This window comes from Astatotilapia calliptera, chromosome 16, assembly GCF_900246225.1.
Source record: "Astatotilapia calliptera chromosome 16, fAstCal1.2, whole genome shotgun sequence".
Lineage (NCBI taxonomy): Eukaryota > Metazoa > Chordata > Actinopteri > Cichliformes > Cichlidae > Astatotilapia > Astatotilapia calliptera.
Window position 1 is genome coordinate 14,896,358 of NC_039317.1, and position 71,152 is coordinate 14,967,509.

Consider the following 71,152-nt stretch of genomic DNA (forward strand, 5'->3'; position numbering starts at 1 on the left):
ATATCGTCTATATTTCCACCCTTTGCACAGGCTAGCATTCTCTTTCTGGCTCGAGCCTTCAGTCTCTGGTGACACGTGCGCTTAATTGAGCCTCACCCCAAAGCATGCACACCACAAAGCGCCACACTCAGGCCCACCAGTAGGTGGCGACAACACAACATGAGTCCAGATTAAACACCAAATTTTGAACATTGCAATCACATAATAATTACATTTCAATGCGACAGCTACAGCCGCCATCCAGTGGCTTACATCAGCCGGAAACTGTTTCCACGGGAAGTTCGGTATTCCACAGTAGAGAAGGAGACCTTAGCGATCAAGTGGGCCCTGGACTCCTTCCGCTACTATCTACTGGGAAGAGACTTCACCTTGGAAACTGATCACAAAGCACTACAGTGGCTTGAGCAGATGAAGGACACAAATGGGCGAATTACCCGCTGGTACCTGGCCTTACAGCCATTCCGATTCACTGTCCACCACGTACCAGGCAAGGAGAACCTTACTACTGACTATCTCTCTCGCTGTTCCAGCGAGAGCTCTGAAGAGGGGAGGTGTGTGATGGCATGCCACACATGGTAAGCTCCACACCTCATCACCCGTTGATTCACTTTAGTTTAATTTACAGTCACTACTTTAAAATATTCTATTTATTGTTCAATATCGTTTCTTTATTAAATGTATTCATTTTTCCATCACACCTTCCAATGTTTATATGGCGTGCACACATATTAACCTTGCAAGGTCAAAGTTCTGTTTTGTTATATTAATACATCTTTGTTTGAGTTACCTGGGGGTTGGTGTCTCCTCCTGTCTGGCAAAAGGTGTGGCAAAGGGCTGGGAGACCTGAAGTACTGCTGACAGCCTAATTGGATTGCACCACATGCTTCATTGCCTGGGGGGTGTTTCATGTTTGTTTAAATGTTTTGTATTAGTTGGTTATATGGCAGCCATCTTGTTTTTCCCCCCGTGTGTGTCATTTGGTTTAGCTAAACCAGTATTTAAGTCCCCCTGTGTGTCATTTCAGCAGGTCAGTTTACCATATGTTTGTTTGAGGTTTTGTTAATTATTATCTTGAGTTTAGTCTGTTGAGTTGACCTCTTTTATTGGTCTGCCTGTTTAAGTTTTGGCTTTGTTAAATATATTTTCATATTTTTGGGTCAATAAAACCCGTTTTTTGAATTAAAACCACCGGTGTCCTTTATGCTTTACTGCTTGGTCCCTGACATATATACAGTGGGGCAAAAAAGTATTTAGTCAGCCACCGATTGTGTAAGTTCCCCCACTTAAAATGATGACAGAGGTCAGTAATTTGCACCAGAGGTACACTTCAACTGTGAGAGACAGAATGTGAAAAAAAAAAAATCCATGAATCCACATGGTAGGATTTGTAAAGAATTTTTTCGTAAATCAGGGTGGAAAATAAGTATTTGGTCACCTCAAACAAGGAAAATCTCTGGCTCTCACAGACCTGTAACGTCTTCTGTAAGAAGCTTTTCTGTCCCCCACTTGTTACCTGTATGAATGGCACCTGTTTGAACTCATCATCTGTATAAAAGACACCTGTCCACAGCCTCAAACAGTCAGACTCCAAACTCCGCCATGGCCAAGACCAAAGAGCTTTCGAAGGACACCAGGAAAAGTATTGTAGACCTGCACCAGACTGGGAAGAGTGAATCTACAATAGGCAAGCAGCTTGGTGTGGAAAAAATCAACTGTGGGAGCAATCATCAGAAAATGGAAGACCACTGATAATCTCCCTCGATCTGGGGCTCCACGCAAGATCTCATCCCGTGGGGTCAAAATGATCATGAGAACGGTGAGCAAAGATCCCAGAACCACACGGGGGGACCTGGTGAATGACCTGCAGAGAGCTGGGACCAAAGTAACAAAGGTCACCATCAGTAACACACTACAACGGCAGGGAATCAAATCCCGCAGTGCCAGACGTGTTCCGCTGCTGAAGCCAGTGCATGTCCAGGCCCGTCTGAAGTTTGCCAGAGAGCACATGGATGATACAGCAGAGGATTGGGAGAATGTCATGTGGTCAGATGAAACCAAAGTAGAACTTTTTGGTCTCAACTCGTCGTGTTTGGAGGAAGAAGAATACTGAGTTGCATCCCAAGAACACCATACCTACTGTGAAGCATGGGGGTGGAAACATCATGCTATGGGGCTGTTTTTCTGCCAAGGGGACAGGACGACTGATCCGTGTTAAGGACAGAATGAATGGGGCCATGTATCGTGAGATTTTGAGCCAAAACCTCCTTCCATCAGTGAGAACTTTGAAGATGAAACGAGGCTGGGTCTTCCAACATGACAATGATCCAAAACACACCGCCCGGACTAGCCAGTCTCCAGACCTCAACCCCATAGAAAATCTGTGGCGGGAGTTGAAAGTCCGTGTTGCTCGGCGACAGCCCCAAAACATCACTGCTCTCGAGAAGATCTGCATGGAGGAATGGGCCAAAATACCAGCTACTGTGTGTGCAAACCTGGTAAAGACCTATAGTAAACGTTTGACCTCTGTTATTGCCAACAAAGGTTATGTTACAAAGTATTGAGTTGTATTTTTGTTATTGACCAAATACTTATTTTCCACCCTGATTTACGAATAAATTCTTTACAAATCCTACCATGTGGATTCATGGATTTTTTTTTTTTTTCACATTCTGTCTCTCACAGTTGAAGTGTACCTCTGGTGCAAATTACTGACCTCTGTCATCATTTTAGGTGGGGGAACTTGCACAATCGGTGGCTGACTAAATACTTTTTTGCCCCACTGTATACTGCGATAACAGTGATTGTGCCTCATGTGAGCATTAATGCTGTTTTTCACTTAAAAAAAATAAGAATAAATTCTTCACCTAATTTTGTTTACCTAATTTTGTTTACTTAATTTTGTAAAAAAAAAAAAAAAAAACCCACCCATGCTGTCATTTGACCATCATTATGCACTTAGACCTTATTCTTAGAATATTCACAAGATACAAAGTACCTATTCAGCCAAAACAGTGTGCTTTTGACAATTCGATTATTGTCTATTATTATCTGTTATTGTGCACTTATTCTGGTATTTAGCAATAGGAGAGAATTACAAAGTTTAAAAAAATAAATAATAATAAATAAATATCCTTTGCAGGACCAGGTGGTACAAATAATGCAACCTCAGATAAACAATAAATACTGCAGTATGTACTTTAATAAATAAATAAGTTCTTCCTGTTTCCCTCCTTAAGAGGGGCAAAAATAGCAGCTAGGTGCTGATAATCAAATTCACTTGAATTACTGGTCATCAGGACGTGAGCTCCTCTGTAAAAGCAGTTTTGCTAAAAGTTTTGTTAGCATTCATGTGGCCATTAACACAATGCCATGTGCCCATCAATCTGGGAAGAGTTTTAAGGCCATTTCAAAACATTTTGAAGTCCAACGTTCAAGAGTGAGAAGCTGGGAAACATTCAAGAGAGTTGCCAATCTTCCCAGGAGTGGACATCACAATAAATTCACCCCAAGGTCAGACTGTGCAATGCTCAAAGAAACTCTACACAAGAGCGACATCTCAGACTCTACAGGACTCAGTTAGTATGTTAAAAGTTAACGTTTATGATGGTACAAAAAAGATTGCACAACTAGTGACTATGTTAACTGTAGAGCAAAGGAAAAGAGGCTGTTATAGATGTTATGTCTGTGTACTGCAGATGTTGGAGTGATTAATGGGTTAATAAAAAACTGAACAAAAGAAGACTTTCTTTTCTAATATCTATGCAAGAATTAAGTGTTTACATCTGACACATCTCTTGCGCTAGTTTGCTCCTATGGTTCATATCAGATTGTTGGGATATTTAGGATGGAGGACTTGATTAAATGTGTTTCACACTTAGTTTGGTGTCTCTAATGAGATAAAATGAGTTAATAAGTCAGCTTTAGCGGTGGATTTGTTTGCATTCTCAGACTATCCAGCTCATTCTGTCCTCTGTTTCCTGCCTTCATGCTAAACTAAGCCAATTGGTCGACTTTATCACACTTGTCATCTAAAATCAAATGAACACTATCATCTTAAGCAAACAGTTGCTACCCTATTCCCACAGCGGGAGCCCAAAATGAATCCATCCGTCTTTATCAGTTCTAACTGCCCATCTGAGACCTTCGTTGTGACGCTACTTTAAAGTCAGTTGCTGGGATCCATTTCATGAAGTTTGACAGGGAGTGCAGTGAAGTTCTTCCAAAGGATCATATTGGATCTTGGATGACCCAGAGAAATTCCAGTCCAGTTGGTTGCTCTGGCACTAATGATTAACAGTCCACTAGTGACGATGGGGAGTGCCTGGTTTGACCTTTCCACATGGCTGTATTTGCAGCAGAAGTAAGTACCAGGCTTTACCATCATGATAGCCTTGCTGTGCCCAGACAGCTGCACCTTTATCCCCTTGGCCTCAGCAGCTGAGGTGGAGGCCTCAGTCCAGAGAGTGCAGAGAGAGGGAGGTTTCAGCTAAATGCTGGGAAGAAGGAGCAAATACTGAGGGCACGTTAGGGCAGTCTTGGGCATCCTTTCAACTGGTCATATTTATTATATGCACAGTTATATGTTTAACTGGACCTCATGTCTCCAATTAAGTGAACTGAACTGAATTGATTGTTTCCCATGCCTGAATACTAAAGCATTATAAAGTAGAATCAGTTTAATTTACACACGAGCAGCAAAGAACATATCATTTTTAGTTATGCTCATATTTCATGGTTAAATCCCTTTAGTTCCCTCAATCACCACCTTTAAAAAAAATAAATAAATAAAAAGATGCCACATGTTTATTACAGTGACAATAATCCAATTTTTCCCAGTCTTTCTTCCAATGTAGTACAATATGATCTTCTGTCTGACAAACTGCCTTCTGACTTCAATTTAACAGTACTAGTCCAAATAACATAACCTCCTGTTTGTCTCTGCTTCCCATTTCAAACATGTCTGGCATACATAAAACACTGCTGCTGTTTACTACAGTCGAAAGAAGTCTGAAAAATTACTGCTAAATTTTTAAATAATTGGTGGGAGAGACAGCAATTTCCACAAGCATATCTAAAACATGTAAACTCAGGTTAGAGCTCTCAGGATGCATCAGAGCCATCGTTCTTATAAAATGATTAATCTGCATTTAATAGGTTTGGAGGCTCAATTCCTTGTTGTGTTACTGAAGCTGTTCTTAAACAGTTTTCAGGGTGTGGCAGGATGCACTTTTACACTGGGGGAGGACACTGGGATTAGGGTTAGCTACCACCATGAAGTAGGTGGGGGGTGCTATGTTTGCAAATGTTTGACTTCTATGCTAGAGGGATTCCTGTTTGTATAAAAATTGGTCATTTTTAGCCTGCTGCTAGCAGGTTGCTGGGGATGTAAAATCTTTATTTAATTATTAAAATATTGATAAAATGTTGGTGTCATGAAAATGACTTTTTTAAGGTGCTGTAGGTGCACAAAGGTTAAAAACAGGTCATTTTAGCCCATTGCTAGGCAGCTGCTAACCAACGTGATCACGTCAGGTCACCTGTGAGTGATTGAATTAGTATGGCTGATCAATTTCTATAAGTAGTAAAAAGGCAAAAAGTGATATAAACCAGGCTGTTGTTTATATCCCAGTTGAACTGGTTGCCACAGCTACAAGAAATTGGGATTTGCTTCCAAACTTTAAGCTAAATGCTAAATGTACTTGTTTTCTAATCAATTTGAGCACTCAAACAGCTTTTTTCCTACAAACTTGGTTCACCAAGTTCACCTATTCATTCATGCTTAAGCACTTTTAACCGATTGTTCACAAACACACACAAACACTCTGTTGGATGCATCAGATGTAAACAACCCGCTCTATCTCCTGATCCTAAAGCTAAGACACAAACTGTTTCACCTTAGTATTAATACTTTCTAAAATCTACCAGTCACTGGTCAGCACTAAAGTAAAAGTACTGATGACTGAGTCAGAAGTGGTGAGGATGATTTCAATGAAAAATTAATGAATCACATGACTTACATGAGTGCTAAATTTAATGGGAAACTCTCAAATTGTTGTTGACATAACCACAATGTCATCCCCCTGGTGGTGCAAAGGACAGGTTTTGCACAAAGTCATTACAGCAAATCAATATTGTTTTAAAAGATTATCTCATGAGACAAATCCCTGTTAACTGAAGTGATGGGATAGCCAGCGATATGGCTGAACCCAACTGTGATAAACATGGTGGCTAAAACCATAGAGACAACACCCTCATAAACTGATTTAACACTTTGTTAAGCACCAAACTCTTTATGCCGTGCTACAAATAGAACACTAGAATCTTAGTGGAGCATTGCTGACGCATTTTCTCACTGGAGAGTGTCCAGGGACCACAGGGTCAGGAAAACCTGCCTCAGAGAGAAAGGGAGACGTCGAATGACAGAAGAAAGAGTGGGGAAGCGCCTGGGGGTGCGGGTGGGGGTGACGGAGGGGGCCGCGGTGTGGATTAGAGAGCATCAGAAAATAGTGCTAAAATTTTCTAAGAAAACAAGTGGGTGTCTGTCATTAGCAAGTCTGGATATTGTAGCCAACAAATGGGAGGGCTGGGAATGAATGTGGAGTCCCCCTGTGAGGGGAAATATGGGGAGGCAGGAACAGATGAGACATTTGAGTAGCAACAAATCTCACAGGACAAAAATCTTGAACATTTGACTCTTGGCATCTTTTCTATCATATATAGAAGGCTGCAGGAATATTGTGTCATTACTCAATAGTATGCATATGCATTAGAGTGCAATGTTGTGGTAATGATGGATAACTGCGACAGAAAGAAAACAAACAATAGCAAGGAAAGATGAATAACTCTCTCCAAGGAGTGGAAAAGGGAGGAATGATATGATACGACTGTTCTGGGGAGAAGCAAAAATAATGAAAGAAGAGAGTGAAGCACGAGTGAATGAACACGTGAATCACACAGAGAGGATGTGAGCGAGTGAACAACTTCTGAGTGACCTTAAAAGGCCACATGGTTGAGCTGGGGACAAAATGAGCGAGTGAAATGGGGCCTCGGGTTTATCTCTGTGAAGCTCTGCTGTATTTATAGATCATCTCAAAAAAGAATCCCTGCCCCCTTGTAACCCCCCCCCCCCCACATCTATCATCCCTCCCCCATTTTCAATTAGCCCCTGATGGGTGGAGTAAAGCAATCAGGAGTAAGTACAGCTCACCCAGAGCCTGCTCCTTCAGTCTGCCACAGACTCCACACAGGCACACACTCCTCAGACAGGAAGGTAAGAACCAACTCTGTTCAACTGCTCCACTCTCCATGTATTCACTTGTCCATTCTTCCGCCTATCCATTCTCCTCACTGGTTTTCATTCACCATGTCTTCCATTCTCCACCACACTGGCATCCTCCTATCTGCCTCCCCACCCACCTTCTCGTGTTCTCCCTTCTTCCACCTGCAGAGCATTGTCACTATTTAACTACCTCTTCCATCACCTCACTTTCCTTTCGGCCTGTTTCATGCAGACTGGATTCCTTATTTAGTAAAAAGCTCTTCCTTAAATCATCCAGTGATGGGTAGGCTAGTTATCTTGAACCTTTTCTGCTCCCTTCTCTTCAAAACGTAAACCTAACTTTACTACTATAAAACCAGCCACTTCCTAATAACTTCTGTTGCTTTTTATGGCTTTACAGTATTTTGGTGTTTTTAGATCACACTTTTTCTAAACTGTACAAAAACTGTGCTCTCTCTCATAGAAATACAAATGATTGATGCGGGGTTCAGATTTTTTAATTGGGTTTGCCTGAAGGGGGATCAGCAAATCAGATTAGATCAAGTTAAGATCAATTAATGTTTAATTCTGTGTAACACTTAGAAGGTTGCTATGTGACTGAAAAGGATATCCTTCAGGACTGTTAGGTCAGGAGAGTAGAACACTAAAGTGGGCTAGCATCTGTAAAGATGAGTAAAAGGCTGCGATTTTAAGCTTTTCTGCATCTTTTTTGGCGTTATGATGCGATCGCACAATTCCTTTTTGCAGTTTCACTCTAACTAAACGTTCTTAGACCTAAATATAAATGTTCCAGTGCATGCAGATAATGCCATACATGCAGAGATCTTATTAAAATACTGTAAAATAAGCAGTTCTCTACAAGGCACCATGTTTAAACACAAGAACCTTTTAATAGTTCACTTTTCTGTAAACTGTCTGTAGCTCAGGTTGACTCCCAGATGGGGAGCATCAAAGAGACCCCAGAAGCTGGGAAACAGCTGCATGGCATGTCTGAATGGCTGGAGCTTTTATTTGCGGCAGTTCAGATTAGCCTTTTTTTATTTTTAGGAGTCAGATAAATCCTTATATAAGCTAGGTGAGTCATGGTGGGAGTGATAAACAATGAGGGAATGTGGGAGGGCGCTGAGAATGCTTAGAGCAGAAAGGACGGGCAGATTAAACGTCTCAGCTTCAGCAAGATAAAAGAAACTAACCTTTTGAGTGTGGGGAGCATCGCAAATCACTCACGGACCACTTAGGTGGGAATCTACGGTGATCAAATATAGATCACAGGGAAGAACAATAAGATTATAGGGATGACAGCAGAGAGCAGCTCAATTCAAACCAGAAATATGAATTTAAGCTTGGGGTTTCTGGAGGGGATTTTTGCAGGGTTTTTTTGTCTTGATCTGCTTTATTTGGTGAGAGCTTGGGTAGTATTTAATTCTGTCTTGGAGAATGGAACTTCATCAACCCTTTTTTTTTTTTTTGCCCTGCATCTTCTCTTTTACCCACAAAGAAATACTCAAATAAATCGCTTATGTTATCCTCGTTAAACCAAGAGTAGCGATATAGGCACAGGTGGGATAGCCAAGAGCTCAACAGGCAGACCACAAACAGCTGCAGATTGTGAACAGTCATTATTACGAGTGTCGTTTAAACCCACTTATGCACGGACGCGCACACACAGTGACAAGGGATACTGTGATCTGGCGCTGACAGCTGGAGGTGAGGTGATAAATGGGTCGGCGTATAGTGGCGTAGTGTGTGTTGGTATGCAACGGGGTAAAAGTTGACTGTCTCTAAGCAGGACTGATAGGAGTTATTTATATCCGCCTCATCGCTCACCTTCTCATCTGTCACAAAATGAAGGACGTCTGAGAGATGGGAGAGGAAGATGAAAGAGGGAAATGCATGGAAAACTCCCCAACTTGTAACGTGACAGGTCTACTAATGCGTCCTAGAAAACGCTATTAGTTTGAAGTTTGATTTCTAAGAAATGGCTCTCTGATGATTGCCAGCATCGCTCCAAGGATTAATTGGAGCAGGGAAGCAAAATGGCAAAAGTTTCTATGGTACTTAATATAAGCGTTCATATCCTGTATACATAATATTACCCTTAGGCTCTTTTGCTTCTTTCTCTCTCAGCTGAGCAGTGCTAGGTCAAAATGACAGAACGCTACGACTGCCACTACTGCAAAGAGTCCCTGTTTGGGAAGAAGTATGTTCTGCGAGAGGAAAATCCCTACTGTGTGAAATGTTATGAAAGCCTGTACTCCAACACCTGTGAAGAGTGCAAGAAGCCTATTGGCTGTAACACCAGGGTAAGAGATATAAAATGAAGAAATGCATAGATACAAGAACAAGTAGAGAACAAGAACAAGAGTACTGCTCTTTCTGCAGGATCTTTCCTACAAGGACCGTCACTGGCATGAGGAATGCTTTAAGTGCTTCCAGTGCAAGCGCTCCCTGGTGGACAAGCCCTTCTCTACCAAGGACGAGCAGCTCCTTTGCACCGAGTGCTACTCCAACGAGTATTCCTCCAAGTGCCATGAGTGCAAGAAAACCATCATGCCAGGTAGGAAGAAAACTGAAATAGATCAGCAGAGTAGCTAGAAAAATTAAAACCTTAATTTGTCACTCAATTTTAAATTGGATCATTGCATAAATAAAAAGTCTTCTGTCTCACTATATAGACTGGTTGGTGCAGATTATATTATATGAAAGTTGTAATGAGAATAAAATCCACTATTGTAGGCTGAGTTATAGCTGACTTTCTATGCTGGAAAAACAGAGCTGTAGCCCGGAGGGTGGGAAAGCACCTCAGAGGTCTGAAGGTTGCCTGTTCAGTTCAGGATCTCTGCAAAGATAAGGATAATGGGGAGTAACTTAACTAAAGCTAAAATTGAATTAAACCAAGTAATAGAACTAGATTGAGAAGTTTGAAACAGTACTGATATTGTTTGTGTTATTTTCCCAGTGGATGAACAAGAAGGTTTCCTCTTTTTTCATTTGATTAGCTGGGCACGATACATGCCCATTAGTCCTGTTTGCCCACATTGCTGTAGTACAGTTATAATAATATAGGGTATAAACACATTAATTTTGTCAGTACATTTACAGAAACCTGCTTTCTTTTCACTTTAATAGGTACAAATAAAGTAACAACTAATTACTAAGTATTTGTAACCTATTCCTATACACTTCAACCTGAGCAGTGATTGGTATGGAGCGACATGCGGCACATACTGTAGAATAAAACCATACCTTGTTGGGCCTTTGGAGTACTAGAACATGTATACTATGTTGACCCAAAATTGAATTTAATCATTAGTTGTAAACTTACTATTTTCTGAAGGCTCCAGGAAGATGGAGCACAAGGGGAACAGCTGGCACGAGACCTGTTTCACCTGCAAGCGATGCCAGCAGCCTATTGGCACCAAGAGCTTCATCCCCAAGGACAACCAGAACTTCTGTGTGCCCTGCTATGAGAAGCAGTTTGCCATGCATTGTGTGCACTGCAAGAAGGTAGCACATCCACTGCTACATACAATGATATCGAGTAAAATGTACTTTCAAAGTAGCTCTCTATTTTCAGTCTCCATTTTCACACTACATGTTATTGTTGCATGTGTAACAGCACTAAAGTGTGGCAGTAACCCAGTTCCCTCTAAATAGCCCATCACCACTGGCGGGGTGACCTACCGTGACCAGCCCTGGCACAAGGACTGCTTCCTTTGCACTAGCTGCAAGCAGCAGCTGTCTGGACAGAGGTTTACCTCCAGAGACGACTTTGCCTACTGCCTCAACTGCTTCTGCAACCTTTATGCTAAGAAGTGTGCCTCGTGCACCACCCCCATTAGCGGTAATCTTTAATCACAGGGTCAACTGAATCTAATAAGGCTCATTTATAACAGGTTTGTCAGATGTATTGACTTCAATTTGATATTCTTAGGTCTTGGGGGCAGCAAGTATATCTCCTTTGAGGAGCGTCAGTGGCACAATGACTGCTTCAACTGTAAGAAGTGCTCTGTGTCCCTGGTCGGCCGTGGATTTCTCACCGAACGCGACGATATCCTGTGCCCAGAGTGCGGCAAAGACATCTAATTCAGCCCGAGTGATGACCGTTACATCTGACGGGATGACCACGTTATGATCAGGGAACGATGCAGAGTTGATAAATTCTATTTGAGCACAGTGCATGACATCTATAACATCGTTACTACAAAGCAATACTATGAATGTACATGAAATACAAGCTACTAACAGTGTTCTTTGAGATAAGAGAGTTCATTTAAGTTAAATGTTCACTATTTGAGGAAAGAAAAAGTAATTACTAATCAATAAATGTAGGCATGAATCTGCTGTATTGTGCTCATGAAGAGAAAATGTTTCCAAGTAGATACTGAAGTAAGGATTCTGAGGAAAATCTACAATTTTACTGCACACTATCAGCTTAATAATAGTAATTACTGCTTTGTGCATGTAATTAGAGTTTTTGTGACGTTTAACCACTTAAATATTAAAAATGCATATTTATTCATATAAAGGAATAAATATGAATACATTGCATGAAAGATGAAAAATATAAATAAATAAATTCTGCATGAAATAAGATGATTTCAGGATTTCTAAACAAAACACAAAAACAAAACAAAAAAATCAAAAGAGATTAAAAATGGCAAAGTCAAAATGTTTTTATTGGTAACTTACAAAAAGAAAAGATTAAAAATGTTCTAGAAAAGCACTACAGATTGCTCGGTGGAAGATTTTTATCGTTTCATTCAGTTTTACTCTAATGTCCAGTTGAACACCATGTCAAACATGACACATAAAGCCCGTAAAATTTCTTACATAATTAAATCAATGAACATCCTTTTTTTTTAAATTTTATATAATTCATTTTTTTATGACACTTTTGTACAAACACTGATTCAAAGCACATTTTCCGGTGTGTTTTAATGAACTCCGCATCAGTAACTGCAAAGTCAATTCTCCTTTTCTCCAGTAAATAGGCTTCAAAAGTTCTGCATTCTTGGTTTTGCCCAAGCTCGTTTTATGTGTCTGAATTATTAAAAACTGGTATTCAATTGCAACCCAGTTTCTGAAAAGTTGGAAAACTGTAAAATGTTAATACAATTTGCAAGACATATCAACGATTGAAAAACAGGTTGTTGTGTTTTTAAGTGGTATGTTTAACACTGTGTTGCTCATCACAGGTAAGTGTTTGGAAAATGAGGAGGTAAATTCTTGTAGTTCTCAAAGTCTTGCTTGGGTTGAGATTTCAGGGCTTCTTTGGTCAGATTTTTGGATGTTTTTCCTACTAAGCTACACTGTTGGCTTAGCAATGTTGGCTAAAATACGCAAGAGGTCTGCACAGAAAAGTCTTCTGGGTGTAAGTATGTGATGCTGTATTGTTTAGCATTATTGATGCCTTTACAGATGTTGCTCAGTCTATGTTCACTAACGTAAGCCTATGCCAGCACAGTTGCTGCCTTTGCTCTTGGTGTCAGTAAGCCAGGCCGTCCCCCTACCACACGATTTTCAAATACCTTATGACTGCAAATTTACATTTTTCTTGTCACAGGAGAGCATTTCATTTCACTTTAATCCATTGTTTCTTACTTGTTTTTTTTTTTTTTTAACTTTGCATAGTGTTGTTTAACTTGTATTTTTGGTTTAAATAATTTGTGTTAATTTGTTCATAAAGAGAAGATTATCCTTAGATTAAAAAAAACAAAAAACAAAACCCCCAATTCCAAAAAATATAAAAACAGACTGAAACGATTTGCAAATTTTATGAAATTTAATGAAACCATAATTTATTCACAATGAAACATAGAAAACATCAAATGTTTAAACTGAGACATTCTATTATTTCATAAAAAATACTTGCTTAATTCAAATTTAATGGCAGCGACATGTGATGGGGCAACAAATGGCTGGAAAAATAGCTCATACTAAAAAATACAACTGGAACTAGTTTGCAGCTAATTAGGTTAATTGGTAACAGATCGTGACATGAGCTGATATTAAAAAAAAGGAGCATCTTAGAGAGGCAGAACTTCTCAGAAGTAAAGCTGTGCACAGGTTCACCACTCTGCAAAGAATTGTGTTCACAATTGTTGCATCAATCTATTTTAGAGTAATGGTCTTAAATGTAAAATTGAGAAGAGTTTCTCGTTATCTCAGTACATAATATCAGCAGAATATTCAGAGAATCTCTGTGCACACCAATAAGGTGAAAACTCAGTATTGGATGCCTGTGATCTTCGCACCCTCAGGTAGCACTGCACTGAAAACAGGCAGGATTCTGTCACAGATCACTGCACAAGCTCAGGAAGACTTCCAGAAATCACTGTCTGTGAACACAGTTCACTGTGGCATCCACAAGTGCAGGTTAAGGCTTAAAAAAAAAGACAAAAAAGAAGCTATATGTCAAAATGATCCAGAGACACAGCTGTTATCTCTGTGCCAAGGCTCATTTATAACTGCCAAGACAAAGTGGAAACTGTTCTCCAGTCAGACGAGCTGAAATTTGAATTTCTGGGGGCGGAAAACATGGATGCTATATCATCTGGATTAAAGAGGAGAGGGACCATCCAGCTTCATCCATGTGCTCAAAAGTCTGCATTTTTGATGTTATGAAAACAAGAACAGAAAATGTGGCACATCATAAAACGAAAAACACAACAAAGATGATCCAAGACTGTTGAACAGCTAGAATCTTCGATCAGACACGAACAAAACAAGTCCGCTCCCAAAAAGTCCAGCAGCTGGTCTCCTCAGTTTCCAGATGTTTACGGACTGCTGTTAAAAGAAGAGGTGATGCTACACAGTGGTAAATGTGGCCCTGCCCCAACTTTTTGAGATGTGTTAAGGCCATCAAATTCATAATGACTTTATTTTCTTCTTAAAATGCCACGCTGCCAGGTCAAACATGTGATATGTTTTCTATATGTTGTTGTGAATAAAATATGGGTTTATGAGATTTTCAAATCATCGCATTCTGTTTTTATTTACATTTTTGCACAACATCCCAAAATGTTTGGAACAGTATTTACAAAAGTGGTCCTTTTGAAAGACTCAGCCTCTCTGCGATGCTCTTTTTATGAACAAGTAATTACTGGTCTACTAACAATAAAGTTCAATATTGTTTTTATTTATCCCATCGTTATGTGCAGCATATGTAAAATCTCACACCAGAGTGACATTTCAAAATCCTGGAAAACGTATGTAGTGCTCGACAAATGCAAATCTCAGTTGAATTCATAACAGAAATGATAAAAATCACTGATCACACAACTTCTAAAATGTGATGCTCACCATGATCTGTCTATATTCATTTACAATACACCGAAGAAAAAGATCTGTTTCATAACATGTCTGCATTCCCTCTTGCTTACTTCCATTGTTATCACGTTATAAGATCCTTTAGCATCCAGTTGAACACACAGCCATCGAAGCCATCATTCATCACCCCGGGGCCTTTTAACCTAAACCAGCAACAGAATAAAAAGAGCAATAATTCACCTCACTCATTTTGGATGGGACTTAATGCAAGTTGCTGATTAATGCTGGTAAGGGCACTTGAGGTTTTGGAAAACATCAAGGAAGCTCGTGACTTCATCCCGGTTTGTAAGCTCTTATAACTGAATGGCAACAGTTAAGCAGCTTTGACCCACAGCTTGAAGGGTTTCCACCTCTTTCTGTGGATAAATGAGTTGGGAAAATTGTGATGGGACACCTAAGGTAGTGGACAACCACAGGTTACGGACAGGGAAAGGAGTGGTCTGTCTGCCGGACCTTGAGGTCCCATCAGGTCTGTATGAAAAAGAGGCCAAAGATCAGGGCCAAGTCACACGCTGGATCTTGTTCTTCACTTCCGGAGACTTCAGTGCCCCCTAAAACGATGGAGGATAAAACATAAACAGGCATTATGAACTGCATATTTTTCTTTTTTTAAGAATAAAATGATTTTTTTTATTATAAATGTCCTTACAGATTCTTTAGAATATCTCCAAACACACAAACAATATGAACACTTGTGGATTACTTTCTTTGTGCATGAATAACTGAGGAGAGAAGTTCCTACCGACGTATTTTCTTCTAGTTTGAGGTTTTTTGTGTCACTGCTGCGCTGACTGGATTGAGAGGAAGATGTGTTGCCTGAGAGTTTGCGGATGGGGTTGGAAAGATTTGCTGCTGGTGGAGGTTTTAACCTGTCGTTGCTTCCTATTGACACTATACTTCCCTCTGGTTTCTTCACTTTCAGTGGGCCAGAGTGAGAGGAGCTCCCATCGTACACAATCAGAGGCCTCTTTCTACTGTGGTCACTGCTGGAGCTGAAAAACCATATGAATCAGTTTCTGAAATGCATTAATCTTATTTTAACATTACATTACATTACAGGCTACAGTTTTCTTTTGTTTTGCCACATTTACACCTGGACTGTGTCTGTATGTGTTTTCCAGATACTGATATATAGTCCATGGATGAAAGATATTGTTTCTGTTTTACAAACTTTTGAATATGTTGTTTTACATGCATTTTATTCCTATACCTTGCTGAAAGACTTCCAACCAGGACAGAAACTGTTAAAGCTTAAAAAAGTGCACCAACATCATATCAAAACCAATGATATAAGAATGGGATGTCACTTAAGTTCATATATGTGTGAAGCCAGATGAGCAAGTACTTTTAGCAATATAGTGCATCTGTCCTGGGGCCTTTCACAGAGTTGTTACGTCTGTTGACTGATCAGTGAAATTACAGTAATAACACATTCGTTTCGCCTTTCATGGAACTCGGCAAATTATTTGGTCCAAATTCTAACATCATAGTCAAATTATCTATATGCAGACAGCCTAAAACTGCACATGAAAGTACTAAATGTCTGAAGCTGTGGACCCATACTTGTCTGACCGGTGAGCTACCGGCGTTTGCTTCCCTCGGCTCTTCTCCATCCTCCGTCCCCAGCGGGTGTTGGGTAAAGTCCTCTGCGGCAGAGGGATGATATGCCGCAGGTAGAGCTCTGTGAGCTGGTCCCTGCTCCCACAGTCTCTGGTACTCACGTTTTTCTGATTCAGAGAAAAATATCTCCACTTTAAAAATCACAAGCAGCGCCTTGAGTTGAGTGTACTTAAACAGTAACCAGAGAGGTGTCCTGCTTGTTAGCTTACATGCTAACATTTCCGCATTCTTCATTTATTCTCGCATCAAATCACATTTCTAGAGTTCCTTTTAAAACACCGACTTACCTCATTTAAAACTAGCCTCATAAAGTCCTGAGACAACAACTCAGGGTGAAGCAAGAGATCCGCATCCGAAGTACCAGCAGCCTTTCCATTTTGCCCCGTGGAAGTCGCCATGTTTGCCTTTCTTCTTCGCTGTTGGAGGTATACGACAGTTTGCATCCTTGAGCTTACAGGAATATTACTGCCTCCTACTGGCTTTAGACACTTAAAACCGTTTACATATTTGGTATGTATTTTTTAATAATGGTTATTTTCCTCTATAATTTTATTTCATTTCAGTTAGTTTTATTATTTTCAAAAGTCTATATCTCTTTTTTTATTTTAGTTAACTTTTTTTTTCATATCTAGTTTTAGTCTAGTGTTAGTTAACAATAATAACCTTGATGAGCATCATTATTTTTTTGGGTTTGTTTGGTTCTGTTTTTGTTTTTGGCTCATTTGGATCTTATTTTTAATTCTTGGATGAAAATACTTTTTTTGCATTTCATAATCCTAAAGCATGCTCTGGTAGGTTGAGATCAGTTGACTGACTTGAAGAATATCCTATTTCTTTGCCATGGGAAACATTTGAATTGCAGTATGCTTTGGTTCATTATGCATTTGATCTGTATGATAAGTTTTGCAGCAGAGAGTATAGTTCTGTTTACTTCACAATTAATCCTGCTACCTCCATCAGCAGTCAAGCTGAAAGTCTGCACTTGACTTGCGTAATCCACTGGGGTGGTACACAGGGATGACATAAAAAAACTATACCACTGTCGTGGCCCTTTACAAATAATGCCCTTGTGCAGGGCTTGCTCTTTTAATGCAATGAGCTTACTCGTTCTACATGTTTTATCGTTAGAGAGGAAGAGAGTCAAAGAAACTTTAATCCAAAACTATATTTATTTACATATCTTATGTGACATGATAATGCAGTTAACACTCATTCCTCTATAACAGAAACATTAAGAGTCATGAACCAGCTGACAGAGGGCTGTGTTTCTACACAAATTTCATCAAACACTTTTTAACAGTGGTCTGACTTTCATCTGAGAACATCACCAAACATCAATACTGTAATTTGTTTTTGTTTTTCTGAATCTTAGCACATAACTGACAACATAATTATTATCAACGGTACAGCTTCAGACTAATGAAACAACAAAATGACAGCTCAGGGACAGCACAGGAAACAGAAAAATAAAGCAAAAATGGAAGATATAAAAATGTTTTTTTAAATGTCAGTATGTTTCAGAAGCTTGCGTGGCCATGAAGCTGAATGAACACTTTGACTTTATTTATTAAAACAGCAGACAAATGATTGTCACCACCAGATCAGTTCAGTTGTCAGCAATTGTGATTTTCACATGACCTTCCCCAAAAGGAGGGAGTCATGGGACTGTAAATGCTCCAGTTTCAATAAAGTTAAAACCAATTTGTTCTTGTGTAAAGGGAACTTCAGTAACATCCCATAGCTTATCAAAAAGTTAAAAACATTAGACTGCATTGGGTTTCCTCCCTGTGTCACACAGCTGACTGCGTCTCACTGCAAACATAGATATTGCTGGGCCTCACTCTTCTGTGGCTCCTGCCCGGCACTCTGGGACACAGTCTGCAGCTTTTCGGAATGAACTCCTGACAGGCCTCCCTGAACTTCCTGATCCTCCAGCAGTAGATGACGGGGTTGAAGACCGTCTTCAGGTAGCTGAGCCACAGAGCGCCTATGCTGATGGGGTAGAAGACTGAGCTGTAGTAGAACTGCCGGCTGAACACGGCCAGCAGGCTGACGATGGTGTGAGGGAGCCAGCACACTGAGAAACCAACAAAGAGGATGAGGATGGTGGTGAAGGCTCGGGTTTTGAAGCTCATGTCCACCTTGACCTGAGGCGGCCGCTGCAGTCCGGTAAGTCTCATTTTGCTGACTTGGTTTAGGGCTGGCAGACAGGAATGCTCGGTGGTGTGGTTGTGGATGCGCAGGGTGTTGCGGCGCACCGTGTTGAGGATGCACATGTAAGAGTACAGCATGACAGTAAATGGCACAAAGAAAACCGCTACAGCCAACAGGACTGTGTATCCACGGTCTGCCAGGGACTCGCTGTATCCCAGCACGCACTGCGGTGCCCAGGCGCCCCCGATACCTGCCGCGCCCGCCCTCCACCCAACCACTGACGGCAATGACACACACAGGCTCAGCACCCAAGAACCTGCGATCAACAGTTTAGCTCTGTGCGGGGTCAGTTTGTCCTGCCGCTGCACAATGATCAGGAAACGGTCCACGCTGATAATGAGGAGGATGGACACCCCCTCCAGGACGAACAGCCAGTACAGCATGATGGAGGCGCGGCAGAAACCGCTCCCAAAGCTCCAGTCTGCAGTGGCCACGGTGACTGCAGTGAAGGGCATGCAGAGCAGAGAGAGCATGATGTCTGAAAAGGCCAGAGTGGCAAGCAGGAGATTGATAGCAGAACGCATGGCAGGTTTCTGGTAAACAATCAGACACACGATCGCATTGCCGAGGAAACCGATAGTAATCATGAAGATCATTATGGCTGCCAGGGTCACACGCAGAGTGACTGATATGAGAGGAGTCGTAGCTTCTGATGGGAGGCTTTCTGACGTTTCCTCTACGCTGTTCGGGTCCATGCAGTTACACTCCTCCATGAAGCTTTCATTACAAAAAGCCATAGTAGCGATTATTCAGGGATAAAAGGTGAACATTTCTGGCTATGCCTGTGGTTCAGAAGTAAAGCTGTCCTCCAGCAGTTGAGATTCCATGGGACTACCTGTGATTAAAAAAAGACAAAAAAAAAATTCACATAAGGCATTTGTGAATAAAAAAGAAAAACAGTCAAACACTCAGAGATTTTAATGGATGGTCTCTTTAGAAGCTGTGATAAATGTGCCCAAAAACAATAGAAAAAAAGGGAGTCTAATAACTGATCTATTAGTCAGTGAGAACTGTAAACATGAAATAGTGAGAGGAGGAATGACGTCCACTAAATGTGATCAACCCAGAAACACACCACACTAAGAGTTACAGCCACACGGGACAGAGATGTGTCGTTCACCGTCCTCACTGAGGTTGATGATTAACAGCCAAGCTGCTTCACACTTGAATAGAAATACACACATTTACACATCACCCAGGGTGTAGTCAATTGTCAGCTTAGCAGAATCTCGCTCTTGGTTAATGCTACAGATGGTGACACATTTGTGATGAAACAGAACCTTCTTCAAGAGGGCCGGAGTTTTAACTTCCTGCTGCCGATTGAGGGACCAGAGTGTAGAGATTTAGAGTTAAGGCTGTTTTGAGGTCACTATGGCATTCACGTCCCCCATGCAGCCCTCCAGTCTGGACAGGTTTCTAGCACCTGGGCCTAAGGGTCCCTCCTGTAACACATCAAAATTGTAAATATGCTGCATATTTGATAAAATAACCTAAAATAAAAGAGGAGCCACGTGATTTCAGATCAATGGCCCCATCCAGACAGGAAAAGTGAAAATGTGCCTTTTTAGTGACTGTAGCTACATTCTGGCACACGCACAAACACACAAGTCATGGCATAGTGTTGCCGGCTGTTGCCACGGCAACAAGGTCAGCGGCTCCATGGCAACAAGCAGCCCTTATTCTCATCTCTTGTACAAGAGTCTATGACAAAATATTTTCTGGATCACATGATTCGCCGAAAGACTTTTTTTTTTCCCAAGACGCAACCTCACAGTCAGAGAAGACTCCCTGACCGCTCGCCTCTGTCTTAAAACCAGATCACAGCTGTTTGGTGTCAGCAGTGAACAAACAAATCAGCCTGTTTACTAAGACAATAACAATTTCAATCCTTCACTTGTGCTGAATACCAGTGATCTTAATTATGCTGCTGAGCTGGCTGCTAGCTGCAGATCTGCAGGGTGGCCTAATCTTAAGGCATCTAATATTCTAAAAACTCTTATTATGTACATGTGATTTACAGCTGCTCTGATCATAGCTGATATTTACTGGTTTACACCATGCCATCATCTCCATGTGCTGATTCTCCCTTTCTTCATTTCTTTCTTTTTTTCTTGTCATGGCTCCTGCACCGACCCTGTACAGCCTGTTCTTGCCTTAACATGTAACAGCTTTCACACACTGGCCCGTCGCAACAGGCTAAATGTTGCATATATTAAACGCCAAGACACAACGCCCTGTTTTTCTCTGCGCACTGCCTTACACAATGAACCATAAATGAACATCTGCAGGTGCTGACGGGACTTACCTTGACTATTACCGGGTTGTGTACTCGTCTCTCGTCGAGCCAGTCAGTTCGGTGACGGTCTCTCTCCTCCGGTGCCTGCTGAGTTCTTCCAAAAATATCCCACTTTGAACATTTCACTGCCGTATCGATCCCCACCGTGCCGCCTGCGGATGATGCTGACGCCAGAGGAGCAGGTGGTCTCACATTTAAAGGAGCAATGTGTCAAAATTGACCATCCTTATCATCCTAATCCTTATTATTGTTACGATTAGCACGGTCAACTGTAGGTATAGTGTGAATCGAGCAGTTGCTGATGTGCCGAATCTCCGAAAGAAATGAACGATTTTTTTTTTTTAAAACTCACGACGGTAATAGTTATTTATTGGCTTCCAAGATTTACATTAGTATGACATACATTAATGTTCAAAAGTATCGATCTACACCTGTTCATCTTTGGATTTCGGTGTTATCAGTCCCAGTGCCACAGTCAGGCCCTGAGCCATGCAGTTTGCCTTTATAAATATTTGTGAAAGAATGGGTCGTTTTGAAAAGCTCACTGCTATAACAGGAAAGTGCCTTTACAAAATTTCCAACCCTCTTAGATATTCCACAATCAACTGTGAGTGATATTACTGCAAAGTGGAAGCTTCTCAGTCACAAAGTGGCAGACCATAGAGTTGGTGCTGAGGGCAGAGCGTGTAAAAATAGCCAGGGTTACTGAAGAAATTCTAAACCTCCACTGCATTAACATCAGCACAGAAACTGAGTGATGGGAGCTTCATGCATGGCCTGTAGGTGTAATGTGTGGGTGGCCCAGTACATTTGATTGCATGTACCAATATATTATATATATTAGTTTTAGGCATGATAAATGTTACCAGCCACGAGCATAGGCTATTTGCAGCATTTTAGTTTTAACGGGCATTTTATTTTCTGTTCCTAAACCCATGCAGTCAGCAAAATGATAAGTTATTAATCCCTTACAAAATGTGTAAAACTATACAATAAATGAAAGTAAAGTAAATTAATTTAAATATCTGGAAATTCGTGGAATAAAAAAATTATTTAGTTTAACCCTGTTTTTTTCCAGGCTTTGTGATCCCCCATGCAGCCTATTCACCTCCGTTCTTAACCTGTTCAGTTCAGTTCATTCCAGTTTTATTTATTTAGCATTAATTCACGACAACAGTCACCTCAAGATGCTTTGTATTTTTAGGATAAACGGTCTTTAATGTTTGAAAGAAAACCACAAAAATAAGATGATTCCTATGAGCAAGCAGTTGCCAACAGTGGGACGGAAAAACTCCCTTTTACCAGGAAGAAACTTCCAGTCGGAAGAACCAGATTCAGGCACACTGAAAAAAAGGGACTGGCCATCTCTTGGATTTATGTAAGCATCTTGCATGTATTTAACACAATTGCCTCATGTTTTAAAGTTAAATGTAACTATATAGTGTAAAAACTACATGATATGCAGAAAGGGTGTATTAAATTGTTCATATCATGTTCAGGTGAAGTAAGTCAATAAGATAGCAACGTTAAATCTCGTGAAACCACGCGTGATTTCATCTCGCGGGCTTTGGATCGTGGTTTAAAAAAGGCATCCATCTCAGTCAAGTCGAGCAGCCAACTCTACGTTTTTGGTATGTCTTGATTTTTTGAATTAATATTTACCATATTTCAGCCAAATGTAGTTAAACGTCTAGAGTGTCGCCATGTAACATGCTAAAAAAGAGCCGTTAGCTTATTTGCTGTTTTATCTGTTGTCAAAGAATTGGCGCTTTTTCATTTGAATTTGTCTTTGGCACAAGAGCCGTAATATCACATTAAACCTAATTACGAGGCACTCATAACATAATTTGGTTTTCTGTGTGAATAGATTTGCCAACTGACTCTTCAGTTACATTGTGTATTTACTGCACCATGGTGTTAGTGAGATTTTGGACATTGAACAGCTTTAGCTAATATCATCAGCGGCATTATGCTAGCTTACATCCCTACCCCTCCTGGCCTCACCTGCTGTCCTTTTGTTTTTGTTTTTTTTGCTGCACATTGAGAGACGACCTCTATTCTGCATTTCACCAGGAGTCAGCTGATGGATTGTGGGTTCAAGGTGTTATGGTAAGAAAGTATATTCTATTTTCGTTTCTGTAACTTAATTATAATGGGTTTTTTATAATTATTAGGTGCATGCATACTCACCCTATTAATACAACTGAGAAATCCAAAATCTGCCATAGGTTTAACTTATACCTGTATGTATTGCCAGAAAGGTGATTACTGGACTCGCATTAATGCACACTTGAACTGAAATGAGGTTGTAACTTGTGGGTTGTTGGGTTGCAAATCAGAAACAAACATCTTTGGATTTTTTTTAATCCCATAAGATCTGGAAACACAGTTTTTATTCAACAAAACATTACTGATTAACCAAGCACAGTGCCTGCTGTTATTTCAAAATAATTTTATGTCATTTCAGATAAAATGCAGCATTCCAGTGCATCCCAACCATGCCTTTACAGTCAAGGTTTCTGACGGAGCTGAGTTTCTCTCTGACAGTCTGCTGAAAGTGTTTGCAAAGTGATCGGGGGAACAGGGCACAAAGCTAAAGGATGTAGCTGCCATTATGACAGTAAGAACTTTAAAATTCTTTAACTACAAAGTGTATATGTATTGCATTAGGTCAGTAAAATTTTTATGCTACATCCATTGAAACAGTCAACTATTACCTGTGAGTACTGATTCCACTAAAAGGATGCCATAATTTTCGTCATGCATTTACTGGCCCACTGAGAAAAATTTATCTTTTTTTAAAAATAAATGTTCTGGAAACTATATATCCATAAAGTTGATGTCAAACAGGAACTTTTGATATTGCTTTGTAGATGCTGGTGTTGCATGTTGACTGGTTTAAAAAGTCAAGAGTTTTTGTCTGGGATCATTTTCTTCTGTGCTACTGAAAAGTTCACAAATCTCTGTTTTCTTTGTTATAATAGTCAAGGATGACATTAATGCTCGGAGTCCCTCATCAAAGTGCTCCGCATCTGTGTGAAAGACAATTGCAACATCTTGGTGCAGGAGTTCATGGTGAGTGTTTTATGAGTAGATTGTGGCTTTGCAACATTTAAAAATGCATTTAGTTATCCACTTGATCCTCATTGGACTGGTTAGGACCAGTAGTCCTCTTTAATAATTTGAAGTTCACATGAGGCCTGGTAGTGAACTCGGCCACCGGCCCTTGAGGCCCCACCCCCACCCCTGTATTAGGGGTCACATCAGTGTGAAAAAACTTTAAATTTGTCATTCTAATGAACAAAGGAAAATCCCACCAGTATTTACATTAGCTTTTGTTTGAAAAAAAAAAAAAAAAAGACCAACTGACCAACAGCTAACCAAATTGTGGGGCTGAAAGTCTAAATTCTAACATCTTCTGAGTGACATAGCCTGGATTTCTGATGGGCCGGTGTCTTTCTAACAAAAACTAATGTAAAGCATTTGAAATTATTATGTTTTTCACCCTCTCTTAGAAACTCTGTTAGACCATGAATGGCAGCATGGCAGGCCACTCTTTCGCTATAGCTATTTACTATGTTGCTTGCATTGGTTTAAATTACTCTAACATTAGAACTGGTAGATTCAAAAGAGATGAGTTTAAAAAGGAATCTTAAAGAAATGTTTTGTGTTTAACCAGGACTTGACTGAGGCCACTGCACAGATTGAGAAAACCACAATGAACATCTGTCTCCAGAGATGCGCCAGGCAATGACTTTTCTGATGTTGTTCTTCAAGATCTGGATAACGTGACCTTTGCAGTAGCCATGCTGTTTGGACCTTTTTTATTCCTTCAACATGAGTTACCCATCACAACTCTGCTACACTTTTGAGGTGATTCAATGGGTGGTAATGGAGTTGGATGCAACTCAGCTCTCAAGAAAAGCTCACAACTAAGACAAAACTGCTCCTGCAACGAAGCTCACTGTTATGCATGTGAGGTGACCAGCTCTAGGTGAGAGGACATTTAAATCTCACACTTGTTCTGCTGCATTTTTGAAGCTCAATTCCAGGAACGGATCGCAGGGTTCATTTTTATATACTCTGCAACTGCCATGAGGACGAGCTGTTTTTTGTTGTTGTTTGTTTTTCCTTTTGCTCTGTACAAGTTCTGTTTGTCTGTTTGGCAGCATTTTTAAATTTCTCTTTGTATTTTTTCTTTCTTTTACTAGTGAAGAGATGTAGCGTGAACAGTTATACAGTCTAAATATCCCATATGGGTCGTGTGAAATGGTATTTTCAGTTTCATTCAGTTGAAGTAAAGAACGTTGAATATTTCTAAGTGTGCTGTTTTGAACCAAGATGTCACAGTATGATCAGTGCTGTAATTTTTGACAGTCACTGTATCAATGTTATTTTTGCGTCTCTTGAATAAAGTTTTTGACCTGCAAGTGCTAATTTCTTTAGTTATTGGGGTAAAATGGGTAGTGTTAATAGGAAGGTGTTTGCCAATTCAGTAACCTAATTTAATGTTAATGGAAACTAACATTACCTCAAATTGTTTAGTTATAATTGTTGTTTAACTGAATCTTGATGTCAGAGGCCTTAAATAGAATGTTTTGTATTGTTCTTTCCCAACATTTTTCAAAAGAAACAGTCTAATTTCTTTGCTGCGATTGATTCCAGAGAACACGGAAGAACTGACATTATTTAACTGTTGATTTATATAGATTCAGTAGAGGAGTAATGTCAGTTTAATTCTTTACCTACTGCAGTGAAATTAGACATGTTGTTTTGAAAGGTTACTGGTGGATGCCAGCAACCATCTTGGAAGAGAACAATACAATCTGTTATAAGGCCTCCATTTGAAAATTGTGTATTTGATACTAGAATATAATAGCAAAATGTAATTTGAAGATAATATGTAGTATTTAAGTGACCAAGTAGTATTGGGTAAAAGTTATTGAATCGTGTTGGGATAACGTGAGAAAATTGTGAAGGATTAAAATATTCCAAGAGCTCAAATTACTTCATCAAAACATGTTTAAGTCACATTTTATCAACACAAATTGCACAGGTTTATTGAACATGAATAAATTGTGTTAATTTAACTCAATTGTTTAAGTTGCTGCCAAAGCAAAACATCTGTGTGCAACAAATGTCCACCATTGAATTAAGTAAATCCAACAACATATTTTTTTCAGTGCAGAGGAAGGATGAGGTGAGAGAGAAGAGAGCATCGAGAGACAGCACAAAAGGCACTCTAAGAAATGACACACTGATGTTGGTAGCATTATGTAAATGTTTTATGTTAAAACTAATGCCACCAATTGATTTTTAACTTTAAACACAAGTATGTTGTTTTGAATTTAATTAACAACATAAGATTTCAATACAACAAAATGCAGTAAATTAAATCCAACGTAAAAAGTTCATTTAAAATGAAGAACAGTTTAATTTAAAGAGGATTGTCCTAATAGGCTCTCCATACTTCTGAGTTTGCACATATGCAGTGTGGAAGTTTGATCATCGCCATTTTCAACTGAGACTTGCATATGCTTAGTATCCTGGATAGAATCCATCGCCATCTGAGGATTATTTGGTAAGTACAACAATTTAAGGATGACAAATTTGATTAATGTATACTAACTGATAAACATCTGACACTTTCGGGAATACTTTTGCTTTTTTTTTTTTTAACAAATGATGCCTGGTAAATTTTTTAACACTCTAGTTTGTATACCTCTCTCACGTGTTAGAAGTATGAAGACATTTAACAAATATTGTTGAACCTGCTTCGGTGTAATTTTCCAAAAATCTTTTGCGATTCCTGTTAAGGTGAGACTTGCCTACTAAGACCGACAGTTTTAAAATTACTCCCAACATCTACCGCACCTGCTCCCTGACATCAGTAATGACCACCGGGAGCGCCAGCGATCCTGTAGTTTGAAGAATGAAATGAATGTATAGTGTATTTTAGAAATGTGCCTCAATTAACTTGCTACATTGTTTGAAAGAATTCGACTCCATGTTGATTTCTGGTTTAGTGTCAAACGCAGGGATTTAAGCGATTAACATTTTGATTTGTAAAGTATAAGACATGCGTTCATCTGTTGTCATTGAAGTGCAGAATAATGTGTAATACTGTTATATATAATCCATTTAACTCCTTGTATCAGTTTCCATTGGCTATCATCGCTACCGAAGACAGGAAATCATCAAAGACATGCCATTCATTGCAGAGGTCAAAAACAGATGGCCTGCCCTGTTTTCAGAGACTGAGGTAATTCTTACTAACTTTGTTATTGGAAGTCATTTTCATAAGAACTTGTATTTGAAGAAGAACAAAGTACTGTAAATTGTTAATTTTAAAAGATACAAAATGTTTGACTGAAAGTTGTAACATTCTTGCATGTGGCCTCTAATCAAATTAATAGAGAATACTCTCTAGTTGTAATTTTTAATATGTTTCAGGTTGTTGCGGAGTTCGCCCGCATCACCATGGTCCCTTTGTTGTCGACTTTCATGGCCAAGCTGGACCACTACGCTGACCACCTTCTTAGTGTTCAAAGAGAAGGTGTCATGGTTCTCAAGATCTGGAGAGGTCGTGGTGTGTGTATTGTTTGTCTTAACCTCTCCCACCAGGGCGGAACTGGACCTTGGTTCCCCGCCTCTGAACCCACCCTGAACACACACCTGTGGCTCATTCACACTGATCCTGGCAGACTACTTAAGATGGCAAGAGAGGCTGCTTCCTCGCTGGATCGTCACATTACCAAGTGCCTTCTAGACTCCCTGCCCGTCTTCCCTGCCGTCTGGATTTCTGTGGATGTGTGTGAGTGAGCGTGAGCTTCTTAGTGTGGACATTTTTGAGTTACGGATCGAGTGGAAGAAGAGCGTGTGTGTACCCCCGTCTTGGACCTTCCCTTCGGACCCCGCCCTACTCCCTGGAGCCCCGTGTTATCTGTTCCACTGTATATATGTATATATTCTCACTTGGTGTCACATTTCAAATAAAACCTCACCCTCTCTCTAAACTTCAGAGTCCTGCGAGTGAGTCCTCTGCCTACTAATCTGTGACAGAAGGGGGAACAGCTAAACGCAATATCAACTTAATCATGGCAGCCATGGATAGGGTATGTATTTTAGTTGACCTTGATTGAGCTCTGAAATTATTTGAATGCTTCTTCAACTTCTGTGTCTGTCATTAATCAGAATTTTTTTTTCAACTGAATATGTGTAAATTTGAATATTTTGTAGATACATGTGAATCAGTGACATGCAGTCAAGTGAGGCACCTTAATGAGAAGTAAAATACTAACAAAAGAGAAATTCAATTTGTACACTAGATTTTAAATTGGCTTTCTGTGTGATTTCAATATTTTTATGGTCAAAATTGCTGTCATTACGGATTTTCTGTTCAAATACAAGGTAAAACGCTGAGAGGAGGCAATGATGATGCTGTGTCTCACCACAGACACACACATGCGCAATCCCACTGCTGTTTCTCTAAATTGCCAACGTACATGTTTGATTACACATGTAATACAGATGATGACTTGATGCAGACTACCTAATGTATTTGACGAATCTGTGTTACATGTTTAATGTTATTGGTCATAAATGTGCTGCAAAAATGCATGGAGTGAGGCTGATGGAGGGCAGTGCTGAACCCTAAAGGCAACATGTATAAGAGGTACACGTATATGGATTCACAGTGTAATCACATTACACTGAGAGCGCCATTGACACAGTGGATAAAGCAGTACTCTTAGGGAGCATCAGTAAATTTCACAAAGGACAAATTGACACCAAATCAGTCCTAAGCAATGAGACGCACCAATTTTATTTTAATGCATCTCCTATTTATAAATTAATAAATTGATGTAAAATGAATGATTTTTCTATAATTGTTTCCAGGTCATTTGACCAATTTATTTACTACACACAAAAAATGAGACACACCAAACCTAAATAAATTTTAATGCATCTTCTGTAGGGCTGGGCATCTTATTGCATCGCTTATCAATATTGTGATAAAACACGTCCTATGTGATTAAAATGATAGACTGCTTTCAAACCTCTAAAAAAATATATGATAATTTAGTTGAGACTATTACTTCCATTAATGTCAAACTTATTATCAATTCAACAAGATAAATAACTGCTGGTTTGTCTAAATAGCACATTTGCTAAGTTTAATTTGCAGTATTTGTATTTGTGAGGCTGAATTGATAGATTTATAGGCAAAAATACTATTATGATCTTTTATTGTAACTCTTATTGTTAAGAAGCTTGGAAAGAAAAGCGTCTGGACTTCTTTAAGTTGCTTGAAGACGTTTCATCTCTCATCCGAGAAGCTTCTTCACTGAAGAAGCTTCACTTTTCTTTCCAAGCGCCTTAGACTACGATGACCTGGATGACTGAGAACCTTCACAGACTTATTGTTATCGCAAAAAATACCACAAAATGTCATGATAGGATTTTAAGTCCATATTGCCCAGTTCTAATCTTCTATTTAATTTGAATATTTTTAGGGGCACAATTATTAAATATATTGTTGAACAATCTAGAATTTATTAAAGCAAAAATGAAAGCTTTCACGTAATGTCAAAATTGAAAAGCTTCGATTTTTGAGTTCATATATTTGTTTATCTGACTCAGAGGAGTCAGTGCCTTACCAATCATGAACCTCACTGCACGTCACTGATGTGAGTTATGAAACATTGCTTAATCACTTATCTGGATTATGTGTTAATATTTTTGACTTTGTTTTGTAAAGAGGTTGAAAGGAACCAAAATAGGAAACTTCTCTCATATTGAGTTCTTATTTCCACCAGAATCCCAGCGTTGATGTTCGACGGGAATGCGTTCTAAAAACTATCTGTGTCTACTTAAATGAAAAGCCAGACGACCTGTTCAAGGAATTCTTGGTAAGTTAAAAAAGGAAAACGATCAGTTATTGTCCTTTTTTTAATTTGGGGTTGGAAATGGAAGGTGGACTTACTTGTCCATATGTATATGTATGCAATTAACTTATCCTTTTCTTTTCTTTTTATTTTAAGGATGTGGATCTTGGAGCAAGCAGAGAAACAGAGAAGCTGACTTTGGGAGTCTATGTTGTTCAGACATGAAGGAGCAAACTCTGCAGATACACCTGAGGACATTGGTGTCATCGTAGAAGGATGCACTGTGCTGCAAGCTCTTAGTGATGTGGCAAAGGGTTGTGCCCTCCTGCTTGGATTAATCTACAGTCTAAATCTGAGCTACCCAAAGCATCTGAAATACACATTTGAATTTCTTCAGAAGGTGCTGATGGAGTTGGATGGGAACAACCTATCCATGAAGGTGCAGGTTCTGAAAAACAAACTGCTTGAGTGAAATAGCCTGCACTGAACTATAGAGGACACTGAACTTTAAGGTTCTCGAACCCTTCTCCTTGCACTTCATAAACTGTTCAGTTTGAATTGCCACAAGAACTTCTGCAAGGCCTTTCACTTTTCTGCATTCTTTGTTCTTGAACCTTTACCAACATCCAACTACACGGAAAAAGGCTGCTCCTAACTTTGGACTTCAGTTTAAGTTTTGAAGCAATGGTTATTTTTCTAAATATGGAAAAAATGACACGAAAGTAATTTCTACCTGCTGTTTGCAGGGCTGTATTGCGGGCTTTTCATTGTAGCCCACACTGTTAGCCTTTGCAGTAATTTCCATAGCTTAGTACTGCAAAATCAACAGTAAAAAACTCTAAAGGATGTTAGCAGTTTAATATTGTAATTTGCATGTAATTGTGGGAAAATTCCATGAGATTACATTATTTTTACGGTAACTCACCGTACTCATGGAAACAGCTGTAAAATACAGCAAATGTAACAATTGGTGATGTTACTGAGATTATACTATTACACCATCTGGATTTCTGTTGTTTTCTACTGTAGATCTAAGAGTAATTACTTAAATCCTCATTCAGAGTGTATTACTATAAAATGCGATTCACTGTGAAAGTAGCATAACATATAAACTACAATATACAGCATGATTTTTATCTTAAGGAGTAAGTTGCAGCCACACTAAAATTTAATTCCTTGAACTGAATGGAACCTCATATATTAATAAATGTATTTGTTTATTCAAACAATGTGAAACATTATTAATACTGTAAGGTTAGTATTGTGATAGAGTCGAGTATATTTAATTATACTCTTGTAGACATTATGACATTATGCTAGTACATTTATGGTGAACAAAAAGTACATCTAAAAGTTAATTTCAAGAATACTGTTATGTACTAAAACGGGGGCCAATATAATCCCAAGAAGCATTATTAGTATACATACTAGGTAAGGTATACTTGGGAAATATAATTGAAGTATACTTATTTTTTGTATGGCCAGCAACAAAAACTAATGGCTACATTTGGAGTAATGTTTAAAAATGACTTCATTTAGCAGGGTGTTCCTTTTTTCTCTTCTTATTCTTTCTTATACTGGACCTTCATTTGTTTTGTATAAGGTGGTACTTTTTAAGACACCTCTGCCTAACTACAGTGAACTAACCTAATAATATGCTCTGGTCGTCATTTTACTCAAGTTAAGGTGTCACATCCATGAAACTTACACCACTAACCAGCATCAGTCCTACAACTTCACTCTCAAAATTAATAAATTCTGGGACAAGCAGAAACTGTATTTTTAGCGGTGCATTTTGTGGCAGGCCAGACTGCTATTAAATGCACTCTCCTAAAGAAATAATTCCCTTGTAGCACCACTTCGTCTTGGTTCAGAAGAGATGTCCTGGATATACGTGATAATGTAACACGGGTGTTTATGTTTGTTCATGTTTAGCGCGTTGGGTTGTTTTTTTTTTAAAGCGATTGTTACGTTTTTAAAGCTTTGTAATGCGACAGGCGCGATAGCCGACACCACACCTTCACCTGACGTACAACGTGACGTATGACGCACACGTCGGGTATTCACTTTCAAAACAACAATGGGGATAGAAAATATTGCTCGAGTGGTTAATGCTCCTTTCGCTGGTTGCCAACCACCATTAAATAACAACAAGAAGAAACTATTGATCTGCTTCTCAAGTTTTGCACGTTTAAGCCGCAATTCAGACTCAAACAAAGCTGCAAAGCAGGAGAACAACATGACCATCAACTATTGATGAATAGACCGTTAACATGTGCAACTTAGAAGTAGTCAGAGGTAACTGGATGTTCAATCGGGTTAAATGCAAGGTTGATTGGATTATATCTGAAGATCGTATGCTATTCGTGATAACTCTGCTAGACTCCAAATTGATCGTCCATGCGGGAGTATCTCAAAATTAAATGAAACCACTTAACACTTTTTCCCTAAAATGGACTGACATGGGACACATTAAAGTTGGATTGACACCAGCTAATCAGTCTGAAGGTAAGTGTTTTTTTCACTATTCGAGAGAAGTCAGAAATGCGTTCTTAGTACTGTTTGTTTTGACTTTCAAGCTACCAGGATATTTTCATTCAAATGCTAAGACAAAATGTCAATATCTATGAATGTGGAGACTCAAAAGACTAGTTAGGTAATAGTTGCCAATGGATTTATGAGACTTGATAGAAACTTGGTCGTTTGCAACAGGTGAATCGGTGAACTACCGAGGTTGCGCACAAATGCTTAAAGCTGTTAGCTGGTCAGTGTTTTCAGGTGTGCTTGTACTACCTGTACGGTGCGGAGTGCTGACTAAGTCATGTTAAACCCATTAAAGAGTCGAGCTCAAATATCTTTTCATTTTTGTGCACTGCTCTCTTGTCTCTCATTTTCTGTTTATTGAAGCCTTTTGTGAATGATTTTGATCGTGTAAAAACTGGGAATTGGTCCCTATTGACAATACTCTTACTTTTTGCATTGCATATGTCATTTAGGAAAGATAATTGGTCACTGAACTTTTTGCAACTATGTGTATTTCTAAATTTTGTGGCTTCAGTGCATGCAAATATATATTGTTCAGTTTGCATGTTAAAAGCCACAAACATGTAGCTAACTATTGGCTTTCTTGTGGAACTGAAACTGTCCTGCCACTTTCAGAACATTTTCTGCCTTCATTCACATATGCCTAGGAATCACAGAACAAAAATGGAGACCACTAAGGAGGAGTTTTATAAGTTCACTGGTGACCTCGGCTGTCAAGTTCCTGGATGTGGGTATGCTGCACAAAACTTCACAGCTCTTTGTGCCCCTCTCAGATTTCATATCAAAGATGGGGGGAAAGTATTATGTCCATTTGAAGGTTGCTCGAAAACACAAGTAGACAGTTCAGCAGTCAAGGCAACAAGAAATTGGGGGATTTGCCATAATACAAGGACAGGACACAGTTAATCTATTAGAAGACAGTTGACTTTGTGTCATTTAAAAATGCAGGCTAAAATGCTCTTGCCAACCAGCACTATACAGAGCATCATAGAGGAATTTCAGCATCTTTGCAGCTGTAACAAAAGTAGACACTGAATCTAACACCATCTCTCTTTTTTTTAGATGGCAGACCAATGACACCATTACTCTGGAGCTTGGGAATGATTTCCACTCCAACTGTCGCATGCAATCACAAGAGGAGACAGAGGTCATCCAGAGGACAGAAGTATGGTTAGAATTGTTGTGGAGGCCATGCAAGTTAACTGCAGAAACCCTAAACGTGCATCTTGTGAAGAGGTTGCTAAGATCATTGTAAACAGATACCCTCAAACATTTGCAGATTTTACTGAAAAGGGAGAAAGACTGGGTTGTGGACATTATTCACTACTAAGAAGCATCAAATCTACAGTTGAACATGTTAATCGAGATAATACAACACATAGACTTCGTCAAACAAAGAGAACCAGGAATGAGGAAGACTGCAGTCCCAACAGTAATGCAACCTCACATAAAAAAGTTAGATGCCTTGTGGATAGCTATGGCTGTATAAATTGGCAGCCAGTTGAACTTCCTGAGGGGGAAACGCCAGCTTCTTTAGAGGAAAAGAAACACATCTTGTTAACAATTTTTAATTCAGAAGGACCTGGAGCTGTGGAGAGACTTGATGTGGATGACTTCATGTGCCTCACATATATTTCTCAGCGGCAGCTTATCAACAGTTGTCCCTCACTTTCAGTAGCTGAAATTCAGGAGCAGTGGCCATTCTTGTTTACTCAGAAAGGTCTTTCGAACCACTTTTACAAACTCACAGGCATCGATATCAGTGAGCGCTTAGGTCAGGCCCTCCTAACCAAAGGCAGAAGGATTGTTAACTATTTCTCCACCCAGAAGCTCAAATGGAACCTTGGTATAAGGACACTCATCCAGCAGATAGAAAGTGAGGGAGTTTTGACCAACAACAAGGTTGGCACAGCAGCCATACTTCTCATGATGAAGTATTACAAGGAAGATGAAGACTCCCTCTTTGTCTTAGCAGATGTAAGCTTTTTTCATACAGCTCTATGTTTAATGCTGTTGCTTGCTGTCCTGTTATATTTTTTTTATTTGTCACATAAAATGTCTTGGTCCTTTTTCTGGCAGGAAACATCTACCAGGATGTCCCTGGTATAGCAGAGAGCAACCTGCCCATCACCCCAAGGCTGATTATGCTTGGTCATTCATGAAATAGAGCTGATTAGACCACATTAAAATTTCTGTTTGGCACAGGAGCTTTTCGTGGACACAGGTATCCAGTCTCTGTATTGTTAGCTCAAATTTCTGTAATTTCCTTTATAAACCAAGGTTGTTGGACATGTGTCTCAGTGAATCCAGCAAAGTAACATTATCAAATTTCACATTACATATTACTGATCAACGTAGTAGTCTAGCTACACCAACAGCAGAAATACTGAAGTCAATACTGTAAAGTTTAACAGCAGCACAAACTATGAACTCCAAAATAACCATACAGTTGATTCATCTCTGGTAATTTAACTGGGCTGACTCTTTGTTAGGTGTGTTTAATGTGCAGAATAATTCCCAATTATGTACAATTATAATATGTTAAAACGGACTTATGTACATAAAGCCATTAATAATTAACAGTACGTAGCTATTTGCTTTATGACTATCTAGACAGTGTGAAGAAGTGAAGTATTGAAATTATTTTATGTTGCATAATGACAATATGTTGCCATACATTTAAGGACAAAGTTCAATGACCGCCACCTGCTGGATGGTGAGTGCAGAGGGGCGTGTAATTGTTGAGCTGGACAAAGAGAACACCTTTGCTGATGCAATGTCAGTCTTCTTTGGTTCATTCTATGTATTGAACCGGGAATACCAGGAGTCAGCGTGTGCAAGGTTTTTGTAAGGATAAACCCTGAAGAGGGAACAAAATGTACCTCCAAGGTTGGGACAAGCAGAAGGACTGGGACCACTGTGAAGCGAAAGGTTGTTCACATTAACCCTCATGTCACTACTTTCCTCCAATTGCTTACTGAATTTGAGTGGAGAACTTCAAATTAGGTAACTGTTTTTGCCATTTTTAGTGAATTTCTTGTATAATTTAAGTGACCAATGTGTTGTTACCCATGTCTCCACAGATGATCCATGGCCCATGCTTTCTGGACATTTACACAAGACGAACAACAATGAAGACAAGCTCTCTTGCCATCTTGCAAGACGCTGTCTCTGTCCAATAGGTTTTTTGAGTGCAATAGTTTTGATTTTTTTTTCCTTCTTTTACCCGTTTGTTAAAAATTATTTCAGCTACTTACACTTTAATTGTCACATGTATTGGCTCACCCTACAAATCAATGAACTCAGTCCACAAAGCAAGATCAGGGTTCAGTGCAGGTCACTCAAGTTCCTTCACAGCACACACGCTCATCCATGTCCTTGTGGACCTGGCTTTGTGCATTGATTTGGTGGTGTGAGCCAGTATTTTGGACAAAGTGTATATAAAGGCAGAAGTGTGGGGCTTGATATTATATTCATTACAATTCAGTTTATTTGTATGGTGCCAACAAAATGAATGCCACGGCACTTCACACTGTAGGTTTAAGACCCTACAAAATATAACTAAGAAAACCCAACACTTGAGCATATGTTGTCTGCCATGATATGGATATGACATAATATTGTTATTGTTTGTACAACCATCTGAGAAAATAATGGATTATATGGTTTAGTAAAAACAAGTGCTTCCTCAATGAAAATGTTTTCAGTTTTTGATTTTGGAAATGTGTATTTCAGCAGGGAAAAATCAGTGATAATAAATAAAGTGGTGTAAAGCACATGAATTATATTTTGTGTCTATCTATCTATCTATCTATCTATCTATCTATCTATCTATCTATCTATCCAATTTTTTTGGAACCCTCCAGTCTCTTACAGTATGTTACTGTTAACTGAAATTACGGTAAAATTACGACCTGTTAAACAGTAAATGACCGCCTGTTGGGACACGGTATCCTCTAGCAGAGATGAATATTTTTGGTACTGATGATGCGTGATAACGGTAAGTTACTGGTTAATATATTGCAGTTTATTACCTTGCAGCGGGCTTACAGTGACATACCGTGAATAAACGGTAGTATACCAATTTCTTAATCACAGTATGATGTTACTTTGTTGATGTAATTTACGACACAACGGTATCTCACTGGCGACAGTGACGCCAGTGAGATACCGTAAAAAAAGGCTACGGTGCGTTACCATAATTTGTCCAAGAGTATTATACCACACCAGCACAAAACGGTATCATCCTGCAGAACAGTAAGCTACAGTAACACGGCGTCACGGTATGACGCTGGCAACAGTGACGCCAGTATGTTACCGTAAAGTGGCGATGAAAAGTCTAACAGTGCAATCAAGTTTAAATTAAGTCATGTTAATGTTAAAAATGTTGGAATCACAACACTTTCCAGTTTTAATCATTTCAGTTTAACATGACATTCTTTATCTTGTCTTCCTGCACTTAAAATGCACTTGAATATATGTAAAGATTGTTTAAGAAAAAAGATCTAGAAGCATTTGAATTGCTCAAAGTGTGCTTCAACAAGTTTTACACAAAGTGTTATTAAAGTTAGGTTAACTGAATAAACTTGTGTTCAATTTTTTTAAATTTCCAAACTTAAATAGAGTAAGTTGCAATTCTGTTAAAGTGATTTAATCCTAAAGTTTCAGTCGAGCGTGTTTTGGGTGAGTATCAGATTTACTTAAAATTTGTTGTTCAAATTAAATGTATCATACATTTTATATTTCACTAACCCAGTTGTGTGGAACCGGTTGACATAACTGGGTGGAGTAAATACAACATGTTATTTCTTAAAGTAAGTAGAGCTTGTTTTGGTTGAGTAGGTTTTATTTAGTCTTCTCAATTTAAATCAAGAAGGTTAGTTAGATCAACATTATGATATTCAGCTAGTACAACATGATTCTTTTGATTTGCATTTAATTATCCAAATGTTATCAGATGCACTTAAAATTTCTTGTTCAAATTAAATGTATCATATATCCAAAAGTTGATTCTGTTCATCTGGACGTAGCGTTTTGTGGGAGAAATGTTTCGTCACTCATCCAAGTGACTTCTTCAGTCTCAGCTGCCTGCAGGTTTCCCCAATCTTATAAACAGTACATTTGCATAATGACTGAAACCAGCCCACTGAAGGAATAATGTGCTGTGAGGTCAGTTCCTTAATCATAATTATGCAAATTCTCATGACTACTGACCAAAACCCACTGACCAAAGGCCATGAGTACCATTCACAGAGAGTTGGGGAATGGCTGCAATCACAGCATTGTAAGATGGTGAAAGATGTACCCTTAAGCCCCCTCCTCGATTCAGAGATGGTCTTTCCCTTTTCACGTAAATGGCCTCCTTGACTCTGCGCTCAAACCAGCGTTCCTCCCTGTCCAGGATGTGTACATCCTCATTCTTGAAAGAGTGTCCACTGGCCTGTAGGTGTAAATAGACTGCAGAGTCCTGGGGCCCGTTCTTCGTACCTCGCTAAGTAGGTTAGCCGGATTAGATTGTTGACGATTTCGCGTGATCCTGGATCAGTCGGTTCCCCGAAGCTCATCCGGGACTTGCTGTCATAGCAACAGAGCCGTAAGCGTAAACCTGCTCGGGAGCAGGTTTACTTTATGTAAACAGGATTAGATCGCGGCCACGCAGGTATGTCCGCTTCATTTATACGAAAGCAACAGCGATATTTTACCACTGTTTCACCATAAATAAATATTATCAATGTAACTAAAGATAATGCAGCACTTGATCCTTTTATTGATGTCACACAGATACATACAGGTCATTTCCTAAAAAAGGGAAATGTACTATTAACATTCTATTACATGTATGTGATTATTACAGATGTAATTCATATTTCAGAGTAGTAATTGCAAATTACTTTGTGTAATCAAGATGAGAGACCACGGCTATAAAAGCGAAGGTGGATTTGGGAAGCCTGTCGCAGCCATGTCCTGTCCGTATACGCGACCAACCCATTGCGGAAGGTGCAAGATTGATAAGGAGAGTTTTCAGAATTCAGCGTATATTGCGGGATAGACAGGATCCTTTACCTCAGCGCGACAGTGTGCTCATAGAGAGATATCGATATTCCCCTGAGGGTATTATTTACTTAACCAACTTGTTGACGAGGGGGTGCAGGACCACCACCTGTCTTTTTTTTGCTCTGCCCTTTTCTTGGTTGCTGTTATAAACAAACAGATTATTTCAGGGTCTCTTTCCTAGAGACGAAAAGCAATATAAGTGATAAATATTACCATTCTGTAGAATATTCTTATATTTCACTTTTACTTGTTCCCATGTTCTAGTGGGTCCTGTTGTGGCTCTAATGTGTAAGGGGATATAATATAACATAATATAATGTAATATAATATTGGATAATATAGTGTAATACAATAAATTTACCCTACCGCCTACTGGTGTTGGCCAGAGGGGCCGATGGCGCGATATGGCAGCCTGGCTTCTGTCAGTCTGCCCCAGGGCAGCTGTGGCTACAACTGTAGCTGCCTCCACCAGTGTGTGAATGTGAGAGTGATTGAATAGTGGCATTGTAAAGCGCTTTGGGTGCCTTGAAAAGCGCTATATCAATCCACTCCATTATTATTGTTATTATTAAATAACTTACGAGTTTAATTTGTCAGCAACTTTCTGCCAGCCCTCTCTCCTTGCTTTTGCAGCCTTTGCAGTGTTCCCTTGCGTTCTGATTAAACTCTGAAACTCCTGAAATCCCTCAATCAAGAGTTCTTGCTCTGCTGCCGGAAAATACCGAGCACGCCCCTTCGACATTTTCGCCGACCAATCAGCGGGTTGCCGATCAATGTTTCTACTATCGATGCGTAGCCCCTTTTACGACGCCCAGTGATGTCACATTCCTGCGTCCAGCTGTAGTAATCGTCAACAGCAGGTGTGTTCGGGGAACCGGATTAGCGAGCTCACGGCGTACGAAGAACGGGCCCCTGGGGCCCGTTCTTCGTACGTCGCTTACTACATCCAAGATCAAATGACACATCCAAGATCAAATCATCGCGCTAACCGTGAGCTCGCTAATCCGGTTCCCCGAACACACTTGCTGTTGACGATTACTACAGCTGGACGCAGTAATGTGACATCACTGGGCGTCGTAAAAGGGGCTACGCATCGATAGTAGAAACATTGATCGGCAACCCGCTGATTGGTCGGCGAAAATGTCGAAGGGGCGTGCTCGGTATTTTCCGGCAGCAGAGCAAGAACTCTTGAGTGAGGGATTTCAGGAGTTTCAGAGTTTAATTAAAACGCAAGAGAACACTGCAAAGGCTGCAAAAGCAAGGAGAGAGGGCTGGCAGAAAGTTGCTGACAAATCAAACTCGTAGGTAATTTAATAATAATAATAATAATGGATTGGATTTATATAGCGCTTTCCAAGGCACCCAAAGCGCTTTACGATACCACTATTCATTCACTCCCACATTCACACACTGGTGGAGGCAGCTACGGTTGTAGCCAGGCTGCCATATCGCGCCATCGGCCCCTCTGGCCAACACCAGTAGGCGGTAGGGTAGATCTATCATATGACACTATATTGTCCAATATCATATGGCATTATATTATATTATAATATGTTATATTATATCCCCTTTCACATTAGAGCCACAACAGGACCCACAAGAACATGGGAACAAGTAAAAGTGGAATACAGGAGTATTCTACAGAATGGTAATATTTATCTCTTAGATTGCTTTGCGTCTCTTGGCAAGGTAATACTGGCCTGTAATACTCTGTTAGTTTGTTCATAACAGCAACCAAGAAAAGGGCAGAGGAAAAAAAAGACAGGTGGTGGTCCTGCACCCCCTCGTCAACAAGTTGGTTAAGTAAATAATACCCTCACGGGAAAATCGATATCTCTCTATGAGCACACTGTCGCGCTGAGCTAAAGGATCCTGTCTATCCCGCAATATACGCTGAATTCTGAGGACTCTCCTTATCAATCTTGCACCTTCCGCAATGGGCTGCTCGCGTATACGGACAGGACATGGCTGCGACAGACTTCCCAAATCCACCTTCGCTTTTATAGCCGTGGTCTCTCATCTTGATTACACGAAGTAATTTACAATTACTACTCTGAAATATGAATTACATCTGTAATAATCACATACATGTAATAGAATGTTAATAGTACATTTCCCTTTTTTAGGAAATGACCTGTATGTATCTGTGTGACATCAATAAAAGGATCAGGTGCTGCATTGTCTTTAGTTACATTGATAATATTTATTTATGGTGAAACAGTGGTGGAATATCGCTGTTGCTTTCGTATAAATGAAGCGGACATACCTGCGTGGCCGCGATCTAATCCTGTTTACATAAAGTGAACCTGCTCCCGAGCAGGTTTACGCTTACGGCTCTGTTGCTATGACAGCAAGTCCCGGATGAGCTTCGGGGAACCGACTGATCCAGGATCACGCGAAATCGTCAACAATCTAATCCGGCTAACCTACTTAGCGAGGTACGAAGAACGGGCCCCAGGCCTGACGAGGTAGCTCTTCTGTGTTGTGCCATCCACTTCGCTAGAGGTTGTTTGGTTTCCCCGATGTATAAATCCTGGCAATCCTCCTGGCACTTAACAGCGTACACTATGTTACTCTGTTTGTATCGGGGACCCGATCCTTGGGGTGGACCAATTTTTGGCGCAGCGTGTTTTGGGGTTTAAAAGCCAAAGACACCTGGTGTTTCGAAAAAATGCGTCTCAACTGTTCCGATACTCCTGACACATACGAGATCACTACAGGTTTTCGCTTGGGCAGCGGTTGTCCTTCTCTCCTGGATCGGCTGGAGCTTTCTTTAGGTGCCTTTCCAGCTTTGACAAAAGTCCAGCTGGGATAACCTCATTTACTCAGGGCCTTTTTGATGTGCTGTTCTTCTGCCTAACCAAACCTACACATACGGATCAGTATCTAAGGTTTGACTCTCATCATCCACTGGAGCACAAACTGGGTGTCATCAGGACGCTACAACACAGAGTGAACACCATCCCCACTGACACAGCGGCCAGGGATGTTCATGATGTTCTTTTGAGATGCCATTTGAATTTTATAGCAGTTGCTTGCCGTGAAGCTGTATCCATAAAATCTCTTGACTTAAGTCAAAATTCTTATCAAATAATCTGTAATGTACATATTAAAATTTATACACGAAAATAAATTAACTGTATTCGGTTGTGTTGTTCAGTTTGACTAGTTTGCATCAGTGTTCAAGTCTGAAAGAAGATCTGAGCATGCATTATTTATTTTGTCCAGCAGATGGCAGCATTGCACTCCGGTGGGCTTTAGTTGATGAAAGAATTTTGTGCTGGATGTGTGGGTATTTATGATTTAGCTTGGGCATTTACTTCACATGTATTTAAGGTTGTACAACAATAGGAACATTAATAACAATGATGTAAGCATGTATGACTTTATGGTAACAGTCTCATATGTTACTTTGATGCAACATTGATGGTGCCCTGACAGAAGTGCAAAATAGCACCCACAGAGCCAATAATTCAAACATTAATCCATGTAAATGTTTGTTTTTTTAAATTATAAACCTGGTAAAATTACATTCACACATACTTACATTCACACACTCAGCATGGAGGTTGATACTCTTTTCCTGGGCATGCTTGTCTAAATTGGCATCATGCCCATGTGTTGAACATGCCCATCAAACAAGTTCCACTCCACCGATCTGGCACATGCATGCTCGTCACGTTCAGTGGCACCCACACAACACAGAGCTCGCTGGTGAGCGAATTCATTTCCCTGTCCGTTATTCCACAGATGTTTGCTTTAATTTCTTCCTGATTGAGAGACTTCGGTACTCCATCAATCACACACAGGCAAAAAAAGAAAAAAAGAAAACACAGGCAAAGTGAAAAATGTCCAAATCTGAATATTCAGTGGGGAGGCAGAGAAACCCACACGAGCAACAATATTGACAGAGCCATGTTGAGCCATTTAGAGGGGAAGCAGCCAGACTTTTAATACACTCTCGTGCAAACAAAACACCTAAAATATGCTTCTTTTATTTTGCCACCTCTCATTCAGGCACGCTGCTGCTCCTGATTCCAGGAAAGTGTTACATGTGTTTCACCAGTTACATGTTAATCAGTGTTAGACTTTAATCAGTAACTGATCGCTGCGTTGTTAAAATAGCTAACACTAAGCACTGGGAGACTGAGAATGTGTAGACCACAGTAAAATGGTTAAAACTTTGTTGGATATGAGCAGGTGTGTGCATTCTGTATGTGACTGTGCCCAAACTGTGAGCCACAAACAACAGCCATTACAGGAGGGGATTATCTCATGGTAATTGCTTCATGTAAAGCACCTCCGACAAGGCTTTAAGAGCAATTATGAGCAATTATATTACTTGTTATTATTGGAGGGAGGTAATAACATCTTTAGCTTGCAACTGCACACAGCCCATGGCTCAGAGATGCAGGAAACAATGCTATAATGATGAATAATGCCCTCACAAATGCAAGTAAATGATGCACTTTTGTGTGAGCTGAGCTGTGGATTCAGGAGTTTGGGGTTCTGTCAGGATACTGTAACATCATCAGCATGTACCTTCAGATCCAAGCATTGATATTCAGTGTAGACACCTAGCACTGTGTGATGACAAACCCTTTAAAGGGCTTTTTATCCCCCAATTCCAGCCTTATCTCCCATCTTTACATCGCTAAGCTTTGAGGGGATCACGCGGCAATCCTGGAAGCTTATATTCTACCTCTATTTTCATCTGAGAGCTTGCAGCTCAGTGGGGATACATCATGTTAAAAACCATACGAAGAGCAAGCAGGGTACCACCTGTCCACCTTTATGTGTGGCTTTTGTGATATTACTGTGGCAACTGAAAGGATAAAAAGCACTTCCTTGGTGTAATTGGTTTTTGTAGCAGAACAGTATGCATATTTTAAACTGTTGTATTCTACTGACGTGATGCTGACAAACAGTCCATAGGAAATAATTATAATTTAATGAAACAAATAATGATAGTTCAATATTTTTAAATGGTACAAAAAGCTGTATATACAGTGCAAATACACAAAAATACAGCAGTTGGGGTGATGCATAAAAGTATGTTTTCTGTATTTCTGTAAAAATATCCACTAATATGTTACCTGATGTTTACACAAGACTATCAAGTTATATAAAGGAGACAAATGTAAAAGGGACTTTTTGGAATTGCCCTCTGCCAAATGAAAAAAAAAAACTACTTTCACCACAAGGGGGCGGCATTTCGCCAGTTGGGGTATTGTTTCCGAAGACACGCTTCCTTTTTTAATATTTCTTTTTCGGCATAATCGGAATTTCATCAACACGCTTTACCTTTTACTGGGTAACTACTGCAAATAAGAGTGTTTTCTTGGATAACCTGCCTGGTTCAATAAATGCCATTTTTATCCATTACACCACCTTCTGATAAGAATAAAGTATTGCATTAAAAGGGAAAATGTTTAGAAATGTTGTTTGAAGGTTTTAGACTTCTTTGAAACGCGAGATTTCAAACATATGAGGCATTAATATGACACTTGCATGGCCCTTGAGTAGAAACTTTGAGATGTTTTAGGTTTTATTTGTGTTGAATTATAGAAAAACTTCACAAGGTTTCACAAACTTTCACACACTGCTGTAAAAACAGAACGGTTCATGTGTGTTCATAAAAACTTTCTCAGGAAGTGAAACAGCCAAAATATCCCATTCATCTCTTATTGTTTTCCTTAAGCTTCTTTGAAGATTGAAAATTAACCTAGTTTGACAATCGCTGTATAGGCGGACCTGGAAAAAGTTATTCAAACCAATCATTTCTAGTTCTTGTTTTTTCAAATAGCAAAGTCAGAGTGTGCCTTAAATCCTGCCAAATATGCAGTGAGGACGCAAAGAGTGACAAAGGTCCCAAAAATGTCTTTGTACATGCTCTCTTAAGACAGGGTGTCCGGTGTGGAGAGGACCAGAGCACACATTCACATTGTAATAAGTGTAACATTCATAGTAATCCGTTAACTCCTAGGTTTGCATTTATTTCTCACAGTTCTGCTTGGTTTATCAACAGCTACTGCAGCAGCTGACCTTTGACCTTCCTCCAAGTTTCACTGCAACTGCACTTCTTGGTCACTTTTTCTAGGAGTACCGATTATCTTTATTACTGATGTAACATCAGCTTGTGTGTGAGTGTCTGTGTGTGTGTGTGTGTGTACTGTGTGTCATTCTTATGTGGATCAGAAGCAGACAGAAGAGACACAGATTGCTTTTCACAGCCAGCGTACTGCGCTTCTTGCTGCCTATCTGCCAAACCCATCATCTGTGGCAAAAGATCCACTGCCTTGTGTCACTCCATCTCGCTGTCACCTTGGCAACTGCTGCTGAGGTGAACTGCCAGCTGGGGTAGTCGACCTCCATTGGCTGCGTTCCATCGAGCTGCAGTCCACAGCGCTGCAACAGGATGTTTGTGGCTGGACTGATATGCAGAAAATCACACGTAAATGTTAAAACCAGGCTTATGTGATCGGTTCAGCAGGTATTTGCAGGATCAACATCACTTTAACAAAATGATGTGGTAGATTTTTGGGAGGTTTTATGCTCAATGTAAGAATTAATTAAATAACAACAGAATAATTAAGCTGCTATGGTGCGATGTGTGGTTATTTTTTCACTATTAGTCCATCAGGTAAATAATTTCTTAGTGAACCAATTAAGCCACTTTTCTATAGATTGTCATAAACAGGGAAAAATGGCAGAAGTTTGCACAGATGATTTACCAAACAGACATGAAAACAATGATAACGAGACGCCTGAGCAAAATGGACTGACTATGTAATTTTTTTTTTTGCCTTTATGACTTCTTTGTATCTCTTATGGGATATATTGTATATTATATCAAATTCAAATGACTCTGATGAAGAGATTCTGTGTGTTTATATATATATGCATGTCTCTCTTTGTGCGTGTGTGTGTCCACATGGCCCTTAAGAATAACGCTCCGGTATCTAACACAAGGTTTATGTCAAATTTATTAAATAATTGGTCTATTCCATGAAAATAAACACAGTGGCAAAAAATAAATAAATAGTCCATATCACCACAATACACAGCAAACTTGTACATAACCTTAAGAGACCGTTTGCTAAATGGAAAAGGATTAAAGGAAAGTACAAATATTGGAATAACTGTAAATCGCTTGTTGAAACCTTAAACTGTGCCACAAAAAAATAAAAAAAAAATGTAAAAAATCCACCGACACACAGCACAAAGTGAGAAACAGGTTTGAATGAAGAGAAATTATTGCTCATTAGAAACAACTCAACACTGGATAAAGCGGTGTGTTTGATTAAAAACGTAGGTTATAGTTCAGTCTAGCATGTGGGACATCAGTTTCTGCAGCATCACAAGGGAACTATTATTTTTACAGTACAAAGATATGGAAATAACTTGTTTCTGCTCGAATATCTCCGGTTTTGGTGACCAAACATTTCCTTTAAATAATTTTCAGTTGTTTTTTGTTCAGATTTAATTTAGACCGAAATATAATTTTTTGTCCCAGAGGCTGTTTCAGGGAGCAGAAAAATGCCAAATAACGATGGCTAAAGGGCGGTTGTGATGTGTCCAGTCCTGATATGAACATTGGATAACAATTCTACTTTTTGGATCAATGGTAGCGAATAAAAAGTTAATCAAAGGTTTCATTGAGACCCATGTTTATAAAACAGAGGCTGTTGTTTGTGTTTCATCCCTGTTATTTTGGGGCTCTTTCACGTATCGCTGAACAACCTCTTGCACTCTATGGAGGGAGACGGTGTGTCAGGTCCAATGCTACCCACTTGTGAATATGCGTCCTCTGGAGTGCGCGGAAGTCCCGGCGGCGTCATGCGCTTCTCTTTCTGCCTGCGGTTGCAGAACCAGACCCTGACCACCTCTTTCTCCAGCTGCAGAGTGTCCGCCAAAGAGTTGATCTCCTGTGCGGAAGGTTTGGGACACTTGAGGAAGTGGCTCTCCAGTGCGCCTTTTACGCTCACCTCGATGGAAGTGCGCTTTTTCCTCTTCCTGCCCTGGGTGGCGATCTTATCGATGCTGGTCGGGCTCCCAGTGGTGGAATCAGCCTCTTCCAGCCATTTGTTCAGCAGAGGTTTCAGCTTGCACATGTTCTTAAAGCTCAGCTGAAGCGCCTCAAATCTGCAGATGGTGGTCTGTGAGAACACGTTGCCGTACAGAGTGCCCAGAGCTAAGCCCACGTCTGCCTGGGTGAAACCAAGCTTGATCCGTCGCTGTTTGAACTGTTTGGCGAAATGCTCCAAGTCATCGGACGTAGGGGTGTCCTCGTCTGAATGCGATTCGTGGCCCAGACCGTGTTGCTGGTGATGGTGCGTGTGATGATTATGATGGTGTTGGTGGTGATGGTGGCTGCCGTGGTCCAGCCGAGGTGATTCTCCGCGCACCAGCCCCGAGTGCATGAGGCTTTGCCCGGTGTGTGAGCTCAGCATCCCGTTGACTGTAAATCCTCCTGGCTGGGAGTAAATGAGGGACTGTTGCTGCTGCTGCTCCCCCTCAGTGATGCTGATGTGCGCAGTGGAGGTGCCTCCCCAACTTCCCGTGTGCGCCTGGTGAGGTCCTAGATGCGGAGACCTGTGGTGAAGGGAAGAACCCGAGTGGAGGTCGTCCCTGCCGGCGTTTCTCTTTACATCCTGTGGCTGGGAACTCGGGGGCCACGGAGAGCCGGTCTCCGCTACTGCCGCTGCAGCGGCGGCCGCTGCGGCTGCTGCATGAGGCAACGATGTCACCCACTGGTGGGCATGGCTTAGCATGTGCCCCCCGTTGCTTGCTACCATGGCTCCGTGCATGAAGTCGCTCTGCACCATCTTCACTGAAGGGTCCCCTCTGTATCCACTAGACACTGTGGTCACAGCGGTGCCGCCAGACTGCATACCACCACCCCTCCGGTCAGAGTGAAGGACCGGGCTGGATAAAATCCTGCTGCTGGCTAGGTATGGGCTTGAAGTGGCAGTTGCCATCCCCCAAATCATATATCTTTTATTTCTCTTTTCTTGTGTTTGAGTAAAAAAAAATTAAAATAGTCTTTGCTCTAATCCATAAATAAATTCTGTCTATTTCACTCTAAACGAGTTTTCTTTTCTTTTTCTTTTTTGCCCAATTAGTGGGGGGAAAGTGCCAAATCACTCCATTGAGACGTACATTATATTTTCAGTTAAGCAGCGTGCGCTTGCTGTAACCATTGTGGCAGAACATGCTCTCTTACGTATTCCTGTGCGGCAAAACGATAGTTTCACAACTTTTCTCTGTCCCGGGAGCTCCGGCGTGCGTAATCCACAGACTTAATGGTCGCCTATGAAAAAAACACAGCCTTCTTTGCACCGTGAAAACTGAAGAGTTGATACGCAGTCTGCTTGCCTATTCACATCTCTGATATAAACGCTTCGGGTTAGACTAAATGACTAAAAAAAAAAAACCTTTAAAGCGTCTGCTGTCCAATCGGTTGTTTAGTTCACTGCATCTGCTCTACCCGGTGCGTCCTCTACAGAGCGAAGGAGACGAGCGTGTGTTTACGTTGTGCCAAGCCTGCGTATTCCTCTCGATTTCCATCCAATTACAACAGAAAGGCTCTCCAGAGCTCCCGCTGATTGGACGCACAGGCAGAGAGGAGTTGGTGTGTCTCACAGTTGAGCCTCGGGTGCACAGAGTTCTTCCTGAGGGAGAAAAAAAGCATCAATTTACTAGAAAATTACAATCAAGCCGAAAAAAATAGACCAAACATGGTTTGACTGCGCGCTAAAGTATAGCCTGTGAAGCATGTGAAGAAAAACAGGCTGGGAAGTCATCCAACAAAACAAACCTCTTCCTAGAACTAACAAAATAAAAGCGAAAATAATTATGCTTAACGTTATTATTATTATTATTATTATTATTATTATTATTATTATTATTATTATTATTATTATTATTATTATTATTATTATTATTATTATTATTTAAGCAGCTCTGAGTCACTTAAGTTGACAAAATAATATCCGTCACGTTTATCTCCGAGTATCACACAGAGCAGTCGAGGCTTGAATCAAGGATACTCAAGTCGGCTTTGGGAACACAGGGGGTTTGGACGCCACTTGCATCTTAATGCGTTCTCCCTTTCACATGGTAAAGCGAAGGCCACAGTGGCGTGACGCTCCGCACTGGCGAGCGCTAAAGCTGCACAAAACCTGCCAGCAGTTCCAAAACGAAGACAAAAAAACAATCCGGTTTCAGTGGGACGTTTCCATGCCGAGTCAGTTTATGGATGGGCTGTTAAATGAAGGTGTCGTTTGGGATTTTCTACCACGGGCTTCCTTCTTCACATTTACGGGCCTTGAGAGAGAAAGGCATCCACTGAGACACATGGTGGTTTGTGACTGGTAGAAGAGCCAGGTGCGGGCCAGTGAACCTCCGGCTAATTTGTGTTTTTCAGCAGATTTATCTTGGATTTTGTCCAAAAGGTAAACGACAAGTATTCACAGGACCCCATTCCCAAAGCAGCAACATAAACTGAGTTACAATATTTAAATTCGCCTTATGTTCAGCAGTCATGTGCCAAACTTTTCTGATTTCAGGATATACTAAATCGTTAAAAAAAATCACGCATAGCAGTATAAAAAGGATAGTAAAAACTTTATCAGCTAAAGTAAATATGGGTAGAAGATTATATACTGATTAGGCTGTTGTGCAGCTTATTCAGGCAATAACCCAACTTTCTATATCAGAGCAATTTTCTTAACAAAGTATTTTCAAGACCATAAATAATCAGATGTATTTGAATGCCAGATTGAGCAGTTTTTCTCTTAAACCTGTGTGTTTTTGTTGATATATTAATAAAGTAGCTAGTTTGAATCACAGCATTCAAGAGTAATCAGAGTACAGTTTTGTAATTATCTATCTATTCGGGGGGTTAGGTAAGAACTGTTAATAGTTGCAAAATAACCTGTTTGATCTTCATAGATGTTTCCTTGCAGCCCGGTTTGCACTTTTCAAGTTGCTAAACTTTAAAAAAAAAAAAAAAGCACTAGAAAATGCAAATGTAAGAATGAGTCCTCATAATAATCCAAGTTGTGAATGTTTACTTTTTTGATAGATAGTAGAGGTGAAAGTGTTTTTCTGGCCTTTCCGAATAACTTAAGAGATACTTAAAAAATAAAGCCAAAAATTGTGCAAATCCCTGATACCCAAAATGTTTTGCCCAGTTGGACTTTTTTCCAAGCTTTACTTCCATCACATGTTTGCATGTGCTTTCAGGAATTTGTAATAAAAATAAAACGATAAACAATAGAAGATTCAGAAAAAAGCAGTGAGAGTACCAAACAAAAACACATGCTTGCACTTAATTATAAGGTTCTTCTTCAGTCAGAGCTTTTAAAATCAGTTTATTGTTGTCTCGTATTTGGTAAAACAGGAAAACAAGAGAAGCCGTGCAAAAGCACCACACTGCTTCACGTGTTTTGAGCCCACCAGCATAATGTAGAGAAAACCAGACGACTCAGGCAAGGCAGTAATGTTTTTCATGTGTTGTGCTGCCTGGTCACAGCACTGGGTCCTCTATTTGTTATTCATGAAGGAAGCTGGGTGAAGAGGCCTTCTTATGATGCACATTTTTTCTCTCTGTTCCCTCTCCCTCCCTCCCTCGCTCCCTCCCTCTCCATGGAGCTGTTTGACAAGTAGGAAAATAATCTGTTTTAGTTGCAGCGAACACCGCAATTAATCCAGCATAATGAGCGTGACACCGTCAGCTAATTGACATTATTGTTTCTTTAAGATCATCCTCAAATCACGAAGATGGAGAATTTCTCTCTCTTCCTCCCATTTTCTCTCTCTCTCTCTCTCCCCTCTCCTGCTCCTCGCCCTCTGTTGAGTCTTCAATATGCAGATCGGCCATTTCTGTCCCCGGGCTATTTTCTTTGGTAGACTTTTGAAATATGCTAATGCTTCCAACAAAAATTGCGAAAGAAAGAGAAAAGGAAAAGCCTTCATCTGGGCTCCAGGAGTTTTCCACTCAAAGAAACAGATGATTTTCTCTCATTCATACTCTTTGTTTTTGTTTTGTTTGCTTTATCACTTAAGTGTCTGTCTAATTAAGACAAAAAAGAAAAAGACGCCATGCAGACAAAAGAAAAACTCATTTCCAAGGATGGGATGCTGTTGCCACATTTATTGAACTTAATATTTTCTGCAGAGACTATAGCAAGATTCTCCTGTTCATGTGCTTTGGTTGTTTTTAGATGATACCCAGCACTTGAAGTTTATTTTTAATAATTTGTTGTACACGTGCGCGGCTTGTTGAAACTACAAGAGCAGGCAGACCGTTGTTTTTTTCTGCTGTGAGACCTACTGTGGTATTTACAGATGGAACTGTGCTGAACGCTGCTGCTGCTGCTGCTGCTGTGTGAGAGAGACAGAACTTATCTTCCATGTACTCTTTTTCATTCCACCTCTTCAGTGTCTTCAGTGGTTCTGATCATGAGTGTGTTTGACCTTCAGCTCTCCCTGAGTCAGAGAGATCCTTCACAGCATGAGACTCTACCCACAACCCCCCGCTGTGTGTTTAAATCAGAAGCAGAAGCAGCCACGGAAAGCGAGAGAAGGGAAGAAGTAGAGACAAAGTAGTGTAGTCGGGGAAGGATCTAGAGGGGAAATGATCAAAGTGCATTCATCTGCAAAGTCCTCATTCGCAGAGACGTGCAAATATGAGGATAAACACAGCCAATGATGCTCAAATTTAAAAGCAGATGTGTCTAAGTTTTGGGCACATGTCTTAATGCACTGTGATGTGATGTTTTAAACAAACGTGATTCACCGGGGGATGAGAAGTTTGCTGGGACAGCTGTCTGTTTCCTTACTGCATTTGATGTGGTGGAATTACAGCAGAGAGAAGCTAGAAGGCAAGAAAAGAAGGAGAGCAGTCGTGTTTACAGCACTGGAATTATTGTCAATTACAAACCCCTGCTGAGGCTTAAATGATGACACCCAATGGACAGATGTACTGGTTAAACACTGTTATGGGCTCGGCCATTATGCATGAATCGGGGGAAGTTAATGTGTGAAAATTACATTCATTAATCCCAGCAGATAATTTGAAAGGGGCCAAAGTGACAAGGAAGAGCAGAGAGAATAGAGCAGGGAAATAGTACAAAGACATCAGTCAGTCCTCTTTAATGGGAGTGTGTGTGTGCACCAAGGTGCTTGCAGGTGTGCGCAGAGGTGGGCATTTACCTCTTTCTAAATGTCTTAATGCATTAACATAATGGTGAAAGGTGTTCTTGGAATGACATCACAGAAGTCAATGATTAGTGCTTGCGCTAAACCAAATGTGGGGAGAACAGCAACATCTGTGCTGTCACTAAAGAAAAATGGAGGAAATTGAGAAAGCATGAGACTTTTGGGGTTTAGGATACTCTGATAAAGGCACAGCCTATAGGAAAAATGTGGTGTTTATATTGCTGCAAAAAAGAAAGAAAAGAAAAAAGTAAAAACATGTAAACTGGGTTAGATAAAAGGAAGCTTTAAAGTTTTTAATTTCCTTTTAGCTTTTAGTAAGGCTCATGAGCCCACATGGAAATTTAAAGAATCACAGCGTTGCTGCCTTTGTGGTTATTTTTGTGTCTTCCAACACATGCATCTCGTTTTTAGCCGTGTTCTGTCTCTTCAGATACAACTGCAAAAATGTATGACAGAGAAATTTAGTCAGGAAATACCTGCGACTCTGCAGCCTGTGGCTACAGACAACTGTGGCCCTGTACCCAGGCCGAGCAGCGAGCCAAGTCAAACAGCCGGTGTCCCTGAAGGCCCAGCCTGGTCGAGTCTGGCCCGGCCTCCGCCTTTCATGAATGGACAGATTTCTCTCTGAAGCTCCCACCATGATCCACGTGATTATAAAGGCTCTCTGTAGTTAAGATGATTTCTCAGGTGGGTTTAGGGGAAAAGAAGTGACTTTTAATACCGAGCAGCGGCCGGATGGTTTGTGGCATTTTTGATTCACAGTTCTGCACTCTGGTAGTTCACGGATCAGCGGGTTTAGTAGTTAAACAGGTAGTTAAATCCAATTATGGATGACTGAGGCATCAATTAACTAAGAATAAATCCCAGATTTTGATTATTCCACTAACTGAGAAAGTAGCAGATTTATAACAACAATTATCTGGAACAGTATCACCTAAGAACACTGTTGAACATGCCTGTGTTTTATTGAATACATCAGCACTAAGCGGTGGCGTGCAGATCAGCTGAGACATCAATCAAGACACCTTACACAGGAACGTAATTAAATAAATGTAATGAATACCTCCAGACCCAGCGGGTTAATGATGTCACGCAGCTTTCAAATTAACATGTACTCACTGCGCAGTGAATGACGATTTCACATTAACACTCCAGAGTTCTCATCACGCACTCCTTCTGGGAGAAAAGAAAGAGGTATTTTCAGTTTTGTGAAAAACTTTGAACCTCTCGCAAGCAATAACACTTAACTTTTCACTGAAGGGCAATACGCAGCTTTAAGTTGAAGGTTTAGGACATGAAAGGCAATTTGTTGTGTGTCTTTTTTCATGTCATAAAATTAACCTGTAATACTGTTTGTTTGTTTTTGTTTGGTGGTACTGGAAACATGTAGCTGCTATTGCTGTGAGTTAATGGTTATTATATCGTGCATTATAGATGACTTTAAGACATGAACCAATTACTCAATGTTTAACTAATACATACAAATCAATATAGCAAAAAACATAGACTATGACAGTAAGTTTACCGTTTTTTGTATTGTTTGTTTGCTTCAAAGGTTAATAACTCTTATTAATAATTCATTATCAGAAAGGGGGAAGTTTATTTCTGCTTTATGAGTGAAAAAGTGGATCATCAGGTTGAAGGCTGTGAACTTGTACTGAATTAAAAGCATCGGTTAATTTTACACAAACTCAGTCGAAGCTGGTCCATCTTAAGAGCAGAGCAAGAAGGTATCAGGTTTAATTCAGTTCAACTCAGTTTTATATTCGGAGTGCTTTAAGGTGCTAACGTGAATAAGACCCTACAGGGATAGTGAGAAAACCCTAGCAGTTAGTAAATCCACTAAGGGCAAGCACTTGGCAACAGTGGAGAGAAAAAACTCCCTTTTTAACAGGAAGAAACCTGCTCAGGGATGGGGGTGAGGTTTTATAAAGATTCATATATAGTAACTTCACTGGTGGTGGTGGTGGGGTGACTAACAGACGTTTCTATTTCACAGCACTTTCAAACACTCACAACAGAAGGAAATAAAAGCCACACCAGGGCCACACGAGTTAACCTGTTAGGGAGCTTGTTGGCTGCAGTGTTTGACTTCTCTTTTTTGAAGGCATGTCCCGAGGATCCAGCTACTCACCTTGTGCCATCAAACTGGCCCCGAGCACTAACACCACGCGTGCAGGATCAGAGACGACCTTGGCACGCATGCAATGAAAACACAGCCTACTTCAGCGTCTGTCTTTGATGTACATTATCAAAGACCTTTCTCCTCCTCTCCTCCCCGGACCAAAGGCTACTATTGTTTTTGTTGTTGTTATTGATATTGTTTTCCACCCTTATAGCACAAAGCAGTCTGACCATGACTCTGATGCTAATGTGGAGGTGGAGAGGGTGTTTTAATGAGCTGCAGTGTAGATCAGAGGGGCTCAGGGGGGTTAGAGAGAGGGAATAGGTGTAGCACTGAACATCAAAACACAGCAAGTACTCCAGCTTCTGCTTTTCAGTAGCCATGACCTTTCCGTGCAGCTTAGAGATCTAACACGGATGTTATGTTTAGTGGTGCAAAAGATTTACCTTGGTGAATGACTATAAAATAATAAAAAAGATAAATGTAAGACAAAGTATTATTTACTGAGGCTACTGTTACCTATAATCTAATCACTGCTAATATCTGAAATAAAAAGAAAGGACTGAGAAATAGTGGAAAAGTACACCAGGACCCAAACAAATTAAAATTTCACACAGTTAGTGCTTCATATCTGAGAGTGAATAAAAGTTTAAAACACAGTTTTACTTTGGCAAGCTCACATTTCCACACGCCACAAGCCATTTTAGCGACACTGCTAACCTTTGAACTGCAGTCCAAGTGAAGACTAGCTGTGTGCTAAAGCTGCAGTTTCATTAATGGGCACTTGAGGCTTCCTTCAGATGTCAGGTCTTGCAGGTTTTCATGTTAAAACATACAAAAAATGATTTAATTTCCACCTCAATGACAACTGCACAAGTGGCCATTTTCTATATAAGTAACCTATTTAAATTGCAATAAGGCTTAAAGTTTGCATTAATAGAGGAGTGGCTGCTTTGTCTGGACAACAAACAGAGTTTCTCTTTTTTTTTAAATAGAATTTAACACGTCTATCTCTGTGTCTGTTCAGTGCACGGATTCAGTCTATAAATGCACCTTGCTAAGGGAGCTGGCAGAGGTGTGGACTCGAGTCACATGACTTGGACTCGAGTCAGACTCGAGTCATTAATTTTATGACTTTAGACTTGACTTGAAAAAATGTTCTAAGACTTGTGACTTGACTTGGACTTTTACACCAATGACTTGGGACTTGAATTGGACTTGAACCGGTTTACTTGAAAAGACTTGATATTTTACCCCAAATATAAAATTTAACATGCATATTATATAGAGATTGAAAATGTGACGTCATTCACGGGTAGAACCGCAAAGGATTCTGGGAACTCGTGGCAAGCGATACTAGCGCACGCAGGCTTTCAATTAAAATCAGTTATACAGCGATAAAAAGAAACACAAAAATGTCAAGAAGCCGTTGTATTATTAACTGCAATAGCATGACAGCCACGGGAAGCCGACGGGTAAAGAGATCGGTTGTTATCGGATTACGTCGTTGAAGAGAAATTGTTCGAGCCATGTTTCCGAAGTAACAAAGAGGCGACGGATGGCCTGGATTGCAGCCATTCAAAGATCAAATATAACGTCCCAGAACACTCCAGCTCACAGGTTAGTCTGCTCCAAGCATTTACACGAAGGTCAGTGTTTTTTAGTAGTTAATGCGTCATTTTTCTTAACATAATTGGTGATATAGGTTACAAGCAAGTCTGGCGCTGAACAGAAATTGTCGCGCTATGCTCCTTTATTTATTGTGCATAAATAGTGAATTGTCCTGACACAATATTGCGTTTCGCTTCTGTTATTATGGTACATTGACAAAAACATATACTTTTATTCACAGGATAAAACAGGTTTTTTGTATCACTAATTGTCCAGTGCGATTACAGCATACAATATTATTGTCACTGCTACATTTCTGTGATGCTACCAGAAATTATTTCCACTACTAATTAATTACCGTTGAGCAAAAAAGGTCCTATTAATAAACTGTTAACGAATGTGTATTTATGATGACGATTTGTGAGACTGGTATACTGGTCTTTACTTTCTACACGGTGTATTTCAAGGTCCTGCACCCATCCGGCGGTAAACTGTACCTGGGCTTGTTGCAGTGACCTGAAGTTACTAAACTTCATGAGTGTGTGCACTCACTCCAAGAACCGTATGATTATAAATATATAAATATGCTAAGATGAGATAGCTGACTTCATCTAACTAGCAAATGTTGTCCAGGCTACGTTGGTGATACAGTTTTTTTAATGTGTGTGATATTTTTGTCATGCGATTTTAAAGCCGGTCCTACAACCGCATCCAAGAATAACATGCAGCTTATCTCAGAACTGTCGGTGAAAATTATTCTTGGAGCTAGGTTTAATTGAGCTGCATTTTAAAGAGGTGCAATTTCACAATTTGTGTATATTTTCTAAGTTCACTATTTTGTCATGTGTTGAGAAAAACACAGATTTTAAAATTACATGGTCTAATATTTACATTTAGCATAACTGCAACATTATTTTTTCTTTTTTTTTTTTTAAAGACTCGAAAGGACTTGAAATTCAAAGTTTCAGACTTGTGACTTGACTCGGACTTTTACACCAGTGACTTGAGACTCGACTCTGACTTGCCTGACATTACTTGAGACTTGACTTGAGACTTGAGGATAAAGACTTGAGACTTACTTGAGACTTGCAAAACAATGACTTGGTCCCACCTCTGGGAGCTGGCATTAGCCATAGACTGCAGCTGTTAGCTGATGATGTAGCACATCACAGTCTAGTCTAAATGTGGTCACCCTTGGCTCCAAAAAAACAAGACGTGATAGCCAAAGATTTCAAATATTCCATAAATCAGTGGACGACATCTCTTTGCCAACATCATCTCACAAAAATCAGTCACACAAAAAAAAAAGAGCACTTAGTTAATTATGAGATAGGATTTGAAGTAATATAAACAACTTCTGGATAAATATGTGTGTCAAGTTAGCAAAGTTAGTGCTTCTAATTACTCTGTGGAACAAATGATGGCCCAACCTGGAAAGAAAAAAACTCGGATGGAAAAAAGAAGGATGGTAGTGACTGATTTAAGGTGCTCCTGTGTTGGTAGCATTTAGTTGGTAGTTAGTCCCCCAGCTGTGGCACACAGGGTTCAGCAGAGGGTTGAGCTCCAGAGCTTAATCCAGTGATTCCGCACTGAATTAAGGCTCTAGACATCCAGATTACCACAGTAAAGATCTTCAGTGTGTTACTCTAATCTGGTTTGTGCATACTAAACTGAAAAGGCTTTTAGAAATATGCACCTTTACAATTACTGGTGTTTTTACTAGCATGGTGCAGCTTTAGCACTGACAAATACGTGTTCTCTGTCTCTTCCAGCAGTCTTGTTATCACGGTGGAAAAGCAATAAAAAAGGAACTCATCAATAGGCTCAGATACCTACAGCCAGGTTAGAGTTCAGTGCTGAGAGCAACGTGTACCTGAACAAAGCAGATGGCAGGAAGGGAAAGAAAAGACTTGTTTACCTTTCCTCCCCTTCTGGGTGGAGGGGGATTCATTAGCTGCTGTGTAAATCAATCTGCTTCTTCTTAAAGGCCTGTCAATTTAACCCTGATGTCTGGCAGCCTGACATCGCTCACTGGATATTTAACTTGAAAGCCAATTAATCATCATGATTAATTCACTCACAAACCTCATGGAACTGGCTGCTTTTACCTTGTGGGGGGAAGAGAGTCCTCCGGACTTGAAAAGAGAGAGAAATGAGAACTATTCAGCTCCAATCACTCTTGATCAGCTTCTCGATACACAGTTTCAGCTGTGTCTCCAACTCCACTTTCTTCTTTGCTGCAGCTCTGCTATCACAAACCTAAGGATCCATCCTTTTCTCCTCCAAAAAAAGAAAAAAAAACTTTTAGAAAAAACAAATTCACGGTCCGTGATCACAGAGTAATGCTTGTAATTGGGTTTGCATTTCAAATCTATAATGTTAACACACCTTTGAACTGTGAATATAAATTTGATTGCACATATAATTAACTCAACTTTAGTGAGAAGCCAGTGCCATGTGCTGCCTGGCCAATATTTTCTTAGCTTAACTTAATATTTCTCTTTTTCTTTCCGAATCGGAAGAATTAAACATTTGGGAAAGTGGAGTGTGAATATGTTTTCCATTCAGTACTTTATCATTATCTCTGCTGAGGTAATGGAAATGACCTAAATGTGTGCAGAGTTACTGAGGAAGGAGGTTCTGCTATCAGGGAAGGAAAAAGATGATTTCCCTCTTCTTCAGTAATCGAGTATTTCCTCTGCTAGCTCACAGGTGCACGGGAGAATTTAATAATTTCCCTCAGTTGTGAGAGTGAGTGAAATTTGCTGGTTTCATAGTAGCGCTATAGAGCGCTATATACAATATTAACAGGAAAAGTAAGAATATCAGATTTTCACTTGATCTTCCATTGTTCCTGGTCAAAGATGGATGAAGAATGAAGCGATGGACTGAAAGCAACGGACTTAAAATGCTGTGTTTTGCTGCTGAAGCTCTATGTTGTAAGAGGACACAAGCAGGAGATCAATAAATCAATCAATCATATCCCGCCTGAGTATGGAGATCCTCTGAGAACATTCTTGAGCTGCAATCTAATTACTTTTGAAGCAGCAAATGATCACTGTCATCCTGGAGTCTAAGAGTAAAAGCTGACAGCTCTATTCAGACTCAGCACATTTTCGCCCCGTTTCTACACCTATGCCAAAGGCAAAGGGGTTTTTGTGTGCCAGAGCATCTGTTCAACACATGTGACAACTTCAAATCCTGCCTGAGGTACACATAGCAGCAAGGCTGAGCGCTCTTTTAGCTGGTCCTAAAAAATGAGCAGGGGATGCATTATTGAGACTGTACAGATATTACAACTTACAACGTAACTCCTTTTAGATGTGTTTAATTCACTATTTCTGTGTCATGTTTCAAAGGCAACAATGTCTGTGTCACTAAAGCCTGGTAAACCTTATCCTTCGATTAAAACTGTGTCCAAGAACATTTAAAAACATATACAGAAAATGAGCCATGCCATTCCAGAAACAGAGGGAGTCGTGTCCTGTGTCTAGTTGCTGTAAGGGCAAACAGGTTTAAACCCACAAGCTGTTATTATTACCTAGACTGGTGTTTCAAAGTTTAATAAGCTCTGTTGGACCACTGTGCATAAATCCATGTGCCCTGGTTCTCATGATTCCAGGGATTTTGTGCCTTTGTTTATTATTAGGCTTTGGAATTTGTGACTATTTAGATCCTTTCTGTCATTTATTTTCATGCTTTTAGTTTCTGAGTTTCTTGGGTTACTCCCCAGCCTTGTGTTTGAGCACAACACAATCACGGCTCACCTCGTCCCAAGGACGGACCAAGTGTTGCAGGTATGCCCTCCAAAACAGAGTAATTTACTTATCTGTAGGGGTGGAAAACATCAGTGTGACCAAAACAACAAAGTAAATGTTCCAGAAAGGAAATAAGATTCAAGAGGCTTCAAAGCTTCCCACACCTACAACTACCAGGTCTGCTTTGTAAAGAAGGATATTTACCATATGCACAAAAATAACTAATCTAGCTATTCTAGATACAGAACACCATGTAACAATATGCACTTACACACATAACACAGCCTTGTTGGAAACAGGAAGTAGGGAGGGTATTCTCAGTTTTTCAGGTTCACCATCAGTCTCATTCAGTCTCCAACCAATTATCAGCTGCCACCTGGAACTTAAATAATCAAGCACAGAAGAGATGGACACCACACCACCACCACTCATGATTTGGGTCATGATACAAGCTTTCTCGCCTCTCCCGGTGTTTCCCTTAGTGTTAAGTTGGTGTGTGCAGGTGTGTGTCTTAACCCTATTTTATTAGTTGCTTCCTCTTTTATTTTGGTACTCTTTTGTCTTGTATGTTTTGTATCTAGTTTTATTTCCTCCCCTCTGATCATGTATATTGTGTGCAATTGTGTCTCATCATCCTCCCAGCTGTGTCATATTTTACTGATTAGCCCTTTGTGTGTCCGTGTGAGTATAAATAGTGCTTTCTTTCCCTTGTGCTTTGTCAGATTGTCTGCTGTCCTTCCTTGTGTGTGTTGACCTCAGGTGTTTAAACTTATCCACCTTCACAACCTCTGCTCCTTGTAGCTCCACTGTTACACTTGTCTCCCTCTCATTCACACACATCCTTCTACCTACTTTCCTCTTATCTATACCTCCACGTCTCCGCCTGCTTCCTACTCTCACTACGGATCATGACATCATCTGCAAACATCAGTCCACGGACACTCCTCCCTAACCTCATTTGTCAGCCTGCTTAAAGTGGAAAAACTCCTATGTGTACACATGTACAACAGTTGTTTCTGACAGAAACAAACAAACAAAGAAATAAAACACTTAAAAAAAATATCCAGCATGTAGAACATTCTTGCTACTGACCGATAGTACTCCTTTTGCAAATAAAAGCCAGTTTTATTATATCAAAGTCATTTTCAACAATTGTGTGTCATAATTAAATCTTTCTTCATGCCACATCCAGAACAGCTTCCTCTAAGAAGCTCAAATCCAAAGTTTTGGTCTGATACAGAACAACTTATCTTCACAGTTCTGTAAGAACTTGATCAATCAAATTAGGGCTCTTTTAATTAACTTATCCACCTCTCTCACAAGACCAAACAACACACACATATACATCACACACAAACTTCATGCAACCTCCCACTGAGACATATTCTGCACCAAACTGTCCACCATGCCGAGCCTAGGCTTCTATTTGAAGAGCAGGACATGAAAGCAACTGCTGGCCCTCCACGTGGGCTTGTATCGGATCTTAATTAAAAAGCCTTGCATATTATTTTCTGTAACAAAGGGAAATTTGGGGGTTCATTTAAATCCAATTAGGCCTGTGCTGATGCCTCGGGAGATGAGCGAGTAATTGCTGTTTGAACACGAAGGTCTTTGTTCTGGGCTCCTGTAGATTGATAAAGGCAATAAGCACACAATGTGGAACGACTGGAGATGGGACGGGGCTGTGAACTTACAATACGAAGACTTGAGCACACCGGGACCTCCTAACTAGACAATTAGTAGCATGGAAATTGTTCCTTGTTTTGTACAGAAAAAAATGTGATTGAGCCCCCTGTGCTGCAGGTGTTACTGAAAAGATCAGTTGAGTTAATTGCCTTAGTCATTACTGCCTTATACCACATGCAGCGAGCCTTAGCATAATCAAAGTGCAGCCTGTGAGTGCGTAATTTCACTAACTGAAACAAATTTTCCCTTTTAATGTGGTCATCATCTGTTCTTACCTAACAAATTCATTTACTATTACTGTCATTTATTAAAGACTCAGACGTTTCCTTCCCTTGGCTAAGGTTGGTGGTGGTGGTAGCAATCAATAACCCACCACCTACACACACCTACACAGAGCAACCTAAAGCTTTCTTGGAAAAAAACACATTCACGCTGAATTCATGCAGGTAAGAAGATTGTCTTGCACGATCACATAACACGTACTGCACGTATACTTGGACAGAGGCAATGAGAAGGTCCTTCTCGCTTTACTGGATCTCACGGTCTATGGTGTCTGTCTGACTGCCATTTTGTTTTAAAGGCGAAAATTTGCCCCAACATAAAAGAACAGTTTCAAGTTTTAGTAAACGTGCTTTCTTAACAAAAGGCACTGACAAGATTGATACCAGTCTTGTGTCTTTTGGTATAGTGATGTGACCCCACATTAGAGACAGATGCTGTTTTCTGGCACCAGTGAGCTGTAAAAATAGATATTAAAGAAGCATGTCTTTAGGCAGAAGGAGGTGAAGAAATTTGTTATTTTTTAACACTTGATTAAACATAATATACCTATTAAACCCTATAGAGTTTAAACTTCATAAAAATAAAATAAAAATAAAACAACATTTAAGAAAAATTAATGTCAGCCTCACCTACATTTACCTTACAACCTGTCCCGATACGCAAAGGGTGATTAGAATGAAAATAATATAAATATAAACAAACTATAAAGTTCTGGATTTCTGCTGATGTAAACTTTCTTAAATGTGGCTCAGATGGTAGACAATCAGGAGGTCAGATGATCAGTTGGTATTTCCTCCACTCAGCATAGAAGAAAACGCTCCATAAATGTGGTGTGTGTGTGTGTGTGTGTGTGTGTGTGTGTGTGTGTGTGTGTGTGTGTGTGTGTGTGTGTGTGTGTGTGATGTTGGGTAAATGAGACTTGCTAGAATTTTAAAAAAAAAACATGAAGAGAAAGCAGCATCATTAGAAGACATAGCATACATTTTCACTGCTATGCAGATGACACCCAGCTCTATCTGTCCATGAAGCCAGATAACACACACCAATTAGTTAAACTGCAGGAATGTCTTAAAGACATAAAGACCTGGATGGCCGCTAACTTTCTGCTTCTTAATTCAGATAAAACTGAGGTTATTGTACTCGGCCCTGAAAAGCCTAGAAATATGATATCTAACCAGATTCTTACTCTGGATGGCATTACCTTGGCCTCCAGTAACGCTGTGAGGAACCTTGGAGTCATTTTTGACCAGGACATGTCCTTCAATGCACATATTAAACAAATATGTAAGACTGCGTTCTTCCATTTGCGCAACATCTCTAAAATTAGAAATATCCTGTCTCAGAGTGACGCTGAAAAACTAGTTCATGCATTTATTACTTCCAGGCTGGACTACTGTAATTCATTATTATCAGGATGTCCAAAAAACTCACTGAAAAGCCTTCAGCTAATCCAAAATGCTGCAGCAAGAGTACTGACAGGGACTAGAAAGAGAGAGCATATTTCTCCTGTTTTGGCTTCCCTTCATTGGCTTCCTGTTAAATCCAGAATTGAATTCAAAATCCTGCTCCTCACATACAAGGTCTTAAATAATCAGGCCCCATCTTATCTTAATGACCTTGTAGTACCATATCACCCTATTAGAGCACTTCGCTCTCGCTCTGCAGGCCTACTTGCTGTTCCTACAGTAGAGTATTTAAAAGTAGAATGGGAGGGAGAGCCTTCAGTTTTCAGGCCCCTCTTCTGTGGAACCAGCTTCCAGTTTGGATTCGGGAGACAGACACTATCTCTACTTTGAAGATTAGGCTTAAAACTTTCCTTTTTGCTAAAGCATATAGTTAGGGCTGCACCAGGTGACCCTGAATCCTCCCTTAGTTATGCTGCAATAGACATAGGCTGCCGGGGGATTCCCATGATGCATTGAGTTTTTCCTTTCCAGTCACCTTTCTCGCTCACTATGTATTAATAGACCTCTCTGCATTGAATCATATCTGTTATTAACCTCTGTCTCTCTTCCACAGCATGTCTTCTATCCTGTCTTCCTTCTCTCACCCCAACCGGTCGCAGCAGATGGCCGCCCCTCCCTGAGCCTGGTTCTGCCGGAGGTTTCTTCCTGTTAAAAGGGAGTTTTTCCTTCCCACTGTTGCCAAAGTGCTTGCTCATAGGGGGTCATATGATTGTTGGGTTTTTCTCTGTATCTATGAAGCGCCTTGAGGGGACTTATGTTGTGATTTGGCGCTATATAAATAAAATTGAATTGAATTGAATTGAAAAGCATATTCCCACCTCCATGCATTGGCTTCCAGTAAAATACAGAAATGAATTAAAAGTATAGGTAATTGTTTATAGTCATAGTTATCTGAGATGTTTAATTTAATTCAGTTTCAGTTTTATTTACATAGCTCCAAATAGTTTTATTTTAATAAAGACCTTACAGTAGAGTAAAACAATCAGACGACCTCCTGTGAGATCACCTGGCGACAGCGGGAAGGAAAAACTCCCTTTTAACAGGAAGAATCCTCAAGCAGAACCAAGTTCTGGGATGAGCAGCCATCTGCTGTGACTGGTTTGGAGAGAGGGGAGGAAGATGAGACTAAAGGTCTCCAAGGTCTCCATGATCACCTTCACAGATCATCTCCAAACCTAGCTATTTTTAAAACGAAGCTTTTACAGCTGCTTTTAATTAACCACCAGTGTTGCTGTTGTTTTAATTATTCATTTTATGGTTGTTCCTGTTATTATTACTATTCTTTTGTTTGGTTGGGTGTTTTATCTTGTAAAACACAGTGACTGACTGTAGCATTTGAAACATGCAATATAAAGAAACTTGCCTTGTCTTGTAGTAGAAAGTGCTCAAATTGAATAGAAGGATGCCATTTACAGTAAGTACCATTATATTTATCGGTTATTGTTGTCTAGATATTTAACAGAATGTCGAGCCTCTCCCGTTCTCCCTTAACAGAGTTAAGAGTTGGACTTTTTTAGATATACACAGAAACAAAACAACAATATGAACAATCTTCAAAATAAGAGACACAAAACTCAAAACACAGCACGATATAAACAGAAAGTGAACTATAATCAAGTACCCCTAAACAGCCTCATCCACACTCTCATACTGGGTCAGGTTAAAGTCTCAAAATGTCTCAAACAAGTAATCACACGACTCGCTGTAGTGTGAGAGCTGAAGGACTCAGCAAAGCACAAATGAGTGAGAGCAATTTGCTGAAGAATCGTCCTCTGAAGTGCGCTAACTAAGGATGTGAAAGCCGCTTGATGCTGTGATCCATCACCATGTCGGTGCTTGTGTATGTCTGTTTAATGCATGGTCTTGTAATTAAATTACCAAATCAATAGCACTGAGCAGCTAGTAACCTTACAAGTGCCTCTTAAGTGTGGAGAAGAGATTCTTACCTCTTTGTGCTCTCACCCTTTCTCTCTCATTGTCTCTCGGCTCTGAGACTGTGATCACATCTTGTGGGGGAAGTTGCACTCAAGTTAAACCTCTTTGCCTATTTTAACACCCCCCCGTTCCTCCCGGGTTTTCGGAAGATGTTCCTTTCGGCTCAGGTAGCGGCGTCAGGGAGAAAGGCAGCAAAGCCACCCACCAAAACATTGTGTTCAGGTCACATCTGGGCTGGTCAAAGGTCACGCGATACAGGTTAAAGGGCAGTTTTCTGGCTTTGGGCCAAGGTCAAGGTGGCAGAGGTCAGTGTCTTAGGTTTAACCTCATCCTGCCCTTGGCCTTGTGCAGATCAATATGAGCAGATTCTCCGTTTGCCTGGATCAAACGATCGATGACACATTTACATTCAGCCACTCGACACAAATCGTACTAAGCCCACGTTTCCCACTCCTACAATCCACTGCCTGTACTCGCTGTCATTCATCTCTCCTGTTTATTTTGTATTTGTTCTTTTCAGGTGAGGTTTAATTTATTTACATTTTTAGAGATCAACAGTTTGATGCACTGCCCTCCTCAGGTTAAAGGCTGGGATATGAGTGGGTTTTCAGGAAGAAACTAATATGAAATGTTTGAAATTATTCTAATGCTGCTGAAAATGTCAACCAAGTAACATCTCTAAAATATGATGATGACAGATATAATGCTATATTAAGCATCTATAGGTAGTATAATGTTTGTCATTCTCTGTGATGGCTAATTGCATTCACCGACCTACTATTTATACTCACAATAGATAGTGACTGCCTATAAAATACTGTTATTGGTAATGGTCCTCTGAGGGCTGCTTTCGGCAGGATGGCACACAGAGCTCAAACTGGCTCTACAGTGCGTTCACTTTACTCAAGTGGCCTCCACAGTCGTAGAACTGTAGATTCACATCATGGATGTGCAGCCAACAAATCTGCACCGACTACGTGATGTTATCATGTCAACTAAACAACTAGAATCTCTGAGTAATGGTTCAAGCGCTTTGCTGAATCTATGGTATGAATAATTAGGCAGGCAAAAGGGGGCCAGTGATCCAATGTGTACCTAATAAAGTGTTCAGTCAGTGTAATATTGAGCAGTTACAAACCTATTTCCTAAGAGGGTTTAGCGACGCCTACAGCATGGCTAAAATGACAGTCAATGTTGGGGAGCAAGAAAATGTTCATATCAGCAAAGGAGAACAATGAGTTAAACACTGAGCACAGTGCATACTTTAAATCTACCAACATATTATTTGTTTTTAACAGTCTGTGTTGATTAGATTTCCTCCATCACTTTTCACGTTGCCTGTTGTTCTTCTCTGCCTTCTCCCATCACGCTCACCATTTGCTTCTGCTATCATGAACCTTTCTCCGTCCTCTGCAGCTTCTCGGTGACATGGGACATTTAGACAAACCGGAGCTATGTTGTTTGGACAGTGTTTCCTATTAAATGGCCCTTCCTTTATATTCACGCATGGTGCATTTCCAGTCCCAGAGCAATTATACACATGGCTACACTTGGAGCTAAAGGAACAGGCTGAATCTTTATCACCAGCCAAAGAGCAGCAGCGCTGTGACTTCTACTGTGCCGCCTGCTTTCTGTGCTTGTGACTCCATTCACAGTCAAAGAAGAGGGGATATTATGTTATTCTAATCAAATGACCGGGATTTGCAGAAAAAAAAGTTAACATAGACTTCAATTAGCATTTTGCATTCTTTGCAAAGTTACTACACTGGCAGGGAAGAAATCATTTTTCACCACTGCTCAGTTGGTTAGGTTCAATAACATCATCTTACAGAAGAGCAGTAACAGAAGGACAATTTCCAAACCAAGTCTTCTCAGCATCACTGGGTCGGCCCTTTGCTTCACTAGCGTTTGTAAATTAGCACACCATTTCACCCAACCGTTTATCATCCTTTCTGGGACCATTCACAGGCTTTACTAACCATATTCTTACATAAACTGCCATCTATTACACCGTTTACCATGCCGCATCAATCGAGATTGTCTGAGACTAACTGGAAATGGTGCTTATAGATAATCTTAATAAACACAATAGTCCAAGGGTCATTGTAAAGATGTGCTTTTATGTTAAGTTGGCGGTCCTGTGTCAGAAGCATGAATTTGATAATAAAACCATTCATTAAAATTCTCTAAATATGGTTCAGCAGTCCTTTAGCCTATGTTCCATGTAATGTATAGAAAATACTTATTTAATGGTCTCCAGAGGAGAGAAAAACTTGCTTTGAAATGAGTGACATTGCCCTTTAACAGTCACTCCTTCCTGATATTTCCAAGTAGTGTCAGAAACTCTGGCAGTAGCTAAGATGAAGGCAGGACTTTTGAAGGCGAGGAAAGATGTTTGAACCTGCTCCCTCTCTTCAGTGTCCCAGTGGGGAATGTATGTTAGAAGGCAAGTCATGTATTATTTACAGTCGAATCCGACTTTGTGCTTGATCAGAGCTTGATTGAGAGGATCTCTGACTGCCTTTTTTCCCCCCCGTGTAAAAATGTGAACATCTGCTCACAAATGAAGGTGAACTTATGACCTACACGCAGATCTCAGCCTACACCTTCATAGAGCGATTGCAAAGTGCAGGACGTGCATTACACTCCTCAGCTGTCATGTACACGGACAGGCCATGTCATTAGAATACTTCAAAAACATTGCTCTAATATACATCATTTACCAGACAGCTGTGGGATAACCTGCAGCCCGTGTGGAGGTGTTTTAAGCACTAATAGACCCAAGCATACGAGCAGTGGTAATGTGTCAGTACCAGGGGGACTGGTGTTTTAGCCGACCTCTAATTAAAGCAGAAATTCCAGGCACTGCGCTCTTTACCGTTCAGCAAACGAGCCATAGCTGATATGCTCCTTAAGTCATTAGCAGCTCTGATTTGTCGCCACACCACCTTGTTAACAGAGCAGGTCATCATAATCCCGCAACACCATGCTCGGGTGGAAAGAAATTCCTCCCGGAGTCTTTTATCAAATTACTGTAGTGCAAAAAATATTCATGTTTCCGCATTGTTAATTTTACAGTGTGTGCATGTGCATTATATGATGCACATCTAATAAAAAAAATTAGAATTTCAGTGACTCAACTAAACATTAGTATTTATTGGGTAGCAGTTGTTAAATTGAAACTAGCTGGTTCTTCTCTTTATTTGAACCCAAGCATGTTTTGAGACAAAAGAACATCAGAAAATGTCTCATCAAGGGATTTGTCCAGGGGGTGCAGTACTCCTAGGACTTACCGATTATAAATTACTGATCATGTGTCATTTATATCAGCTCATCATTTATACACTGTATGTGCAAAACCTCTGTGTTGATCATCCACAGAAAATAAAATGGAAATGAATACAAGAAATATATACGGCCCTTCACATATTCTATCCCCAAAAGATTCTTTTCGTATCAATTCAGGTTTTAAAAGTTTTATCTCTTAATTTTGCAGGCATCTTCAGCAGGAGCCTTTCTGTGTGCAGTGTGCATGTTTCACACGTCTTCCTCTATGAGCAGCAGTCTTCTGGGATGTAGGTTGCTAAGTGTGAAAGTGTGAAACCCAACGCTTCAAGGTATAGATGGTTTTTGATTTGCATTTTTAAGAAAATCCCTAGAAAGATAACCCTGAGCAACAGGTCTGAATTCAATCCAAAGTCAATAAAATAACAATGATGGAAACTTTAGTTTTATTTATCGCATAATTAGGGATCAACAAGTGTAACTGGGGTGCATTTAATGAACAAGTTTTCACATTCCATCTCCTCTACGTCACATAAGTGATTAGCAAGAGGAAACTCATCTGTTGCGATGCTAAATTACTGAACCTGTTTACTTGCTAATGCTAGCTGCATTTTCATACCACCACAGTAACTGATCTCAGAGCAGCGAAAGTAGACCAAAAGCAGCTTGCCTCACACACTGATCTCCTATCAGTTCTTCCTATTATCTTCCTCTTTTCCTCTTGCCAGGCAGCTCCATGTTCCCCATCCTTTGTCGAATACATCCGCTATCACTTCTTTAGCCTCTCTAGCTTTGTCGCTAGAGACACAGCTAGACAAATCAGGTATGTGATTTGGATGCATCGGCCATCTATTAACTCCAGAGGGTTATCAAGCATAACATTTAACCACCTCAACTCTTTTTTCTATAGAGGAACGCAAGTAAATTGCTTTAATTTGGCATCTTAATGAAAAAATAATAATACGCTTACTAATTTTTTCTGCTTTTTGTAAAATATTGCTTAGGCCTGGAAACTTTCATTTTGAGTTTGAAGGTTAAAAGACTTTAACACCTTAAGATCAGCTGAGCTTTGTACTTTGATGACATTTTTGTGATAACTAATTTGCTTTAAAGCGATGACCTTTATATAGGAACACAGTTGTGTTTGTTCTCCTCTTTTTACCATAGCTCACAGATCACCAGTGAACCATAAAAAAGAGTCGTGGATGGACAAATGCTGCCACACCAGCCTGCATTTGAATAACAAATTTAAACAAAAAGCAGGTTACCTTCAAGCTACACTGTACATTGATTCAGTGTTAAATATGCATTCAGAAGATTTATTGTCCTGCTTTAGTAGCTCTGGGAACTTGGACAAACGCCACCAGAAGATGGTTTATCCTGTTTCTCACCCCCACTCTTATTCTTGTCAACGCTTGAATCTACAATCAAGATAATCCATCACTGTGCCACATATTGCAAAAAAAGATATTAAACTCACTGTGAATGGATTCCCGGGGACTGAAATAAGAATAAAATGCTGTTTAAGCACTTGGTGAAGGTTAAAAAAAGGAGAAGACTGCATGTGCAACACTTAAAACTACAACACATTTATTCTCTTATATATAGACATCTGTAATATTGATTTAATCAGAACCTGATGCTTATTTTACTGAAAATGATCGCGTATAAATATTTTTAAGAACAAACTCCTGCTGTAACAAATTAGGAGAAAGTAATTAACTTATAACTCAATGTTGAAATCATCAAACTAACTGATGAAATCTTTCTGCAGTTATCATAAAATTAAGTAAAATCCAGCGATACATCAGGATAATGTGTTCTACAAAGTACAAGGCTGCTAAATCAATGGATCAATAGGAAATCTGTAGGACCAGGTGCGAGTGAAGCAAAGAAAGAGTTAAGTGGGCACGCTGTGTCCTCGAAGCAAATATTCAAAATCCTTGTTGGTGTGTTTGCACTTACGACAGCATGATTATAAATTATTTTGGTTCCTTCTCTTTAAACCAACAGCAGCGAAGATGATTTCAGATTCTGATTTTCCACTGGTCACTAATAATTTAACTGCTGGAGAATAAACTTAAATCCATTATTTTGCAACTGAGGTTATGGGAGAACATGATGTACTGCAAATTAGATTAATCAGAGTTTATCATAGTAGTCCCCAGTCTTACAAGTCTGTAAGAGAAGAAACTGAAGTCCAGCCCTGTGAGAGTTTTTGTGAGTGCATGACTAGATAGATAGATAGATAGATAGATAGATAGATAGATAGATAGATAGATAGATAGATAGATAGATAGATAGATAGATAGATAGATAGATAGATAGATAGATAGATAGATAGATAGATAGATAGATAGATAGATAGATAGATAGATAGAATGTTACATAACACAGACTATTGTAGGATTACACCAGCAAATCATTTCCCAGTCATACTGTGAAAACCCTTCTCATTTTTCCAGTTTGTGTGCAGATGCCAAGGCCTTCTCAGAAGGCTGTTGTCAAGGGCAACCCGTTCAGCCCCTCTGTCTGCTGAACAGATGCCCCTTTGGTCGTCCCAGAGGCTCAGATGTCACCATGCCAACTAGCAGGTGTCGTGTGTGCCAATGGGCAAGAGACTGGCATGACATCTTTTGCTGAGTGTGGAGGAGCACAGCGGGGACTGGACTGGGTTTACACTCAGGCTAATGCAACGAGGACGAAAGTTAGTGCAAAGAAAGCAAAAATGCGTTGCCCGCTCACGTGGGAGCCGATGTCGTGTGTTGTTCTTTTTGTATTATTTTTTTCCGTATCGGGTTTGTCTGTGTGTTATGTCCAAAGACATGCATGTTAGGTTAATTGGCGATTCTAAATCAGCTCTGGATGAGAGGTGGATAAACTCTCTGAAGCACTGAATGAATGTGCAATTGAATAAATCTTTTAGATTAAAGCGTCACTAAGAGTAGAAAAGCACTATGTAATGCCAGCCCATTAACCCATCAACACTGGCGTATATATAAACACGGCTTTATTAAAAAGGCAGTGCATGCAGTAAATGAGCTGTATGATGCACATCGGTGTCATAACAAAGTCTCTGATTCACCATCTTTTCTGCTTTAAAAAGCTTTGCTACATTGTATTTGGACTGAAGGCAGTACTACTTTCTTATTTCAGGTCCTTCACTTCCTGTTCTTGTATTTCCTACTTTTGTGATTGCTGTGCTGCACCTTAATTTAGTTCTCCTTCCAATTTTCCAGTCGCCACACCGTCTTCTTCCCACATGTCAAGCATTCCAGCATTTCTTCTCTCGTTTTAGTCTCCGATTCTCACTCGCTCTAACTGTTCTCCTGGTCTTTGCCTCCGCCTGCTCCCTGTGGTTTTGTTTGACCTGTTCAATTTAGAGTCAGTGTACTGAACCTTTCTTTTTTCAAGTAAAGACTCGAGAACTTTTACCTGCTCTCCAGAATCATGTGCTTAAGTCTAAGTCGAATCTTAGGGGGTTCACATTACAACATGGCTCCTTTTCCTGCCACAGGATCGCTGTCACTAGCAGTCCTTACTTTAACCT

General features: G+C 40.0%; 5 protein-coding genes and 1 long non-coding RNA gene across 8 annotated transcripts; 3 read left to right on the plus strand and 3 right to left on the minus strand.

Annotated features, from left to right (window-relative positions):
- Positions 1-7,189: 7,189 nt before the first annotated feature.
- LOC113008038 (four and a half LIM domains protein 2) lies at positions 7,190-11,618 on the plus strand. Its single transcript, XM_026145166.1, has 6 exons — positions 7,190-7,270; positions 9,407-9,582; positions 9,662-9,836; positions 10,617-10,786; positions 10,937-11,123; positions 11,214-11,618. The coding sequence occupies exons 2-6, from the start codon at positions 9,427-9,429 to the stop codon at positions 11,363-11,365; spliced, it is 840 nt and encodes a 279-aa protein (XP_026000951.1). The 5' UTR covers positions 7,190-7,270; positions 9,407-9,426; the 3' UTR covers positions 11,366-11,618.
- Positions 11,619-13,045: 1,427 nt separating this feature from the next.
- Positions 13,046-16,676, minus strand: c16h2orf49 (chromosome 16 C2orf49 homolog). Its single transcript, XM_026145167.1, has 4 exons — positions 16,519-16,676; positions 16,175-16,338; positions 15,354-15,603; positions 13,046-15,162 (listed from the first exon to the last, which is right to left on the minus strand). The coding sequence occupies exons 1-4, from the start codon at positions 16,672-16,674 to the stop codon at positions 15,106-15,108; spliced, it is 627 nt and encodes a 208-aa protein (XP_026000952.1). The 5' UTR covers positions 16,675-16,676; the 3' UTR covers positions 13,046-15,105.
- A 740-nt stretch (positions 16,677-17,416) lies between these two features.
- gpr45 (G protein-coupled receptor 45) lies at positions 17,417-21,551 on the minus strand. Of its 2 annotated transcripts, XM_026144894.1 has the most exons (3): positions 20,751-21,551; positions 19,726-19,887; positions 17,417-19,280 (listed from the first exon to the last, which is right to left on the minus strand). In XM_026144894.1, exon 3 carries the CDS (start codon positions 19,180-19,182, stop codon positions 18,022-18,024), a length of 1,161 nt encoding a protein of 386 aa, XP_026000679.1. In that variant the 5' UTR covers positions 19,183-19,280; positions 19,726-19,887; positions 20,751-21,551; the 3' UTR covers positions 17,417-18,021. The 2 variants fall into 2 exon arrangements, with proteins under 2 accessions (XP_026000679.1, XP_026000678.1); XM_026144893.1 differs by lacking the exon at positions 19,726-19,887.
- Positions 21,552-26,242: 4,691 nt separating this feature from the next.
- Positions 26,243-30,339, plus strand: LOC113008126 (uncharacterized). 2 transcript variants are annotated; one of them, XR_003269988.1, is made up of 5 exons: positions 26,243-26,322; positions 26,900-27,003; positions 27,195-27,856; positions 29,561-29,653; positions 29,786-30,339. It is a non-coding gene; the product is annotated as an uncharacterized LOC113008126 (long non-coding RNA). The 2 variants fall into 2 exon arrangements; XR_003269989.1 differs by having other exon boundaries at positions 29,806-30,339.
- Positions 30,340-31,571: 1,232 nt separating this feature from the next.
- On the plus strand, positions 31,572-34,306 carry LOC113008002 (uncharacterized). The gene is made up of 4 exons (XM_026145097.1): positions 31,572-32,137; positions 32,821-32,904; positions 33,236-34,150; positions 34,253-34,306. Exons 3-4 carry the CDS (start codon positions 33,341-33,343, stop codon positions 34,280-34,282), a joined length of 840 nt encoding a protein of 279 aa, XP_026000882.1. The 5' UTR covers positions 31,572-32,137; positions 32,821-32,904; positions 33,236-33,340; the 3' UTR covers positions 34,283-34,306.
- A 10,951-nt stretch (positions 34,307-45,257) lies between these two features.
- On the minus strand, positions 45,258-51,977 carry LOC113007862 (POU domain, class 3, transcription factor 3-B). Its single transcript, XM_026144870.1, has 2 exons — positions 51,931-51,977; positions 45,258-47,901 (listed from the first exon to the last, which is right to left on the minus strand). Exon 2 carries the CDS (start codon positions 47,218-47,220, stop codon positions 45,952-45,954), a length of 1,269 nt encoding a protein of 422 aa, XP_026000655.1. The 5' UTR covers positions 47,221-47,901; positions 51,931-51,977; the 3' UTR covers positions 45,258-45,951.
- Positions 51,978-71,152: the final 19,175 nt, after the last annotated feature.

Excerpts from the sequence above, each read along its gene's own strand:
- LOC113008002 (XM_026145097.1), top strand. The coding sequence starts at position 33,341 with ATGGTTAGAATTGTTGTGGAGGCCATGCAAGTTAACTGCAGAAACCCT. Across the intron at positions 34,151-34,252 it reads CCCTCTTTGTCTTAGCAGAT|GAAACATCTACCAGGATGTC; the intron begins GTAAGCTTTTTT and ends TTTTTCTGGCAG.
- LOC113007862 (XM_026144870.1), bottom strand. The coding sequence starts at position 47,220 with ATGATTTGGGGGATGGCAACTGCCACTTCAAGCCCATACCTAGCCAGC.
- gpr45 (XM_026144893.1), bottom strand. The coding sequence starts at position 19,182 with ATGGCTTTTTGTAATGAAAGCTTCATGGAGGAGTGTAACTGCATGGAC.
- LOC113008038 (XM_026145166.1), top strand. The coding sequence starts at position 9,427 with ATGACAGAACGCTACGACTGCCACTACTGCAAAGAGTCCCTGTTTGGG. Across the intron at positions 9,583-9,661 it reads CTATTGGCTGTAACACCAGG|GATCTTTCCTACAAGGACCG; the intron begins GTAAGAGATATA and ends CTCTTTCTGCAG. Across the intron at positions 9,837-10,616 it reads CAAGAAAACCATCATGCCAG|GCTCCAGGAAGATGGAGCAC; the intron begins GTAGGAAGAAAA and ends TATTTTCTGAAG.
- c16h2orf49 (XM_026145167.1), bottom strand. The coding sequence starts at position 16,674 with ATGCAAACTGTCGTATACCTCCAACAGCGAAGAAGAAAGGCAAACATG. Across the intron at positions 15,604-16,174 it reads GTAGCTCACCGGTCAGACAA|CTCCAGCAGTGACCACAGTA; the intron begins GTATGGGTCCAC and ends ATGGTTTTTCAG. Across the intron at positions 15,163-15,353 it reads AACTAGAAGAAAATACGTCG|GGGGCACTGAAGTCTCCGGA; the intron begins GTAGGAACTTCT and ends CCATCGTTTTAG.